This window comes from Chenopodium album, chromosome 5 (assembly GCF_948465745.1).
Source record: "Chenopodium album chromosome 5, dcCheAlbu1.1, whole genome shotgun sequence".
Taxonomy (NCBI): Eukaryota; Viridiplantae; Streptophyta; class Magnoliopsida; order Caryophyllales; family Amaranthaceae; genus Chenopodium; species Chenopodium album.
The window spans coordinates 50,158,739-50,230,827 of record NC_137838.1 but is presented as its reverse complement, the minus strand read 5'-3'; the positions used below and the strand labels follow the sequence as shown (position 1 = coordinate 50,230,827).

Below are 72,089 nucleotides of genomic sequence, written 5' to 3'. Positions count from 1 at the left end.
TTAACCTAATTTTAACGGCATTTGAAATTAGAAATTCAGATATTTCCAATGATATCTCACACGCCTTAATCCAACTCCGCAATCAAAAATTATGGAAGTTTTAAAAACGCGTTTTCGTATAAGGCAAACCGCAAACCAGCGCAACTCCATCAGTTACGCGCGCCTTCATTGAGATGCGCGCGGCACCCAGCGCGACTCAGAGAGTGGAGTGGCGTGCACCACCTAACGGCACAGATCTAAAACCTTAAACCTAGATCCCTACGCCTAAAAATAGGGGTCTTCGTTCAGCATTACGAGGACCGAAAATTTCAGAATTAAAACCCTAGTATTCTCAAAACCCTAATCTCTCAGCTTCTCTTAATATCATACTACTTTTTCTTCTCTCTTCCCAAATACTTTCAAACCCTAATTGATTCCATTGAAGTCCTTGGAGGTACGAAGAAGAAAGAAAGTCCATAAACACATTAAAACGGAGATTTAACATAAAAGAAGAACGATTAGTTTCCTGAGCACTTAGATAAATCACTTTTCTTTTATTGTTTAAATAACTTTAATTAATTAATTAGTGTTGTTAGATCACTTTAAACATACTATTAATTAATTAATTCACATAGTTGTAGGCGTCGTTTGAATTGCGCCAACGTTAAAGCATGTGTGAATATGCTTGGCACTCATAGGAAGTGGGAATTGACATAACACGATTAGGGACAAATAAAGTAGGGAGCTGCCAACAAGTTTTTAAGGAACTTGTAAACCGTTCACGGATCATAAAAAGGCAACCACGATAAGGGACAACGAAAGGAAACAACGATTCACCCGTGAAGGATACACCCCATTCATAATCCATGAGATTACTAACTCCATATGGTTCGGAACCACGAAAGGAGGATCGGGGATGATGGTACAAAGTGAGTCATGGAGTCACATTCGCCCGTATTGGCCTCTACTCGATTCTTATAGTGAAAAGTGATTCCTGTGATCTCAAAGGCATACAAACAAAATATTCAATTTTCTCCAAACTATTATTAGGCTAAATTGGTTGAATATTAATGCAACACATTATTTTAAAATATTGTGATCACTTGATTAACACAACAAGATTAAAGAGGAACCTAAACCGGTTGTCCAAAGTATCTTATTAGGCGTGATTTTCAATTACATATTCCCTTTAAACATGCAATATGGTGATCATAATAACAATAGAATAAACATTAATATTGGAAGCAATTTAACAATAATTCCAACAATATAAAATGGTTAGAAAAATAATCGAAATAAAAGGAACATAATTCTTACTTTGATTCTGTTTGCTTGCAACTACAAAATAATAAACGAGTTAGTAACTTCCTGGAAATAATAATAGAACAATTATTAAATTAAATTAAATAAATTAGAGTTAATTTGGGGCCAAACCCTCAAACAGTTTCACCTTTCACGCCTTGGCTTAAAGACAGAACCACGAGTAAAGTACGGACTCCTTGGAGTGCTTGAAGAAGGAATTTTGAAAGAAAAAAGGTAGGCTAGTGTTTAGGCTAGAGCATAGAAGAGAGGAAAAAATAGAGAATTAATTGATGCCCCATACATCAGAAATGAGGGGGTATTTATAGAGAAAATGTGCTGAGGGAACACACGGAACCCTAAAATGATAAAAACCCTAAAAAAGTATACCGTGTCACGGCAAAGTGTACCGTGACATGGGAAATTCCACCGTCACAAGGGACACATTCCCGTGACGCGGTGAACAGTTGCGTGACGCGGGAAATATTTTAGGGTACAGGGAATAAAACGCGTGAAGGGTTTACGCGGAACGGATACGGAAAATCCCGTGTCACAGCAGGTTTCCCGTGTCACGGGAAATCCCACCGTCAGACATTTTTAGGGAGACATTTTTAGGTGTCTACAGAAGCCCCCACTTTGACTGAGTTTGTAGAAACGTCAGTTTCGAAAACGATAGTCAAAGTAGCCAATAGGGGCGGAGAATGATTTAAGACGTTCTGCGATCCTAAACCACTCTATATACGCCGATACCTGCAGAAAAATGTTAATTCCACAGATAAAAGAGTAAAAGGATAGAATACGTATCTGGCACCAGTGTATCGGTGACAAATGAGTTTGGCAGCTTCCTATGCTTGAAGGAATCCACCGGATGACGTTTGTTGAAACGCTTTCCATGCTTGGGAAAGCCGACTGATGAATTTGGTAACTTTTTAAGCCTGAAGAAATCTACCAGATTATACTTTCCATGCTTGAGGAAAGCCAACATATGAATTTGGCGGTTTTCTATGCTTGAAGAAATCCACCGGATAATACTTTCCATGCTTGAGGAAAGTCGACAGATGATGAGATTGCAAGTCCCTTGCACCGTGAAATGATGGTGGTTCGATTGTCCCCGAACATGGGCTGTAGTTGGTTTGCTTGTCCCCAAACGTGGGTTGTAGATGGTCTGCTTGTCCCCGGACGTGGGCTGTAGATCGTTCGCTTGTCCCCGGACGTGGGCTGTAGATGGTCCGCTTGTCCCCGGACGTGGGCTGTAAATGGTCCGCTTGTCCCCGGACGTGGGCTGTAATTTGCCAAGGGACTCGTATAGACTACGATTGACTTGACCAACTGACTTGACCAAGTTTGATTTGATACGACATGACATGACATGAGTATGACTTGTGATTGTGTGTGTATAGCTTGAGTGTGTGTGTGCAGACACAAGCAACCGAAAATGCAAAAGCAAAAAATTTCCATCATTTTTGTCATGAGACGAGTGGAGGGTACCGACTTTCTCCCGAAAAAGAAATACGTGAAAAATGAAATTTCATTTTCGAACTTCCCTCGATAAAAATTCTGAAAAAGTTTTTAAACTTCCCCAAAATAAAATAATGAAAAAGGGAAGAAGTTTTGAACTTCCTCCTTGAGCAAGACGAAATGAATCGTATGGATTGAATTGCTTGTCCTGAAAATAATGTATGCATGATGCATGTCTTAAGCCAAGAGGCTAAGGACAACTACATCATGTGACACGATAGAAGAATGAACTTAAGTCATGGAGCTAAGCATCATATATGGTGTAAAGAAACGATCTTGAACATCACTTAGTCCTGGAAGCTAAGCACGTATATGGATGAAGTGATTATGAACGTTGCTTAGGTCAAGGAGCTAAGAACGATATGCTTTGTATTATTACAAATCATTGGTATAGAAATGTTACTCAGCACATTATGCGATGCATGAAATAATGAACATTGCTCGGGTCAAGAAGCTAAGAAGGTATACAACGTTTCTTCTGATGAATGTTGTCTTGAAAGATGATGAAGCATGCGCGGTAGGGAAACAAGATTTCATGATAAAGGGTTCCTAAGGGAAAGATGATATGGATATGTATGTGTGAAAGAAGTGTGTGAATGTGATACTAAGGCTGGCTGCAAGGGTTATGGTGATGGAAATATATGTGAGAAGAGTCAAAGATGATGACTCTTTAGGCTGGGTAAGCTAATGTGATGTGGGTTCAAGCCCCCAAGTCTAGCTCTAAATGGGTAGGGATATAGAGATAATCATTGGATATACTTTGACTCGATCATGCATAGATATGAATATGAATATGGCCGCACCTCAATGTGAGGTTTCCTACGTATCCGTTAGGAATCCGGCCGAACGTAGCTCTAACTGAACTTTGCATAGGTATATGTACACCTCAAAGAGGTCTTTCAAGGGTTTTAATGTGGTTAAGTTGATGGTTTAAAGAAGAAAGGGGTAAAAGGCCCAAGACCCGAGAGAAACCCCCAAGATGTGTAATTGTGAATTTGAAAATTTTGAATTTTGCAAGTTTATTTTCAACATTTTTGTTTTGCTTTGATTTTTTTTTAATTCTTTTGAATCAATGTAGGCAATCTCAGATCATGTGGTCCATCACTCACTCAGCATTCATGTTTCTCAGGCACGGTACCGAGCACTCGATGAGAGACGCAATTTGAGACGTGTTCATATCAAAGACATTGGAACACTTGCCTTTAGACATTGTTTTATTGTTGCTTTGCTACTTTTTTTTTTTACTTTCTTTTTGAATGTTATACAATTACACATCTTCCAATCCCAGGGTTATGTAATGTGGGTTGAAGAAATGAAGGCTAAACGTTAGACGAGGCTCAAAATGGTTGATGAAGAAATGGAATGTGATTGAACGGTTAACAGGGAATGACAGGGTTGCAAAGGTGCCTCAAGTCATTGGTGTACATTGGGTTTAGTTCGGTAATTGATTTTTTTTTTTTTGAGAATGAATGAATGGATGAAAAATTCTATGATCGATATGTAAAGGAAATTTGCTCATTTTATTAATGGAAAAGGTGAATGAAGCACATGAAACGTATAAAAATTCAAAATGGAAAACCTATGCTAGACATGAATGGGGGAATGGAGATGAATGATAAAGAAAGAAATCATGAAATCTTGCACAAAGGATCTGCTGTGCGCCTTGTGTTCATTACTTCTTGCCGCCTGGAGGGACAGGAAGTTTGTTTGCATCCACCAAGTCTTGAATGACGTCCTTCAAATTCCAACATTGCTCCGTAGTGTGGCCCCTTCCTTGATGGTACTTGCAATGGGCATTGGGATTCCATTTGGCGCTCCTTTCTTCAGGTTTTAGCTCTGGAAATGGCCTAATAGGTGTGATCAAGCCTTGACTGTAAAGGCGATCAAAGGCCGCATCATAAGTCATTCCTAAAGGAGTGTAGGTTCTTTTCTACTTGGGCAATGGAGTATCAAGAGCTAACACTTCATTGAGATCAACTTGGCTTATATTGTTGGTATTATTTTTGTGCTTAGAAGACGAAGAAGAAGGATGGTCGTTCTTCTTGTTTTTCCAAGTGTTATTATTGTTACTACCAGCAGTCTTTATTAGCTCATCCTTGATATTGATGCCGATGTCGTATACAGCTTCAAAAGTGTCTAGTGGAAGAAATTTGAGATGTTCCCTATATTTATGAGTCAAATTTTGAATAAAGAGGCGAACCATCTCTTTTTCTTTGGGAGGATCTACCAAGAGTGAAGCTGTTTCCCTCCACCTGTTCAGGTAAGCGGTGAAGCCTTCATTATCTTTCTGTTTGAGAATAGAGAGTTCACGTTTAGAAGTTTTAGTTTGAATGTTACACTTATAACGATTCATGAAACTGTCGGTGACATCTTGCCAAGTGGCAGTATGCTTGGCATCTAGGGAATAAAACCATTGTTGGCAAGCATGTTCTAAGGAGAGAGGGAACACCGTAGGGAAGAGTGTTACGTCCAATCCCTTAAGAGCCATGGTTGCAGAAAAAGCATTCAAATGGAAAAGAGGATTATCAGTAGGCTTGAACTTGGGAATGTTAGCAGTGGAAAAACTTCTCAGGAAGTTTGTCCCTTATGGACGAAGAGGCGACAGGTTGCTCCACATAAGTGAATTCTTCAGATATCTTACTCATATGTTCCTTAATCTTGTCCATTGCAGCGGCAGTGACACTGTTCTGATTGTCTTGATCTACCATGTTGACTCTAGTGGTGAGTGTTTGCATCATGTAAGACAACATTTCAATTGTCCTGTTGATGTTCTCGATATCTTCCTTAGTAGCTGTAGACACCTAAAAATGTCTCCCCAAAACCAAACCCGATGATAAATAACCTTTCAACGCCACTGTTGGTCGGGTTTAGTATTTAATCCCGAGAGTGCTTAAAAAATCATATTTTACTAAATTCATGTTTTTGAAAGGTCCATAAATTAGTCTTGATGTTTGGTAAAAGCGTAGTTTTAATTTTAGCCCAAGCTTGTTAATTAATTTTAAGCCCAAACCTTTTTATTTTATTATTTTATTATTTATTTTTTGCCCAAATATTTTATTTATTTTTATTTCATTATTTTCTTATTTTAGCCCGAATAATAAAAGTCAGGAAAAAGCCCGAAATTATCAATCGGCACTTAAAAAGCCGAAAGAAATTAGGGTTAAAAATGAATTTAGACGGAAAAATGGACTGGAACTGAACGTGTCACGGTACAGCCTGACCGTGTCACGGGAACCCTTCCCGTCTGACGGGGGGACTTCCCGTGACACGGGAGGTCTGCCGTGACAAGGGAAGTTCCGTGTTCTTTCCGCGTAAACCCTTAACGCGTTTTTCATTCCGTTTTCTGAAAATTTCCCGCGTCACTCCAAAATTGACCGTGTCACGAGAAAGTGTACCGTCTGACGGTACAGTCTGACCGTGTCACGGGATACTTTTTTAGGGTTTTTACTTTTTTAGGGTTCCGTGTGCTCCCTCAGCACATTTCCCTATAAATACCCCCTCATTTCTGATGTACGGGGCAGCCAGAATTCGATTATTATTATTTTTCTCTCTTCTATGCTATTAACCTAAACACTAGCCTACCCTTTTCACTTCAAAAATTCCTTCTTCAAGCACTCAAAGGAGTCCATATTTTACTCGAGGTTCTGTCCTTAAGCCAAGGCGTGAAAGGTAGAATCATTTGAGGGTTTGGCCCGAAAATCAACCTTATTTTATTTAATTTAATTTAATTATTGTTCTATTATTTCCTTGAAGTTACTAACTCGTTTATTATTTTGTAGTTGCAAGCAAACAGATTCAAAGTAAGGATCATGCTCTTTTATTATTATTATTTTTTTCTAACAATTTTACGTTGTTGGGATTATGATTAAATTGGTATTAATGTTGATTCTATTATTATTTTTATTATGATCACCACATTGCATGTTTAAAGGGAATATGTAATTGAAAATCACGACTAATAAGATAATTTGGACAACCGGTTTTGGATCCCTTTTAATCTTATTATTAATTCAAGTGATCACCAATATTTTAGAATAATGTGTGCATTAATTTTGAACCAATTTAGTTAAATAATAGTTTGGAGCGAATTGAATTATTATTTGTATGCCTTTGAGATCACAGGAATGCTTTTCACTATAAGAATCGAGTAGAGGCCAATACGGGCGAATGTGACTCCATGACTCACTTCGTACCATCATCCCCGATCCTCCTTTCGTGGTTCCGAACCATATGGAGTTAGTAATCTCATGGATTATGAATGGGGTGTAACCTTCACGGGTCAATCGTTGTTGCCTATCGTTGTCCCTTATCGTGGTTGCCTTTTTATGATCCGTGAACGGTTTACAAGTTCCTTAAAAACTTGTTGGCGGCTCCCTACTTTATTTGTCCCTAATCGTATATGTCAATTCCCACTTCCTATGAGTGCCAAGCATATTCACACATGCTTTTAACGTAGGGGCACTTCAAACGACGCCTACAATTTGGCGACTCCACTGGGGAGGATTCTTAATTATTTATCGATTTGAGTGATCGGTATTTAATTAAGATGAGTGGATGAGACTTGAAAGATTCTTGAAAAAATATTCCTGTGATTAATTTGGCATTTTGGCATCTGCATAGACGTTTTAACGTCGCATTCAGGTCTGTCCCGTAGGAAAAATTGGATAACTTGGTTGCGCGCAAAAGCAAACAGAGCACCAGTCAGATTTTCTGACTGCCGTGTCACGGCAGAGTCTGCCGTGTCACGGCAGTCCTAAAATCTGACCGGTGGCTTATTTTCTTTTCTCACAGTCGACTTCCTTCGACTTTTCTGAAAAAACGTATGTGTTCTACATGCGTCTTAGCCCCGGGGGATTTAAGCTCTATCAACCCAAAAACGCTCATGGCAATAAGGGTTCATCCGAGTCATTAAATCCACCTAAACCATGGAGTCGAGTTCGATTTCATCACGAACTCGCGGAGCCGCCCATTGGCATACACCCTCAAGGGAGGCTGCCTTGCTAACGCGTTCAAACTCTTAACCATGGTACCCTTTTGGCACCCAAAAGCTTGACCAATAGTTGAACATAGATCTTGACTTTAGGTTGCGAACTTTTTTTTACATCATCGTGCCTAAATGCTATGTGGTTATTTGGTGCTAACCCTCATGTGTTTGTTCTTTTTGTTTAACCCATGACCGAGGGTTTTTATTCTCACATAGTAATTAGTGCGGACTTAAAATCGATTAAAATCTGAAAAATCACAAAAACTGACCTGGAACTGTGCACCGTGTCACAGCATGTTCTGCCGTGTCACGGTGAACAGTGTCGTGACACGGGAATGTCTACTGTCTGACGGTAGACTGCACCGTGTCACGACAGTCTGCACCGTGACACGGTGCCCAGGAAAGTGTCCCGTCAGTCTTTTTTCTCGATTTCTGCGTCCAGTATTGAGTCGTGTCTAGCTATACGGTTAAAACACGCGTCTATAACCTCACCTAATCACTCACATATTATGTCCACACACTTTTTTTTAGTCATGCACCACTTTTGACCGTATTTTAGGGAAGTTTCGTTTTTTGTGTCGTTTTTTTTTTTGGAGTAAGTCGGATGGTATCCTCCCATGTTTTCTTTTTTTAATAAGTAGAGCTTCAATAAAATAAAATAAAAAAATTTTCTTTTTTTAATCCGGATAGGTTAAGGTCAAGTTTGGTCATTAAAGGTGTGTTTGTTTCGGTGTCACAGCACTTGGGCAAGAAGCAAGGGTAGATTGTTACGGTTCGAGTCCATACCTCAACAACCTCTTATACCAAAGAGGCGTACGAGGAAACCACCTCAGTGATCTCCACAAGATCCGTCTCCAGTCTACTTTCAACCAATGGCCACTAAGGAAGACATCGAGAACCTCAACAGGACAATCGAAAGATTGTCTGACATGTGCAGATACTCACTACTAGAGTCAGCACTGTAGAGCAAGACAAGCAAAACAGTGTCACTACTGCTGCGATGGACAAGATCAAGGAACAAATGAGCAAGATTTCCGAAGAGTTCACTTATGTGGAACAGCCTATCACCTCCTCGTCTATAAGAGAGAAGCTTCCTGAGAAGTTTTCCACTGCTGATATTCCCAAGTTCAAGCCTACTGATAATCCACTTTTCCATTTGAAGGCTTTTTCTGCAACTATGGCTCTTAAGGGAGTAGATGTGACACTCTTCCCTACGGTGTTTCCTCTTTCCTTAGAACATGCCTGTCAACGGTGGTTCTATTCTCTGGAATCCAAGCATGTCACGACCTGGGAGGATGTTACTGAAAGCTTTATGAATCGGTACAAGTGTAACATCCAGGCCAAGACTTCTGAACATGAACTCTCCATTCTCAAACAGAAAGAGAATGAAGGCTTCACCACTTACCTAAGCAGGTGGAGAGAAACAGCTGCGCTCTTGGTAGATCCTCCCAAGGAGAAGGAAATGGTTCGCTTGTTCATTGCCAACCTGACTCATAAGTACAAGAAACACCTGAAGTTTCTGCCTCTAAGTACCTTTGATGCTGTATACGATATTGGAATCAATATCGAAGACGAACTGATGAAGTCTGTTGGTAGCAACAATAACAACAGCACTTGGAAAAACAAGAAGAATGACACTCCTTCTTCTTCATCTTCTAAGCCCAATAATGCTACCAACAATATCAACATCAATGATGTCCTGGCCCTTAATGCTCCTCCTCAAAGATTCCAAAGGCAAAGGAGGGTTTATACGCCTTTGGGAATGACTTATGATGCTACTTATGACCGTCTTCATGGTCAGGGACTGATTATGCCAATCGGACCATTTCCAGAACCTCGACCTGAGAATAGGACCGCTAACTATGACCCCAACGCTTATTGCAAGTATCACCAAGGCAAGGGTCATAACACTGAGAAGTGTTGGAGGTTCAAAGACGCAATTCAAGACCTGATTGATGCTAACCAACTTCCTGTCCCTCCAGGGGGCAAGAAGCCTAACATTCAAACAGGTCCTCTTTCCGATGCTCTGGCTATCATGGGAGATGAAGTCTCCTTTGATCCGTCGATACTCATTCAATCTGTGAATGAACCTCTGCCGGAAGTTGTATTTATCTCAAGCACTGAAGAAGTGAATGGGATCTGGGATAGTGATGATGAAGACGTCTATCTCAAAGACATAGCCTGTTCATCTCTCGGCACCAGCGAAGATGTTTGGGGGGACCTTGAGGTCAAGGTTCTCACCAGAAGTGGACGGTTGCAACAACCTAACCCACCTCCACCTCCATCACAATCAAATCCGATAGTTGATCCCATCGACCCTGTGAATAGTGATGTGGTCAAACAGCTGCAAAAGACCAAGGTGGAGATGAATGTATGGAAGCTTTTGGCCACTTCCCACGAGCATCGAAAGGCTGTAATGAATGCTCTGGTGAAGATAGGAGTTGATGATGACATGACTCCTCAAGGATTGGTCAACTTTCTCACTACTAAGCTGCCGAGTACTAGCAATCTGATCTCCTTTTCTGATAAGGATCTACCCCCGGAAGGGAACCAACATAATAAGGCCTTACACCTCACTGTAGTGTGTAGGCAGATGAATGTTCCTATGAGCCTGGTTGATAATGGCTCTGCAATCAATGTGTGCCCACTCCGTACTGCAAGGAAGTTGGGTATAAAGAATGAAGAGTTGACTCCCTCCACTCAAGGGATTCGAGCTTACGATAATACTCGTCGTCAAGCCGTGGGTACTATCATACTAAATATAACTACTGGGGCCATTGAACGTCGCACCAAATTTCAGGTGGTGGACATTAAGGCCTCTTTCAATCTGTTATTAGGACGCCCTTGGCTTCATGAGCTAAAGGCGATTCCGTCGTCGCTTCACCAGAAAGTGAAAGCCATAGTAGGAGGGATTCCGATTACTATCGATTCTTCTCCTATGCGCATTCAAGTTATTGATACTCCCATCATCCATGTTAAACACGACGAGGAAGATGAAGATCTGTGGGGGTTTTCACTAGATGATGTTCTTGTGATCGAAGAAGAGGAAAGGTGCCATCTCGACTTCGATCCCTACTCAAATACCAATATCAACGCCATTCTGAAGAAGCAAGGTCACTTCCCTGGAATGACCCTTGGGCTCAAGAAGAAAATGGCTAAATCTTGGGGCCACCCTGGTGCGCTCAAGAAAGACACTTTCGGCTTAGGATTCGAGCCGACAAAGGAAGATCTGAAACAAGCTGCCTCGAAAATGAAGGCTCGCAACAACGCTCGAATCACGAAGACGGAAATGGCCATGGATCCATATCCGTTCACTTTTAACGGCCAGTACATCAAAGAAGGGGAAGACTTCCCATGTTATGAATTCCCTGAACCATTTGTCCATAATGGGATCCGTGAACCAGGATTCAAGGTGTTCCTCGATTGTGACTTCATTGATGAAGAGCTCTCCACAGTCGAGAAGTCAACTAGCCTGAACTCTGATGATCTGGGAATCAACCTTCTTTTTGGAATGGAGAAGAATGAATCCAAGACGGTCTGGAATGATAACTCTGAGCTCGTTCAAGCCGTCATAGCGAACAAGGATTTCGACCCCTCCGAGTTAATCGTCCAAGCCGACAACATTTCAAGGGGATGGCGCAAGACATTGAGGATCACTACGCCGAGTGGAGAGAAGTTGGAAATAACCGCTGGCGAGGGTCCTATGTTTGATGAGTCAAAATCGTCTGGGTCCGATTCCGAGTCTGAGTCTAAGTCTGTAGATGAGTCCTTAGAGTCTGAGGCTGACCCTCTTTCTGCTATAGAGTTCAACCCTGAGTCTCTTGTTGAGTCCTATCCTTCTAGTCCTAATAATTCTGGTGAGGTCGCAGCCGACCTTGCCTCTCTTGATGTATTAGCCAATAAATTCAATGAAATGAATACCTTTGCTTACGATGTGTGCCATTCCCCTAGCCCTGATCAATATTGCTTTGCTAATGATAAAAATGACAAAGAAATAATAAAAGCAATGGAGGAACACGAAAATAAAACAGCAGTTATTGAAGATACAGAAACAATTAACATTTCCAATGATACGACTGTTAAAGAAGTAAAAATTGGATTAACATTAAGTCAAGATGAACGCAAAGAGCTAATTAACTTGCTTAGTGAATTTGTTGATGTATTTGCTTGGTCATACCAAGATATGCCAGGAATTGACAGGGATATAGCTCAACATACGATACCACTCATTCCAGGTATGAAGCCTGTCAAACAAAAGCTGCGCCGAATGAAACCAGATGTGGCTCTCAAAATCAAAGAAGAAATCAGGAAGCAATTGGCCGCAGGTTTCATCAGAGTATCCAAGTATCCGGAATGGATAGCAAATGTGGTTCCAATTCCAAAGAGAGATGGAAGGGTCAGAATGTGTGTTGATTACAGGGATCTCAATAAAGCAAGCCCAAAAGATGGGTTCCCTCTACCTCACATTGACATTCTGGTCGATAATACAGCAAACCATGCACTCCTATCATTCATGGATGGTTATGCCGGATATAATCAGGTATTGATGGCCGAAGAAGATATGGAGAAAACCACATTTATCACACAGTGGGGTACATACTGCTATACGGTAATGCCATTCGGGTTGAAAAACGCGGGTGCCACCAACCAAAGAGCAGCTACAGCATTATTACATGACATGATGCACAAAGAGGTGGAGGTCTATGTCGATGATATGATTGTCAAGTCTAAAGATCGCCCAGGTCATATTGTTGCACTTCGCAAGTTTTGTGAAAGACTCCATAAGTACAACATGAGATTAAATCCAGCAAAATGTGCATTTGGAGTCACGTCAGGCAAATTACTTGGATATGTGATCAGTTCCCGAGGGATTGAAATAGATCCTTCAAAAGTAAAAGCGATCATGGCCATGCCACCACCCAAAAATGAGAAGGAGATTCGAGGCTTCATTGGAAGGTTGCAGTATATAAGTAGGTTCATATCAAAGCTCACAGCAATATGTGAACTTATATTCAAGAAGCTTAAGAAGAATGTCCCAGTCACATGGGATGATGATTGCCAAAAGGCTTTCGACAAAATCAAAGAGTATTTGGCAAACCCACTTGTGCTAGCGCCGGCAATGCCTGACTTTCCTCTTCGACTCTACCTTACGGTCACAAGAGAAACGATGGGGGCAATGCTAGCACAAGAGATCGAAAGCAAGGAGAATGCAATCTATTACCTGAGCAAGAAACTCCAAGGATATGAGACGTGATACACGCCACTCGAGAAATTGTGTCTCGCACTTGTATGGGCCGCACAGAAACTAAGACATTACATGCTCACTCATACAGTGCATGTCGTGTCTAAGATGGATCCTCTCAAATACCTGTTCGAGAAAGCAACACTCAACGGCAGATTATCAAGGTGGATAGTCAATCTAGCTCAATTTGACTTGAAATTTGTGCCATAAAAGGCCATCAAAGGTTCTGCAGTTTCTGACTTCTTAGCAGAATTTCCGCTAGAAGAAGCTAAAAAAGAAGAAGATGAGTACGATTTCCCTGACGAAGATTTACTCATGACCGAAGACGATAGTTGGACGCTCTATTTCGATGGAGCTTCAAACCAAAAAGGATGTGGTGTGGGAGTCTTGCTCGTATCGCCCAATGAAGAACACATCCCAATTTCCATGAAGCTCGACTTTGATGTCACTAACAATGCCGCAGAATATGAAGCATGCATTTTGGGATTAGAAACAGCTGTCGCCTTGGGAATCAAGAAACTCAGAATCTACGGTGACTTTTCACTAATCATTAACCAAATCTCTAAGAGATGGAAAGTGAGGAGTGAAAGTCTCGCTACGTATCAAGCTCATCTGGAAACTCTCACGGAGCAACTAGATGAAGTGGAATATACGTATTTGCCAAGAGAAGAAAACCAGTTCGCCGACGCACTAGCTAAGTTAGCATCAATGGTGCGAATTCCAGCTGACACGATCAGAATGCCACTGACCATAGAGAGAAGATATGAACCAGCTTATGTTCATGCACTTGATGATGAACAAGAACCACAGGAAGAAGATGAAGAGCCATGGTACACAGACATCCTTAATTATGTGACAAGAACAGAATATCCTCCTAATACTGATAAAAGGGCACGTCGTGCTTTGAGGCTCCTGGCTTCACAGTATGTGCTCATCAGGGGAGAACTCCACAAGAGAACCACAACGGGAAGGAATCTCTTATGTATAGCCAAGAAAGAAGCACATAAAACCATGGAAAACCTTCATGCTGGTATATGCGGAACTCACATGAATGCAAAGATGTTAGTCCAAAAGATTCAACGACAAGGTTACTATTGGACTACTATGGAGCGAGATTGTCACGAGTACGTCAAGAAATGTATGAAGTGTCAAATCTATGCAAACTTACAGCATGTTCCACCTTCGCTTCTCTACACGTATACTTCTCCATGGCCTTTCTCCACTTGGGGCATTGACATCATTGGAAATATCACACCACCAGGACAAGGGGGGCATGAATTCATTCTCGTAGCAATCGACTACTTCACCAAATGGGTCGAGGCAGCCTCATATGCCAAGCTGACGGCAAAACACGTAGCTCAATTCATTGAGAAAAATATTATATGCCGCTATGGGGTACCACATGAGATGATCAGTGACAATGGAACACATTTCCAAGCCGAATGCGCGGAATTGTTGCAGAAATATCATATCAAACATCATCGATCATCACCTTACAGACCACAAACAAACGGAGCAGTCGAATCGGCCAACAAAAATGTGAAGACCATCATCGAAAAGATGACGGAAAATTATAAAGATTGGCCAAGTAAGCTACATTTCTCCCTTTGGGGTTATCGAACCTCTGTTCGTACATCGACAGGGGCTACCCCTTTCTCTTTAGTCTATGGCGTCGAAGCTGTACAACCAATCGAGCTTCAGATACCTTCTCTCCGAATCGCATTGGAAAGCCAACTAGATGAAGTCGACTGGATTAGAGCAAGATACGACGAACTGGTCTTGCTTGATGAAAAACTCTTGGCAGCTTTGCATCATGTCCAAACCTACCAACAGCGTATGGCACGACATTTTAACAAAAAAGTCAAGACCAGGAACATCAAAGAGGGTGACCTAGTGCTTAAGGCACTTCGTAAAAATGTGTTAGATCCAAGAGGAAAATTCAGACCGAACTGGTCAGGCCCGTACATTGTTAAAGCCATCCTGTCTGGCAGAGCGGCACAATTGGTAGACATGGACGGTAACGGCTTCCATAATTTAACCAACTTGGATCAACTCAAAAAATTCTACGCCTAGTCGCATGGGTTCATGACCCAATAGAGCTACGTCTGGCCTGATTCCATTTTAGGATACGTAGGCAACCCCTCAAGGGGGGCCCGGCCACTTTAAAATAAAAAATCCTCCCTCTGTTGATCTAATATGCGCGTCGGTTCAGCATTGCGTCACGGCAAAATAAAAAAAAATAAAAAAAAAAAAGGGAAAAAGGGGGAAAAATGCCGCGACACGGGATTTCTTCCCGTCTGACGGGAGAAATTCCCGTGTCACGGCAACCTCTGAACGGCAAAAAGGAAAGGGTGCCTCCCGTGACACGGGATTTGTTCCCGTCTGACGGGAGAATTGTTCCGTGCCACGTCATCCTTGTCGGTCAACAAAAAAAAAAAAAAAAAAAAAAAAATTGTCGTGACGCGGGAATTTGAACCGTGTCACGGGACCCCTTCACCGTGACACGACGGATTTTCAGTTTTCCGTTTTATTTATTGGCGCATTCGTTGCGGATTCATTGTTCGAGTTTTTATTTTCGTTCTTCCATTGCGTCCGACTCCTTGACTCGGATAAATAAATAATAGATAAATGTCATTGTAATTTTTATTTTTAAGGTTGAAATAAATATGCTATTATTAAAACAAATGCGACTACAAATATTGGCATCAAATGCCTTATTATAAATTATAAAATGCAAAGCACTATTGATCTAATCCCTCTTCTCTTTAGGAACATCCTTTTCTTGCTCAATTAGGTCGGCCTTCACCATTAATGTGTCTTTTGTAGCCCGAACCGTCACACCCCTAGTCGAACTTTCACCCCTTTCACCGTGACACCGTCACACCATTAGTGTGTCTTTTCCCTCCTACTTCTAGGGTTCAACCATGCCTTGTATGCACTAGATAAAGGAGGAGGAGCTTGGTCACTTGCAGAAACGGTCCACAAAGGTCTTCCAATCCAATAAGCCTCGTACTTACTTTCATGCAACAATACTTCACGAGGACTATCGTTATAGCGTGGAATTACTTGTTCGAGTCCATACTGCCGCATCAGTCGAGAGGGACAATAAAAGGTCAGTTTGGAGATACTAGGAACACGGCAATATGGAGTTTCATTCGTGCCAACCATCCTAGTAAGCCTCCACCAAGGCACCACCCAACGAATGGAAAATTCCCTCTTTGCAAAGAAATTTTTCCAATCTTCATACGACATGTTCGCAGAGTAATTCTTCTTCCTACGGACTAAGTCGTTGGGGCCATATTTTTCAATATCGTCGGGGGCTTCAAATAATTCCAAACGCTCCATCAACCAAATCTGCAAAAAAAAAAAAAAAAAGAAAAAAAAATAGTCAAAATCGAATTAAAAAAAAAAAAACTGCAGATTCCCGTGACATGGCAGTTTTAACCGTGTCACGGCAGACCCCAACCGTGACACGGTGCCTGTTTTGTGTCACGGGGGCTATTCGGAGCATATTTTTACCTGTAGTAATACCAGAGAGCCCTTCCTGATGGCTTTCTGGTCAGCTTTCGCCTCGTCAAGGCCACGAAATGTTTCTCCAAGGCACGTTGGCATAGGAGATCTTCCGGATTCTACATGCTCAAGTACAGACGCTAGACAAGCATGTCCTACCCTACCGTTTGCAAATAGTAGCTTGCTAAACATGCAAAAAATATATGCCCTTCTACGATATACATGATAAGACTCAGAGATAGGGCGATTAAAATATAAGTTAGCAAGTTTTTCTAAGTCTACTTCATTACCACAAACAATTCTATTTAAATCTGGATCTGTTAGATTCAGATGGCGTTCAAAGTCTTGGTAGTAATATTCACGTAAGGCAGGCATGGCTATAAGATTCCTAGCAGGAAATCCAAAGGTTGCACCAAATTCCTCCGGCAGAGGACAGATTTCATCATAATCAAATTTGAAACAGTGCGTTTCTGGACTCCAATAATCTAATGCTGCTCTAAGAAAATCATGTTCAATAGCTACATGTCGCAGGACTAGCAAACCCCTGACATGAAATAATTCTAATTCTCTTTTTTCAGCATTGGTTAAAGAATAAGACCAGTCGTGCAATGTATTATCAAAATTCTGAGACTGATTATTGAAATATGAAATTCTAAATTATTTTGTGTTTCGTAATTATGCATATCATGAATAATCTGGTCTTATTTTATAGCAAAAGCGCTCGAAACTGCCCAGAATTTATCTTTTCACACACGTAAAACAAACCGCGGAATAATACGCATCCCGTGACACGGGAAATTCTACCGTGTCACGGGAATCTTTGCCGTGACACGGCAGGTTTTGCCGTGACACGGTGAACAGTGCCGTGACACGGCACTTTGCGCGCTATATTTTTTCATCTTTTCCGTATCTATCCGGATTTTTTATATTTTCTTATCTTTAACGTTTATTTTTCAGTCTTTTCCAAGAGTTTTATTTCTAATAAAATTCTCACCTTTTTTTATTTTTATCTTTATTTTATTTTAAGATTTTATTTCTTTTGTTTTTTATTTTATTTTTATTTTGGGGAAGATATTTTTTATATTTATTTATTCATCATTTTATTTTTATTTCTTTTCTTTTCTTTTCTTTTGGGGAAAGTAATTTTATTTTGAGTGTCTTTTTTTATTTCTTTTCTTTTGGGGAAGGTCGGTACCCTCCATTACTCCACTTATGTTTTTTCGTCGTGTCATTAATAAGTACACAATCACACACAAAGAGTCTCAAACACACACTAACACAAACAATAGTAGATATATAAACTGTAAATAATGTACAAAGAGTCGTAATATATAAATGTGTCAAGTGTCATCACAGTATGTACAAAAACCCTCGGTCAAAAATCTCTAGAATTAGAATCAGTCTCATCTTGACCCTGTGCATGTGGTCCACCCTGTGTGTATGGGAACGGCGAACCGAAGAGTCCCTCGACCATCCGAGTACGGGGAGTAGCGTCCCTACTAGTCCCCGTAGGCCCGGCAGTAGCCAAGCTCAAGGCAGGACCCGTCCAACCGGAAAATGGAGTAGACTGGCCCAAAGATACTGGAATCATCGGCGAAGGCATCGTCCCATACATCGGAACCGAGAACAAGCCCGACAGCGGTGGAGGAATCCCGGATAATGGGGCCGAGAATGAACCAGGATCCAAAGGAGACCCAAACTCGGGAACTGGAGGCTGTGAAAATGACGGACGCTGAGAAGACTGACCCTGCTGCCACTGAGCCTCTTGGAATGGCTGAGTAGTCTGAGGCTCTCGCTGAGAACGCCGGTGAGCCTCAGGAGATCGTCTACCACGACCAAGCTCCTCCTCGTCCGAGCCTCTGGGCCTCGAGCGCGAGCGGGACCTCCGTCGCTCCTGAAAAACACAAAATCAAAAGGTGTCAATGATGCAAAACACAAAATCAAAAGGTGTCAATGATGCAAAATAAAAACAAATGGCAGAAATAAAAAAAAATAATAAGTGATACCTCAAGAACGTCGCTAGAGCTCCGACAACTCGCACCACGCCGAAGCTTGATGATGTAATACTTCAGCGCGTCCACCAACTTCATGATTCCCATCACCTCCGGGCGGTTAGGCTGAGGATAAAACAAAGAAAAATCAGTAATAAGCAGCATTAAAAGAGTGGATAATGCGTCGAAGAAAACTCACCGGCTCAAAAACCTCGGGCACTGACTCATGCGCCTGTCTATAACCCTCCGGCGCGTCGGCAATATGGTCCTCCGTGATACCGATCGGCCCAGGGTAGCGGACAGACTGAGGAGGAATCTGAATCCTCCCCACAGGGTGAATGGTCGTCTGAAAATATGATCGAATAATCAAGTTATTCGACTATTTAAAACAGAGACTAGCAAAGAAGATTCTCGAAAGAAATCATACCTCGGGAAGACGGGGTGGAGGAGCCAGAGAGGGAAGCAAATCCCGCGCATAGTCGCTCTCCATGTGAACGAGCTCCTGCCATGGAAGAGTGTAGCGCTCCCCCCTGTTGATCAACTCTCTGATCAAGCGGGAGTCCAGCATCGACTCTGGCGGGGATGAAGGCACCACAAAACGATTGTCGCTATGCTGACGGACGACTCGCTCCCCCAAATACCAGACGAAGCGCCCAGTACCAACCAAAATGGTACGGTACACTGAAAGAAGTAGGGCCTCGGGTAGATCAGTCATCCCGGCCCAAGGACGATACTGGACATCAATGGGAACCTAGAAACCATAAAAAGTTAGGCGTGAAACAACAGAAACAACATCAGAAGGAAAAACGCAACAAAGCTAATCCTTACGCCAACGGAAGAGGTGCCTCGGCGTAGTAGCCCACGAAGCGCCGGAACAGACTCCACCCGTGACTCTCCTCGGTCACGCCAGCTGGCCCCGACGGGGAAGTCATGGATCACTCCCCGACGCCGGCGAGGAGCCAAGCCTGGGAAGTACTCGTAGAACCATAGCTGCAACAAAAACAATATTCAGCACACGAGTCGAACCAGCTGAAATGAAACAAGAAGGGAAAAAGTCATCACCTCTACGACTCTCCACAGGCCGTAAACGGTGATAGGGGACTCGTCATTCAGCTGACGGCAGCCATGACGTAGAGATAGAAGAAGATTCGCGTACCCTAGACTGGCCCAGCTGTAGGATCCTATCTCGGGGATCCTGGCCAAAGAGGGGAGGTAGCAGAGGAGCACGCGTGAACTCTTGTCGGGAGAGAGGGTCATAGAAATCAGGATCAAAATGAAGATCCGCACCCGCTGCTCGGCCGTCGTATCCTCCATATCGAAACCGCGAGCAAGAACTGAAGCCGACTCCGATCGTCCACTCCTAGGACCACCTCGAGACACCGTTCGGGTCCTGATGTGCTGAACAACCGGACCCAACAAATCAGCTACCTCAGCCGATGTCCAAGATAGATCAGACATCTGGCCTACTGCCCGATTAGTAAAGCGCAGCCCGCTGATCATGCTGAAGTCTAGGGGGGTCACCGTCATCTCCCCCCAAGCAAAGTGAAACGTGTTGGTAGTATCCCAGAAATACTCCAACAATGCGCGAACGACCGTCGCGCCACAACCCCGGGGGCTGCGAAATCCTACAACTGCCGCGTAGAAATCGTAGCAAGATCCCTCGTAATAACCTGGTGAAGTCGAGGGATCAAATCACCGGCCCCGGAACCATGCTGGCGAAGTGTGCCATCGACTATGTCGGAGAGTGCGCGGTGAGAGACGTGGTTTTCACGGCAGAAAACCAACTGGTCTGGGGTCCACGGAGGTGGAACCCACCTACCCCTACTCGTAGAAGTCTGAGGCTCGGACTCCAAGACGTCGTCGTCCACGCCCTCAGGGACAGTGGGAGTGTCCTCCCGAAAAGCCCGACGCCGGCCGCGGGTAGAAAGGTCGCAATCTCGTCGTCTAGGCATGCTATTATAAAAATCTAAATGTTTAGCATCATTTCCTAAACATTTTTAAGTTGCATATTTATAATAAAAATCTAAATACTTAGCATCAGTTCCTGAGTTATTTAGTTGTTTATTGAATTATATGCTAAATTTTATCCAAATCTAAGTGTTTAGCATCATTTCCTAAACATTTTAAATTGCAAAATAAAATCTAAATACTTGGCATCATTTCCTAAGTTATTTAGTTGTTTATTCAATTATATGCTAAATTTTTACCTCAAGGCTAAAAATTGGCAAAATTATGGTATTTAGTTTCTCCATGACAAACTAATACTACAGTTCTCCTAGCCGCATGATACTATGTTCTCCATGACAATATAGTACATGTGCAAAATATGAATCAACACAAGTTTCACCACCATTTTTTCACCATTTCAAAACATGAATATTATTTCACAAAGTAGCACCCAAAAATGGTGATTTGCTCAATTCTCCATCAAATCATGCAATTTTTGTCTCAAATTTCTCACAAACACACATGTATACATATACAAGTAGAATCATGGCAAGAATTTCAACATAAAGCTTCAAAATAAAAAAACCCCAAATTGATTTTAGGGTTTGTCATAAAATTGTTTATGTGAAGCAAATTCAAAGCAAAAGTCAAAAGAAACTTACATGAATGTGTGTAGAGGGTCGAAAATGAGGAGAAGATCAAGAAATTACAGCAAAATTGGTGAAATTCGAGCTCCAAAACTTGAAAAAAATTTCCGGCCACCAGTGCGACTGCCGCGACACGGTCAGCACTAACCGTGACACGGAGAAGCAGTCCCGTGTCACGGCGACCTTCAAGGCCAACGGAGCTCCGACGATTTGGGCGGCAGCTCTGGGAAAGAATCAGAAACAGCAACGGCAGACAGCAGCAACAAACCACAGCAAAACGAAAAAAAAAAAATCAGATTTGTAGACTAACCGTGTCATGGTCGCCGTTACCGTGTCACGGTGGGCTTCGACGGCCGGCGGTTAACCTCAAGCGTGGCGCGGCAATTTTTGGTAAGCAAGAAGCAAAAATGGTGAAGTGTGAAAGCAAGTATGAAGAAGAAATGTGAAATGGTGAAGTGTGAAAGCAAGTGTGCGAATTTAAAGACAGAAAAGGACAAAAAGAAAAGTGACCTTTGCTTTGACTGATTCAAACAACGGAAAGAAAAAAAAATGGGAGTCCCGTGACACGGGATACTAGTCCCGTCTGACGGGAAGCCCTGACCGTGTCACGGGAACTTGCTGGCGTGGCGCGGCAAAACTGTGCTTGGTTAGGGAATATTCTTGGCTTTTTGACTAGTTTGACTGATTTTCCGAGTTTATTGGGCGATTATTTTTCGCTACAGTTACGCGGAAAATCCCAAATGATATTTAAGGGGGACTAAAAATACCATTTTACCCCTGGCAAGCGTCAAAGCCCATTTTTCGGCATTTTAAGCATTTAATATGGTCGGATAATCGGCTTAAAATTGTGAATCATCTGCGGCCCACGTTCGGGGGTAATCGAACCACCATACACTTATCAATTTTCAGCCAAGTCGGCTTTCCTCAGGCTTGGAAAGCGTTATCGGTGGATTTTTCTTCAAGTATAGAAAACCGCCAAGTCGGCTTTCCTCAGGCTTGGAAAGCGTTATCGGTGGATTTTTCTTCAAGTATAGAAAACCGCCAAGTTGGCTTTCCTCAGGCTTGGAAAGCGTTATCGGTGGATTTTTCTTCAAGTATAGAAAACCGCCCAGTCGGCTTTCCTCAGGCATGGAAAGCATCATCAGTGGATTTTTCTTCAAGTATAGAAAACCACAAAATTTCTTTGTCGGCTTTCCTCAAGTATGGAAGGCATTATCGGTGGAATTCTTCAAGCATAGAATGACACCAAATTCGTTCGTCGACTTTCCTCGGGCATGGAAGGTATTATCCGGTAGCTTTCTTCAGGCTTAGAAAACTACCAAACTCTTCAGTCGGCTTTCCTCAAGCATGGAAAGCGTTTCAACCAATGTCACTCGGTAGATTCCTTCAAGCTTAGGACGCTGCCATATTCGTTTGTCACCGACACACTGGTGCCAGATACGTATTCTATCCCTTTACTCTTTTATCTGTAGAACTAACATTTTTCTGCAGGTATTGGCGTATACAGAGTGATTTAGGATCGCAGAACGTCTTAAATCATTCTCCGTCCCTATCGACTACTTTGACTATCGTTTTCGAAACTGACGTTTCTACAAACTCAGTCAAAGTGGGGGCTTCTGTAGACACCTAAAAATGTCTCCCCAAAACCAAACCCGATGATAAATAACCTTTCACCGCCACTGTTGGTCGGGTTTAGTATTTAATCCCGAGAGTGCTTAAAAAATCATATTTTACTAAATTCATGTTTTTGAAAGGTCCATGGATTAGTCTTGATGTTTAGTAAAAGCGTAGTTTTAATTTTAGCCCAAGCTTGTTAATTAATTTTAAGCCCAAACCTTTTTATTTTATTATTTATTTTTTGCCCAAATATTTTATTTATTTTTATTTCATTATTTTTATATTTTAGCCCGAATAATAAAAGTCAGGAAAAAGCCCGAAATTATCAATCGGCACTTAAAAAGCCGAAAGAAATTAGGGTTAAAAATGAATTTAGACGGAAAAATGGACTGGAACTGACCGTGTCACGGTACAGCCTGACCGTGTCACGGGAACCCTTCCCGTTTGACGGGGGGACTTCTCGTGACACGGGAAGTTCCGTGTCCTTTCCGCATAAACCCTTAACGCGTTTTTCATTCCGTTTTCTGAAAATTTCCCGCGTCACTCCAAAATTGACCGTGTCACGGGAAAGTGTACCGTCTGACGATACAGTCTGACCGTGTCACGGGATACATTTTTAGGGTTTTTACTTTTTTAGGGTTCCGTGTGCTCCCTCAGCACATTTCCCTATAAATACCCCCTCATTTCAGATGTACGGGGCAGCCAGAATTCGATTATTATTATTTTTCTCTCTTCTTTGCTATTAACCTAAACACTAGCCTACCCTTTTCACTTCAAAAATTCCTTCTTCATGCACTCAAAGGAGTCCATATTTTACTCGAGGTTCTGTCCTTAAGCCAAGGCGTGAAAGGTAGAATCGTTTGAGGGTTTGGCTCCAAAATCAACCTTATTTTATTTAATTTAATTTAATTATTGTTCTATTATTTCCTTGAAGTTACTAACTCATTTATTATTTTGTAGTTGCAAGCAAAGATATTCAAAGTAAGGATCATGCTCTTTTATTATTATTATTATTTTTCTAACAATTTTACGTTGTTGGGATTATGATCAAATTGGTATTAATGTTGATTCTTTATTATTTTTATTATGATCACCACATTGCATGTTTAAAGGGAATATGTAATTGAAAATCACGACTAATAAGATAATTTGGACAACCGGTTTAGGATCCCTTTTAATCTTATTATTAATTCAAGTGATCACCAATATTTTAGAATAATGTGTGCATTAATTTTGAACCAATTTAGTTAAATAATAGTTTAGAGCGAATTGAATTATTGTTTGTATGCCTTTGAGATCACAGGAATGCTTTTCACTATAAGAATCGAGTAGAGGCCAATACGGGCGAATGTGACTCCATAACTCACTTCGTACCATCATCCTCGATCCTCCTTTAGTGGTTCCGAACCATATGGAGTTAGTAATCTCATGGATTATGAATGGGGTGTAACCTTCACGGGTCAATCGTTGTTGCCTATCATTGTCCCTTATCGTGGTTGCCTTTTTATGATCCGTGAACGGTTTACAAGTTCCTTAAAAACTTGTTGGCGGCTCCCTACTTTATTTGTCCCTAATCGTATATGTCAATTCCCACTTCCTATGAGTGCCAAGCATATTCACACATGCTTTTAACGTAGGCGCACTTCAAACGACGCCTACAGTAGCCATTGGTTGAAAGTAGACTGGAGATGGATCTTGTGGAGATGATTGTGGTGGTTTCCTTGTACGCCTCTTTGGTATAAGAGGTTGTTGAGGTATTGACTCAAACCGTAATAATCTACCCCTGCTTCTTGACCAAGTGTTGTGACACCGAAACAAACACACCTTTAATGACCAAACTTAACCTTAACCCATCCGGATTAAAAAAAATTTGAATTTTAAAAATCTATAATTTTGAAATTCTATTTATTTTTGTTTTTTTAAAAAAAAAAATGGGAGGATACTATCCGACTTACTCCGAAAAAAAAATGACACAAAAAAAAAGACTACCCTAAAATACGGTCAAGAAGTGGTGCACGACTAACGAAAAATGTGTGTGAACACGACATGTGAGGGATGAAGTGAGGTTATGGACGCGTGTTATGACCGTACAGCTAGACATGACACCAAACTGGACACATAAACCACATACGTACGCACAAAAACCGAAAAAAGACTGACGTGACACTTTTCCTGGGCACCGTGTCACGGTGCTGACTGTCGTGACACGGTACAGTCTACTGTCAGACGGTAGAAAGCACCGTGTCACGGCACTGTTCACCGTGGCGCGGTAGGACTTGCCGTGACACGGTGCGCTGTTCTAGGTCTTTTTTATGAGTTTTTCCAGATTTTAGTCAATTTTAGGTCTGTACTAATTACTATGTGGAAATAAAAACCCTCGGCCATGGGTTAAACAAAAAAGAGTAAACACATGAAGGTTAGCACCAAACAAACCATGTAGCATTTAGTCACGATGATGTAAAAAAAAGTTTTCAACCTAGGGTCAAGATCTATGTTCAACTATTGGTCAAGCTTTGGGTGTCGAAAGGGTACCATGGTTAAGAGTTTGGACGCGTTAGCAAGGCAGCCTCCCTTGAGGGTGTATGCCAACGAGCGGCTCCGCGAGTTTGTGATGAAATCGAACTAGACTCCATGGTTTGGGTGGATTTAATAACTCGGATGAACCCTTATTGCCATGAGCGTTTTTGGGTTGATAGAGCTTAAATCCCCCGGGGCTATTACACATGTAGAACACACACGTTTTTTTCAGAAAAATCGAAGGAAGTTGACTGTGAGAAGATAAAACAAGCTACCGGACTGATTTTAGGACTGCCGTGACACGGCAGAGAGCACCGTGCCACGGTTCTGCACACCGTCAGACGGCGTACTGCACCGTGACACGACAAATTCTGTCGTGGAACGGCAGTCAGACAATCAAACTAGTGCCCTGTTTTCCTTCGTACGCAATCAAGTTATTCAATTTTTCCTACGGGACAGACCTAAATGCGACGTTAAAACGTCTATGCTTATGAAACAATGCCAAATTAATCACAGGAATATTTTTCAAGAATCTTTCAAGTCTCATCCACTCATCTTAATTAAATACCGATCACTCAAATCGATAAATAACCAAGAATGTTCCCTAGTGGAGTCGCCAAATTGTAGGCGTCGCTCGAAGTGCGCCTACGTTAAAGTATATTGTGAATATGCTTGGCACTCATAGGAAGTGGGAATTGACATAACACGATTAGGGACAAATAAAGTAGGGAGCCGCCAACAAGTTTTTAAGGAACTTGTAAACCGTTCACGGATCATAAAAAAGCAACCACGATAAGGGACAACGAAAGGCAACAACGATTGACCCGTGAAGGTTACACCACATTCATAATCCATGAGATTACTAACTCCATATGGTCCGGAACCACAAAAGGAAGATCGGGGATGATGGTACAAAGTGAGTCATGGAGTCACATTCGCCCGTATTGGCCTCTACTCGATTCTTATAGTGAAAAGTGATTCCTGCTATCTCAAAAGCATACAAACAAAATATTCAATTTGCTCCAAACTATTATTAGGCTAAATTGGTTGAATATTAATGCAACACATTATTCTAAAATATTGTGATCACTTGATTAAACAACAAGATTAAAGAGGAACCTAAACCGGTTGTCCACATTATCTTATTAGGCGTGATTTTCAATTACATATTCCCTTTAAACATGCAATATGGTGATCATAATAACAATAGAATAAACATTAATATTGGAAGCAATTTAACAATAATTCCAACAATATAAAATCGTTAGAAAAATAATAGAAATAAAAGGAACATAATTCTTACTTTGATTCTGTTTCTTGCAACTACAAAATAATAAACGAGTTAGTAACTTCCAGGAAATAATAATAGAACAATAATTAAATTAAATTAAATTAAATTAAGTAGAGTTGATTTGGGGCCAAACCCTCAAACAGTTCCACCTTTCACACCTTGGCTTAAGGACAGAACCACGAGTAAAGTACGAACTCCTTGGAGTGCTTGAAGAAGGAATTTTGAAAGAAAAAGGGTAGGCTAGTGTTTAGGCTAGAGCATAGAAGAGAGGAAAAAATAGAGATTTAATTGATGCCCCGTACATCAGAAATGAGGGGGTATTTATAGAAAAAATGTGATGAGGGAACACACGGAACCCTAAAATGATAAAAATCCTAAAAAAGTATACCGCGTCACGGCAAAGTGTACCGTGACACAGGAAATTCCACCGTCAGACGGGAAACATTCCCGTGACGCGGTGAACAGTTGCGTGACGCGGGAGGTATTTTAAGCTACGGGGAATAAAACGCGTGAAGGGTTTACGTGGAACGGATACGGAAACTCCCGTGTCACAGCAGGTTTCCCGTGTCACGGGAAATCCCACCGTCAGACGGGACAGTTTTCCGTGACACGATGGACTATTGCCGTGACGCGGGAATTTTTAGTCCGTTTTTCCGTCTAAATGCATTTTTAACCCTAATTTCGTTCAACATTTTAAGTGTCGATTGATAATTTCGGGCCATTTCTGTTTTTATTATTATTTGGGCTAAAATAAGAAAATAAGTAAAAAAAAATAAAAAGTTTGGGCCAAAATAAATAATAAAAATAAAATAAAAAAGGTTTGGGCTAAAATTAAAAACTATGCTTTGACTAAACATCAAGACTGATCCATGGACTATTAAAAAATTTAATTTAATTAAACAAGATTTTTTGTAAGCACTCTCGGGATTAAATACTGAACCCCACCAATAGTGGCGATGAAAGATTGTTCATCATCGAGTTTGGTTTTGGGGAGACATTTTTAGGTGTCTACAATAGTAATATTTCGTTAATCAAGACTAGAATTTGAATAATTAATTGTTGTTTTATCACTTAAGACAACGCGAATCTTGTTTATTTATTGTTCTTTCAGGAATATTATTAAATAAGAATAACGACTTTTGCAATGTAATTCCTATGTGATTAATGCTTGTAAATAAAATCAACTAACATAGTTTTATTATCACGTTGCATATATTTTTTGGTAATGAAATTGTGAAAAAGGAAGAGCTAGTAGAGGTCGTACTAGGGCTAGAATAGCGATTCCTCCCTAAAAGCAACATTATTTTAGTACCCTCACTCCCAAACTCATTTCCGGTTTATGTAGACCAATTTGGGCATGGATAAACTGATGATTCGTGCTAATTATTCCATGAACTCCACATGGAAGAGGAAGGCATGAACGAGGTTTATGAGTTTTCCTAAAACTCATTGGCGACTCCTACTTGTTTCTTACAAAAAGGCGTGATGAGAGTATCATTTCTAATTCAAGGTCTCCCAAACAGCCAGAAATTCAAATCCTACTACACCCTAACAAGTGTAAAGTCCTAGGCTTTTAAGTGGCCAAGGGCATTTAAGGAGAGTACCCCTTACGATGGGATCACCCTCCTTACAGTGGCGACTCCACGGGGGACTTAGAGGTTACAAGATTAGATCGTAGTTATAGTTCAAGGTTTTCAACACTAGGTTGCCTATGGATTGTACCGAGAACTAACTTGGATAGTCTCTAGTTAGAGAGAGAGACTCGAATGCATAATATCTTCCTTATTCACAAAAGTAAAAATCAAACAAGCAACATTGCATCATGCATAAGCATAGCACACTTTAACCATTGAGGATTGGCTCACTGACTAGGGGTTTCCAACACTAGGCTTCTATCCCAAAATCAATAACAATCATCCCACCCATATCGCCAACAAAATATTGGGAGGGTTATGTCGTGGGTCAACACGTTGAGTGATTGATTCGTGCATCGTCCCATAAGATATGGTACCTTTGGACACCCAAGCCTTGACCTTAGAATGACATTGTATGCTTTAACGGTTCCTTTTATGTGCTTATGTGACTACATGAATATGTGTTTCGTGTCTAATCTAACTAATTCCAACTTGTTACCTAGAGATATAATTAAAAAAAAAAATCGCAAAAATTATGGTTCGACAAAAAAAGACAGTTGCGCGTGCCCTCCAAGCGCAAGTTCTGAAGTTGCGCGCAGCACCTCCGCGCAACTCTGTGTCATGCGTGCACCCACTGTTCAACATTGACTTTGACTCATTACGAGCATATCATACGGAGAAAACGATACTATCGCTTCAAGCTTAATCGTTAAGTATGTGTTAAAAATATCCCTTTGGTTAACAACGTTGTCTAACTTTTACTACGATCATTTTTTTAGAAAAACATGTTTTTTTTATCGTTCTTTTGCGTTTTCGCAAAAAACAAAAAAGTAAAACAAAAAAAAAACCAAAACCGCATGTGGTAGATGCTACTCTTGAAGATGCACTCTGCACCTTAGCGCAAGACGATAAATTGCGCGCAATACTATTTTTTATTATGATGATTCGTTTACGTACTTAATAATCGAGCTAATGACATTATTTCTTATGAGGTTTGTCATTAGAAGTTTGCATCTCTTAATAGGACGTCATCAATATGTTTATTCTTAAACGTGCCTATTTTTGTATTCATCATTTTTTTAGTTGTAATTGGTCAACCTTGATTTAAGAGTATAATTTATTTACCTCTTCTATGGTTAAAAAGAAAATCCCGAGAACTTTACTTGGGATGATTGCCTCACACACAAAACAAAAAAAAACAAAAAACAAAAAAAAAACAAAAAAAAAAAAGAGAGAAAAATAGAACGAAAAAAAAATGTTGTTCTTAAAATAAAAAGAGTATGATACAAAAAAAATATACATATATTATCCTCAAAAAAAAAAAAGAGAGAGAATATAATGAATGATAAAACCGAGATAATGATTTAATTATTTCTTGGATTTTACATTCGGAGGCCATCATTCTTTTTAAACAAATAGTAAATACTATCCTTTAAAGATAAGCAATATGAGAATCATAATTAAAAAAAAAAAAGAAAAAAACAATATTGATCTCTATTGTAATCTAAATGATCAACAAATACTATAGTATATTTGATCATTTTAAGGAGTGTGTTCGGGTCGATTAATATTTAAAAATTTGATGCGCACTTTCAATCCAAATTTCTTCACTTTCTCTTCTACCTTTTTCGAAAACAATTCATTTGAAGTAAAATCCTTAGATAATTACCTTGTTGAAGTCAACACAAATCATGACATTCCATTAATGATTATTCATGAATTTTTTGACATTCTTTATCAACAAACTTGCTTAAAGTGAATTCGTAAAAAGGAAATAAAACAATCATTTTGACTTTGGTTCATTGTTTGAATGCTTGGCAGAAAAGGTTTAAGTGAATGCGCTCAATTTCTCGTGATACACATTACTAGATCATCTTCCACATTCGCATACTAGTCCAATCATGGGTGACAAAGCAGCATTGGAGAAACTTATAGAGGAACTCCAAAACCTAAAGGCCCTACGAGAAGAAGAAGCCCAAATGAAGGCTCATAAAAAAGCAGAAAAGGCTAAAATAAAAGCAGAAAAAGAAAAAGAAAACATTCTGTAAGAAAAAGCAAGAGCCGAAAGAGTAAAGGCCTTGGAGAAACTTGTCCTTCGAGCTAACTCAAGGAATAAGTACTTCAATTATGAGCTTGCACCACAACCTAGTGGCAAGACTCTCCCAGAAAAGTTCTTGACTACGGATTTGCCAACCTTTAAGGTTACAGACAATCCTAGGACTCACTTAATGAGCTTTATTGGAATTATGGCATTGAAAGGGGTTGATCCAAGCCTATATGCATGTACTTTTCCTCTTTCATTGGACCCAAATGCTAGATCATGGTTTTATAACCTCGATGCAAAACAAACTTCCACTTGGAGTGACGTTGTAAAAGCGTTTTTAAGCAAGGGGAAGAATAAGGCTTCATTGACTTCTTTTCTAGGTGGCGATCAAAGGTTGCTCGTATTCCACAAAGACCTCCCGATCATGAACTTGTCCCAAAGTTCATAGACAATATGTCTCCACCATACAAGTGTCATTTATAATACCTTGGTTTAGACACATTTCAAAAAGTCTATACTGTGGGAATATTAATTGAAAGGGACTTGATAAATGAAACCATGAATCATATAGATGGACTTGATTTTTAGAGAGGATTTCACCTACGTCGGAAATGGACAAAGCTCGAAGACGCAATCTCAAGAAGTTGTCAACAATTCAAGATGTAGCACCCTAGGTCTTGTTTTGTTTCTTTACTTTGTTTTATGATAGACTAAGGGATTCAAGCTGTTGAATCTACTTATTTTGTACTCTCATTAATTAATGAATAATAAATATATTTTCAAGTACATCTATCTTGTTCTCTTTTCAATCTCTTTATTGTTATTGACTTGAATTAAATAAAATTTTAAATAAAATGTATACATATAAACAGGCAATATCAAAAGGCATACATAATCAACACTTTAAGAATCTTGATGAGCTTTGGCTTACAAGATGTATTGAATGAAAAGAGGTCCATCTTAGGCCCACAAAAAAGGATATGATGATTTTACCAACACAGGAGGCAACTTGAAACTCCATAAATATAATCCCATGTTCTTAACCTTAGAGAAAATCCATCTTTTTGGCAGCCCTTTGAGCCTCGTCAATTGAGCCTTAGTTATTCAACCTACATTATTCCATACCTTGGGATGGGAATGGTGCAAAGATAAAAATAGGAAATTGGGGGAACGAAACATAAGAGGGGGGCAAAAAGTTAGTCTAAACCCAAAAGGAAAGATTAAATGAAAAAGAAAAAAGAAAAAAAATCGGTCTAAACCCAAAACAAAACTTGTCAAAAAAAAAAAAAAAAAAGGAGAGATGACAAGGAAAAGGCAGCTAATGTAGGAAGTTTCCACACAAATAAGATATGTTTAAATTTGAGAAGCACCAAAATTAAGGGATTTTGGGAGTATACTTGAGCCTGTCCATTGTTCATAACCCCAAGTCTAGCCACGTTATGACCTTGTAAAGGCCCTCCTTGAGGTAGACCATAACCATATACCAAAATCATCATTCCATGAAAATATGGCCAATCTTAGGCCTTTGCACATATGGACCTACTATTAAGTAGTCATGCCCATATATAAAATGCATGAAGTGTTGAGTTATGATTACAAGATCATAAAAAAAAATTCAGATGATTTAGATGATTTGATAGCCATTGGCTTGATTACATCATGTTAGTAAAGCAATTGAATCAAACTAAATTCGATGTTTTCCATATCCTTTTCCAAAGAAAAACTAGCCTTTTGGCCCGTTCAATGCACGGGTTGTTACTTGAGTTAATTATTTTCATATGTAGGAAGATTGTTTCATTTCTATAACTTAAAAGAAAAAAAGAGAGAGGGTAAAACCGTGAAAGAAGATGAAGGAATTTAGTTAGATATATACATGTGAAGACTGTGGGATATAAAATGACATATTATTTTAAATTATATTTAAAGTCTAGGAGATGAAAAGATAATGTACAAAGTATAATTTATATGTAATGTGTATTAATTAAAACATTATTTTATTATGGTGAAATGAAACACTTCATTTTCTTACTTGAATTTGCAAGTTGTATAATGCATAAAGACTTAAACATAAATATTAAGGGAGATGCATGACATGTGGCATATGGGGTGATGAGTGACTTGTGAATTGTGATGCCATGTGTGATATGAAAAATTTGTGGTTTGTGTTTTTAAATACTAAGTATAGATGAGATGACTATCGCTTTTAAAGAAAAACACAATCATCTTATTTTCTTTTAATAATAGGACTATTTATTACCAAGGTAATTCAGGTTCTATATACATTGCCTAGAAAGAAAAAGAGTTAACACAATAAATTGATTTAATATATCGACAGCCTTGACATCAACTTTAAATGTCTTTTACAACTCTTGAGCATTGGTCTTCTCACTTATCATGAGCAACTAATATGTCCGCCTGCATGGGATATCTCCATCTTCTCTAAGCTAGGAACATTGATTGAACATGATTGCTACATGAAAAAAAAATGATCGTTATCACTATTACACGTATACCTCACTGCCAAGTCATCATGATGATTCAAATATTAAGTCAATAATCCTTGCTTTTTAAAAACATGTCTAATTTTCTTTCTTTATTCTTCTATGGGAAAGTTGGATTCCCCTTCCTTTTTATACAAATCCGTCTTTTTTGTTCATTTCTTTTTTAGGGGGTAAGTCGGGATGATCCCTCCCATTTGGCAACTAAAATACTCGGAAATAGTATAATTTTTCCGCTCTTTGCCTCAAATTGGGGGCTTAAAAAAGCCAGGACATCCCCACTTCTCTCTATTTACAGATTTGAATACGCTATTTATGCTGCGAAATCAATGTCATGCAAAGCTTATTACGAACCATCTTAATAACTTTAAATGACAAAGGGAAGAATACCACTTCCTATTATTTGACCAAGATAATTAATTATGTTACTTGATCAAACAATTTATGATAAACATATGCAATATTTCGCAAATTGAAAATACAAATCTTGGGGCCTTAAATACACATGAGAAACATCCCCTAGCATATGTATACATGAATTCCAAAAGTCACCTAATTCTACACTTGGAGGCTTCAAATTAAAAATATAAGTCTCACCTTAACTTTCATTTTAAAATGAGACTATATTTTGGAAAGTGATTAGAACAATTTTATAAATTATTCTAACACTCCACCAAAACTAAGTTTGATAAACATTCATTTTCAGACTATGGTGCTTATTTAATTGAAATAACTTCACTTTTAATTAGCAAAATATGACAATGATGACAAACACTTAGAAGTAGACATATAAACAAAATTATATATACAAAAATTTGCTCACATTTTCATATCTTTGTTGAAATAAGTTACGAGTTACAACTTACCTTCATCAATCTTGGACAAAAAAGTCACACTCAATTACGAGTTAGACTTTTCTTTCCATTTTGGGTCCAGTTTTGAAAATAATATGATTATGATTTTTGCCTACTAGAAAAATTTGCTTTTCAAAACAAACTATTGGACCCTCTTCAAATTTTGAATTCTTATTCGAAACAACATGTTTCTAATAAAAATAGTATTCAAAATTTCCTTTCTGAATTTTTGTTTTCTCAAATTAAATAAATTTTTCAGATTATCAATAACCGTTTGGATAATACATGTATATACATAAATATTTTTAAAAGGAATGAATTAAGATTTGAATTCTTCTTGACTCGAACTTGTTCTCGCTTATTGGCTAAGGGATGGTAAATGAACCACCTACAAGACCAAAATCAAAGGTTGACAAAGAAAATATTTGATGTTCTAAATCAACTTTGAAGAATAAAATCACCGCAATGATCTTTACAAACGTTTAGACATTAGGTAAGATTACTAAACCTTAAACACAATTGTTTTTGGTCTATAAACAATAAAAAAACTAACTTGCTTTCTTGAAAATAACTTTAACCAAAATGTGAAAGTCATATCACTGTCCTAAATATTTCAAAAACAAAAATAGGATATATACACAGGTCCATCTCAATATCATATGAATGGCCTAAACAATAGCAAGTCATTAGAATTTACCCCCAATTGGGGGCTCCAAGACTTGCGAAATAGCAAGAATGCGCATAACCCGACACATGGGGGCTCCAATATCAACAAAAAAGGAGATATTCATGCCATTCGAGCTACTTTCGAGAATCGCATAAACTACAAATGGTTTACGTAGATCTCGAGCCTTACAATTTTCAAATGGATCAAAATGATATAATAATCATGTTATTATTCCTTTGAAAACTAAGTTTGCAACTAAACTTGGCCATTAAACAGGTTACATACACGAGCCATTTTCAAGTTCAACTTCAAAAACTAATCTTAGTGCATAATTGTTGTTTCAATACTTCAATTTACTATAGAGATTAGAGAGTATGACTAGTCGAATAAAAAACCCCCAAATTCAAAATTTGGGCTTTAACGATTCAAAAATCGCCCAAATTCAGCCAAGAATGAACGAATTATGGCAAATATGAATAAGGGACAAGATCTACTTCCTTTAGCTTCGAAAAACAAGAAAATCCGAGCTCTTTAGAGAGAGAAAGAAGCGAAAATCGTGAAGGAAGGAGATAGAAAGCGAAATGAAAAATCGCGCTCAACGATTCTCTTTTTGCTGACTTAAATGTCGCGCGCAACTGAATTAGTTGCATGTGACAGACCAGCGCAACTCAGAACGTGCGCGCGCCTGGCCAGCGCGACCTACTGAGTTGCGCGCGGATACCGGTCACTAAAATGACCTGTATCCAGATTTTGATCCGTTTGATCATTTTTTTTTGAATAGTTTTTGCTTGTTATTAGACGTAATGGCGCGCAAATTATCAAAATCTTTTTAATTGCTTTGCATATTGTAGTTTGTTTTCTTTTTTGTTAGTTTTTTTGCATCATATTGCATGCACAACGTGCTTTGTGCCTTCCCCAAGGATACGTTTTGAACGTTTTTCGTAAGAGTGCCTTAAGACGTTCCGTGGTGGTGCTTTACGTAAAAGCACCCATAGACAGGTTTGTCATCTTACTGTACTGACGTTACAAATGTCCGGGTTTTATTCTTTTTTCACGCCCGAAGCAAAAAGGAAGGCGTTTTCATGCAGCGTAAAAATGCAAATGACGTATCGTACGGCGCAAAATTGTACGGCTTAGGTGTTGCGTAAAATTTCACTCAGCCCAAGCTTTGGGAGATCTACCTCTCGGGACTAAAAGGTAGAGAATTACATTAGGCGTTAGCTCACGAGTCGACAGGCGCGTCGAACCTTCAGGAACAGGCACTTCTTAAATGGGAGCAAATACGGTAGTTAGTGCGCTTACTAACTTACCGGACAGTTAGGGTGTTGAATTTATCCCCTGTATAAAGAAGCGACGAGACGATGTCGCGCCTATGTAGTCACGTGCCCCCAGCCAGTCCTAAGACACGTGTACTCATCTTGTGGACAAAACTGATGAGATATTTGCCGACTTTCTTCCCTCTCACTGAATTTGGATATATGCCTCCAGTCCTGAGACATGTATTTCTATCTTGTAGACTTCCGGCTCGAATACCGAACCCGACTCGAATACCGGACCATTTCGGCTCTAATACCGAAAACCCTTTTTCATCTTTTACTTTGTTAAAGTCAGGCTAAAGTTTCAATGACATATCGAGGGACTTTAGACCAACGATGACACGATTGAGAGGAAATCTTCCCCTTTTATCCTTTTAAAACCGATCTCTTCTCATGACTTGACATCACCCAGAACACCTTTACTTGTAAAAGCGTTCTACAATTGCAAAGGATCAATCTAGATTCTTTAGCACATTGAGACTAGAAAAACTTTTTCTAGCCTTAATAGCTACTTGTTTCAAACACTTAGCAAACCAAGGATCGTTTTGACATCCTTAATATTTCTGAAAGATTCTCTATTCTTAGGGAACTTCACAGAATGAGTCTCGGATTTATTTCCTTGACTACTTTGATCATCGTCTATTCTAGACTCGATCAAAGTGGGGGCTAATTGTAGACACCTACTTTTGGGCTCTTGTCCCGAAAGGAAGTGCGGTGATGTTACAAAAATTCGTTCTTCATGTTAGATCAAAGTTGAAATGTTTATGGACTATGAAAAGAATTATGAAGTAAGTTGAAACCCATATTTGAGACTAAGTTATCTTAGAGCTTTGTCCAATCACTAATTAGGCCTAAAACATGTTCATACATGTTTAAACTTGATTAATAACAGACCCAAATGAGTCAAATGCAATGATTGGATCCAATGAAACCTACATTGTTGAAAAACCGAGCCAAACAGGTAAACCAACCATCAAATTCCCATTCAAGGCCTATACATATGGATATCCCTTTTAATGAGATTTACAACGGTATATTATAAGCCCAATTCCGAGCTAAAATGATGAAGTTATGATCAAAACATTAAACCGGGCCCTAAAACCGACACCCTTGCACTACAACGGCCATGAATTTTGATCCATAACATATTTTAGCCTAATTCTAACGGCATTAGAAAGTAGACATTTAGATCTTTCCAATGATATCTCACACGCCTTAATCCGACTCCGCAATCAAAAGTTATGGAAGTTTTAAAAACGCATTTTCGTATAAGGCAAACCGCAAACCAGCAGCGCAACTCATTGAGATGCGTGCGGCACCCAGCGCGACTCAGAGAGTTGCGCGCGCCACCTGATGGCGCGGATCTAAAACCCTAAACCTAGATCCCTACGCCTATAAATAGGGGTCTTCGTTCAGCATTACGAGGATCGAAAAATTCAGAATTAAAACCCTAGTATTCTCAAAACCCTAATCTCTCAACTTCTCTTACTATCATACTACTTTTTCTTCTCTCTTCCTAAATACTTTCAAACCCTAATTGATTCCATTGAAGTCCTTGGAGGTACTAAGAAGAAAGAAAGTCCATAAACACATTAAAACAGAGATATAACATAAAAGAAGAACGGCTAGTTTCCTGAGCACTTAGATAAATCACTTTTCTTTTATTGTTTAAATAATTTTTATTGATTAATTAGTGTTGTTTAATCACTTTAAACATACTATTAATTAATTAATTAATTCACGTAGTATTCTTTCGTTAATTAAGACTAGAATTTGAATAATTAACTGTTGTTTTATCACTTAAGACAAGGCGAATTTTATTTATTTATTGTTCTTTCACGAATATTATTAAATAAGAATAACGACTTTTGCAATGTAATTCCTATGTGATTAATGCTTGTAAATAAAATCAACTAACATAGTTTTAGTATCACGTTGCATGTATTGTTTGGTAATGAAATTGTGAAAAAGGAAGAGCTAGTAGAGGCCGTACTAAGGCTAGAATAGCGATTCCTCCCTAAAGGAACGTTATTTTAGTACCCTCGCTCCCGAACTCATTTCTGGTTTATGTAGACCAATTTGGGCATGGGTAAACTTATAATTCGTGCTAATTATTCCATGAACTCCACATGGAAGAAAGGCATGAACGAGGTTTATGAGTTTTCCTAAAACTCATTGGCGACTCCTACTTGTTTCTTACAAAAAGGCGTGATGAGAGTATCATTTCTAATTCAAGGTCTCCCAAATAGTCAAAATTCAAATCCTACTACACCCTAACAAGTGTAAAGTCCTAGGCTTTTAAGTGGCCAAGGGCATTTAAGGAGAGTACCCCTTATGATGGGATCACCCTCCTTACACCTTGTAAGTTGCTTCAGTATGGGGAAAGCTCAGAATTTGCTTTAATGGAGGAACGGAAAAGGCTCGGAAGCTGCTTCAATTGAGAAAAAAGATAAGAAAGTCACGTAGTTACAATTCAGCGAAATCAATATTCAAACAAAAATCGAAAATGAAAATTGGAAGAAACAACGAATTTAACAAAAGCAAAATTGAGTAGAAAATCAAAAGCGAAAATTATTGAAACAAATCAAAATTTTACAAGAAATACAATTTGTTAATTAAGAGAAAATCAGAGAACTCACCTTGAGGAGAGAAATTGAAATATGAGGAGAGAGATTGAAATCTAAGGTAAAGACTGAGGAGAGAGAGGAAAAGTAATCAACAGTTAACAAAACACAAGCTAAGCATTTTGGCAGAGAGAAGAGTGGGAAACAGATCACCACCAAGAAAAAAAGCAAAAAAATGTGAGCCAACAGATCACCAGCAACAACATAAGGGCAAAATCGTAATTGTACTTTTTGTGCGGTAAAACAGTCACTACACTATTACTAAGCATTTTCCAACTTCTCACTTTTAATAATTATAGAGTAGATATACTAAGGACACACCAAAAGATGACGACATGTGTCATTGCTGGTGTGCCTTCTAATATACTTCATAGTTATTGATTAGACTAATGTCTACATGGAGGGCCGCATACCAAAAAAAAAAAAAAAAAATTCGCCACATGTCCATTTCGAATACGACACTATTCGTCGATGAATTTGGTCTAGCTTTGTGTTAGTTAACTCACCATACCTTTTCTCCGAAAGCCTCTGCTCAGAAACCCTAATCTCACTTTCACCCCCAAAATGCCGCACGGCGGCTATGGCAAACGCCGAGTTGCCGAACAGAAGCCCAGCAGCAGTCATCGTTCCAAGGCCGTTGGAGGTGTTGCCAAGAAACCCAAGGCCACTTCTCTTAAAAATCAAATTCGTTCCATTGAGCGTATGCTCCGCAAGGTATTCTTTTCTTCACTCTCGTTCTTCTGTAATTTGATTTATTTTTTTTCTTTTTTCTTTTTTTTTTTTTTTTTGGTTTTTTAGGCTACAATTTGAGTGGTTTTTGATGTTTTGTTTTTTGAAATGTATATTATGCTATTACTATACATTTTGATTTATGCATTTTGCCTTACTTTAAAGTATTTGGTTGTCAATTTAGTTCTATAAGTTGTTGGTAATGAAACTAATGCTATCTGATTGATAATATAAATCGAGCTTATCCGGTTTATGTGTTGAAATTGAGCTACTTAGTTAATTTATTATTCAGGAATCGAGTTTTGCTTCATTTGGTGAGTGAAGAAAACTTATGCATTTTGACCTAATGACTTAATTAAGAATTATTCGGAAGTCCGGTTAGTTTCATAGAAATAGGAGTGAATTTTTATGAAACCAAGTAATAGTACCATGTATTAATGGACATTTTGTCCATGAGAACATACGGCGAGATTACAGAAGGACAAAAGTTTTCCCAAACTTGTTTTACGCCCAAAGGCACTACACTAATTCCCATCCCTCTTAACATGCAACCAAGAGATAAATCAAAAGCATAGCTAAGAGAAAAAACACATGTAAAATAGAATCCAAGTCAGTAAGGTAGGAGGACATAATTTTATAGGTATTGCAAGTATGTACATTCAGTAGTCATTGAGAGGTGTTGAATAAATATATTTTCATCTAATTTATTTTGTTGGTCTCATTGTGAAGGATCTTCCACCTGAAATGAAGGCTGCTCAAGAGAAGAAGCTAGAAGGGCTGAAGAAGCAGCAGGACCTTCACACTCGGTTGGCTGTAGAGCGTAAAGTTTTCCTTCGAGATAGGAAGATCAAATTCTTCGGTATTTATTTTTTATTTTTTTTTATCTTTGTTCCTCTCTATTGTAGGCAAAATTTAGTCGTTTATGGCTGTCAAATTTTGGTTTTTAGAGAGGAGAAAGATAGAGAGAAGATTGAGGCGTTTGGAGAAGAATCTACGCTCATCTTCTGGTCAAGTACAAGAGAAAGAGATAGCTCAGTTGAAAGAAGATCTGGAATACGTTCGGGTAAGCAGTGTATGAAGTACGTGTTACTGTCATAATTAGCTGTAATAAGTGTAGGATGACTGCAGTTTGGGCTAATGTATGGAAGTTGACATTTCAACTCATTAGGTTGGCCATAACTTTTGACAGAGATAATTGTTTTTTTATAACATAACTGAAGTTAGTATCATAGGGGTCGGTAGAGTTTGCTAATCCATCCTTTGCCAATCCATCCCATTTTTACTTTGTATTCTCTGGTGTTCATAATATATCGTGATTTGGGTTCTATTTAGAACTTATTAAGGTTAATTACTACCTCAGAAGGCTAGGTAGCACAAATAGCCACTACCATGTCTTGAACTATTGTACATGAACACCAATAAAACTATAGTGAAGATTTGGTACCTCAAGTCTGAAGTTCCCTAGTGACTTTAGTCTATCTAGTGAAGAAAGAACAATCACGGATTCGTCTTGAATTACCTTTTATACTTGAGAGTCATGCCTCTGTTTTATTTTTTCCCTCAAATTTTTACTCTAGAAAATGCTCTTTTGAATCCTATTTTATGTACTATATTTTGATTCCAGCTGAACTGTCTTGCACCTCATTGCTTGTTAGTTTCTGATGTCCAGGGAAAAACAATATCACCCTGTTTCTTCTTACCTAAGTACGGTATTAATTATTTGGGAGTAGAGTAAAAGGTGCTTTTGGTATTGCTTAATCTTGTCTATTGTACTATAAAAATCATTTTCTAACACTTGAATCTAGTCTTTAATTTAGAAAATAAAGGTTCATTGGAATAAATGAAAGACATTATTTATGTTTGACGATGAAAAGATGTATTGTTGTAGGAACAAAAAACACTTGCTCTTATTCATTTAATCTATTGCTACCTCCGTTTCATATTATTTGCAGCGATTAGACATTTTTCCTCTCTAATTTAGTATGATGTTATTTTAAGCTTTTGCACTATTGCTAATTTAGTAATGGCTTGCATGCTGGGTAAAAAGCCCACACCTTGATATCAACATAGATTCTGCATATGACAAAATTGTCTTGCTCTTTAGTTGTATTATATTTTAGCTATTTTGAATAGCTCTAGAAATGTCAGTTTTGTAGTTGTCTATACTTTCTTTTGTTTCTCACTAATTGAGCTACTTCATTGTGTTGCAGTTTTTCCCCAAGACAGAAAAATATGTGTCATTATTTACCGGAGATGAAAATTCAGACATAGTAGATAAAAGGAATAGATTGCGGAAGCAGATTAAAGCTAACGTAATTGCTGCTGCAGCCAGTGGAAAGGACTTGGAAGGTATCCCCCTTTTCTATGAACTGAAGAAGTCAATGCTAATTCTTCTCATTTGTTATCCTAGATTTGGATTTTGGAACATGGGAAGTCATTTTCCATAGTCATTTGCTATAAGTTTATCTCAGCTGGTTTGTTAAATATAGCACAAAGTCATATTATGTTGGTTAACATGAGGGCTTTCATGGCTGGTGCTTATTGGAAAAGGAAGGAGAAAAAAGTTCTATATAGGATGTCCTATTCAGTATCACATTTTAAGTGAATTTGAACTAACCGCATGTCAGCTATGGTGAAAATGAAATGTAGACTAACGTTAATGAGAACTTTATGAACCAATGAGAATTGATTCACCATACACTAAAAGTTATTATGGTGGATATGATCTTTCAATGCATAATTGTACTGTTCTCATTTAACATGAGTGGCTGTTGTTGCTTGTTCCCTTGCCCTTGGACATGTTTCTTGCTTCCATACTGTAAGTGTAGACTTGAATTGGTGGAGCAAGTATCAGCTCCATCACTGTATGGATTATTTTTAACAATAGGCTCGTGGAAGATAGTATTTATTTATTTATTTATTTTTTAGCACGATTTCAAAATCAATAAAGCTTACAATATCCCTGAACTAATTGCCCCTTGGTAGTCTATTTGCTCCCCTTTTTTACATTATTGTTGGGAGCAAATTTGAACTTCTTTTAGATCCAATCCCTTTTTTTTTTATGTGGTTCTTAATAAGATTCCTATGCTAACGAGTTCCAAAAGTGAGTTTAGTTTTCTGTAAGTTTGGTTAGAGTGATTTTATCCTGCTGTAGTAAATAGTAATCACCTGTGTTGGAAAAGAGTGGCAATTAAGCTTATTCTGTAATACTAGCACATTTAAGATTTCAACACATACTTGTCCAATTACAGTTTCACTGAATTTCAAGTATGCTTGTCTGATGCCTCTTTCCTTCAATATTTGGGTTCTCAGTCAGCGCATTGTCTAATGTGTGAAGTATGAAAAATGTGTTAACTCAAGCTTATACCGTTTTTTGTTTGTTTGCAGAGACAGGAAGTGAGGATGATGGGCTAGCTGATCTCAGTGATGATGATTTCTTTGTATCAGGGACTTCAAGTGATGAAGCAGATGCAGATGATGAGTTAACAGATTTAAGTGCGAGGTGGCCCATCTCTCCCCTCCTCCTGAGGCTTCTGTTTTCATTTCTAATTATATTGAGGATGCAGAATGATTGTAATGGCATTAAAATTTTTGAAGCTCATGAAAGCATATTAATAAACAATTAATATTTTGGCTCCATTTGTCTAAATCCTTGGCCTATTTTAATCGCAAAACTTGTCTGATGTTAGGGAACAAGCTTCTAGTGCTTCTGGACATTCTGGTAAAGCTGCATCTGGCTTATCCAGTGATGAGAGGAATCAGGTATGTGCTTGTCCATTTGGTATATATGCTTTGAGAGAATTTAATTTACTAAATTGCTGTACTTGGTTGATGCAGAAACAAAAGTCGGCTCGATGTTTAATGCCACCTCCTCGTCCTCAGAAATCTATAACACGGAGGAATATCACACCCAGGAACACATCAAACCATCAAAACTTTAATTCTTATAACAGAGAATCCTCTAATTCACAAACAGGCCAGAGTAGCAACATGAGTTCCAATTCTGATGCTCACAAGCCACGGAGAAAGCGTAGACCTAAGAAGAAAAAGCAGTAGGTTTCCGTTCTTGCTTTCAGCTTGGTTATATGTTGAAACATTTATTACTGAACAAAAGAACCCAAAGAGATCTTACATGAAAGTAATGTTGAAACACTTATGTGTTGAAGAAGCAACTCAAGGGAGGTCTTACGTGAAATGAATAGCCTGGTGTTACGTGCTGTGATAATTAAGAATATGGAAAATGTTTAGTATGAGATGCTAAAAAGCAGTCAAAAACACTCGAATTTTAATACTCCGTAGAAAATTTCTCGGTTATGTAGTTACAAGCTTTTAGATACTATGAGGATTGCTTGCTATCAAGTAGTATTACTTAATTGATTGTTTTTTTGGCCAATAGTATTTGAATTTATAGTGGCCATGAAGATTGTGTAACCTCACACCAAGTTACTAGCAGAAATTTGACGAGTAGACAAAATATTTACGTACATAAGTAGTAGATTGGGTACTCAAAAACAATAGTTACAAGTCTTTTTTATTAGGAAAATTTGTGTAGAAGGGACTTATATCTTCACTCTTTTGTCGGGAAGGACCTTATATGTTCAAAGTTCTAAAAGGACTTTATAAGCATGTTTTGTTGTCTAGAGGGACCTTGACGCCGGATTCCTGTGTTTGACTTTTTTATTCCGGCGTTAACCAGTCACGTGACTTTAAAAATCTCCCTCTTATTTTTTTCCCTTTTCCCTCCGATTCACATTCTCTCTCTTCTGTTCCCCTTAAGTTTTTCCCCAAGTTGTTTCTCTTTCATCACGAAACAAGCTGGCTAACTCTGATTTCAGAAATACAAGCAAGCAGCGTTCGATTAAGTCCTTTTCGCATCAAGTCCTTTTCGCATCAGGTGAGAACAATTCTTACGTTTTTTTTTCCAATCCCATTGTTTTAAGCCTAAGTTTAGTTGTTTGGAAATTAGGGTTTATAACTCAATTGGTTTTGAAATAATGTTTTTTTGGTTGTTGAAGGATCTTTCGACTAAAAGGAAGTTACCAAAGTGCAATTGTGGTCTTCCTCTTGCGCAAAGGACTTCATGGACTCATGAAAATCCAGGCAGAAGGTTTAAAGCTTGCGAATTTAATAATTTCGAGACAGGGGAGAAGGGTTGTGACTACTTTGAATGGGTTGTTGATGAAGATATTTTAGAGTGGCAGAAGGATGTAACTAATGTTCTACTATCTGAAAAACAAAGATTGGCTACATATATGAATGTTTTGCAGGCTAAGGTGGCTTGTATGGAAAATGAGAGGAGAAGGTTAATTGATGAACATGAGAACTTGAAGAACAAGATGATGAGGAGCAAGGAAGGTGTTCATAAACTCTAATGAGGAAAATTTTGGGGAAAAATTTAGGGGAACAGAAGAGAGAGAATGTGAATTGGAGGAAAAAGGGAAAAAAATAAAAGGGAGGGTGATTTTTTTAAGTCACGTGATAGTCATGGACTGGTTAACGCCGGAGTAAAAAAGTCAAACACCGGAATCCGGCGTTAAGGTCCCTCTAGACAACAAAACATACTTATAAGGTCCTTTTACACCACTTTGAACATATAAGGTCCTTCTAGACAAAAGAGTGAAAATATGAATCCCTTCCAGACAAATTTTCCTTTTTATTAGGTACAACAGGTAATAATTCAAGTAAAATGTATTTAATTACATAACAAACAATTTAGGGTTCGTTTAACATTGCTGTGGTTTTTTGTTTTTAGGTTTTTTGTTGTACAAAATTATATGATATATGTCACATAATGAATCAAAAATTATTTAAACTTATAAAAATCATAATAATTTTGAAAACTGACAACAAAAAAGTGAAATCACCTTTTTCTTGTTTTACGTTTTTGGTTTTTAGTTTTAAAAAAAAAAGGAAACTGAAAACCAAAATTGATGCCAAACAAACCTTTAGTTATAAAGAATATATTGTGCTTGTATAATTAACAAACAATTGATAATAAATATATTGTTAACAATTTACAAATTTCCTACCATCTTACATGATCAATTTTCCACAAAAACCAAAATTGAATTGGAAAAATTGATTTCAATGGTCCTAACTTTCGGTCTTCCGCTAAAAATAGTCTCATCTTTGATTATCCCATAATGGACTCAACTTTTGGAAAATTCTTTCCAAAATGGTCCTAAACCTCAAATGACCAGGTTAATCAGTTACTAATGTCATGTGTTGCAATTATGTTGATATTTTTTAATTAAAAAAAAATAAAAATGAGAAACTCTTATTTCATATTGGGGGCCGAGGAATAAAAAAATCTAGAAGGTGGTGGTCATAGTAGGCTTGGTAACTTTCCAAGATAGGGTGGTGGGTGATTTATGATCATAAGAGAAAGCCAAAATGAGGTGATTTGATTGTGGACAGGAAGGTTGATAAAGGGATCAATGACTAAGGGGTGTATGGGAGGCAATTGGACTTAAGGGTGGCTTGGTAGGCTTAGTGGTGAAAAAGGGTGAAGGTGGGGTAAAGATAGGGTGGTAAAAGTTATATTTTATTTTATTATGTATATATATATATATATATATATTTTATTTTATTTATTTATTTATTTATTAACATGACACTCTTAATTCATTAGTTATAAGAAGTTAACGACCATTTTGGGAAGAATCCATAAAAGTTGGACCCATTATACGATATTCAAAAAGTAGATTGTTTATGGCGGGTGGCTAAAAGTTGGGCTTGTTAAAAACCTTATTTCAATTGAATTTCATTGTTTTGTTAACAAACATTTCTTCACCACATCATATAACTAATATATATAGTTAAACTATTAGTTAGGTCACGAGGCAACGACACTTGGCGTTCCAACTTTTCGCCAAGTGTCGCGCCACGTTGGGTAGATTTTAATAGATTTCGTAAGATAAAAAGTTAGTTTAGAATTCTATTTGGATACAATTTTCGAATAAATTGTTAGGTTAGAGTTTTAGTTTTGATAAAATACCAATATTTCAGATGTACAAATTGAATTTTAATTTTATTCAAAAAAATTATTATATTATAATTTTCAACAATTATCAATAAATTTATTTTTTTATATCACAATATTTTTCTGGTGCCAAAGAAGTAGTTCTAAGCGTAAAACATACATTTATAATATATACTAATCGGTTACAATAATATACTTTACGATCTAATACTCTTTTTTTTTTTTTTTTTTTTTTTTTTTTTTTTTTTTAAGTTGACACCTTTCCATTATCATGCTTACCAACATAGAAATACATGCCTCAGGACTGGAGGCATATATCCAAATTCAGTGAGCGGGAAGAAAGTCAGCAACTCTCTCATCAGTTTTGTCCACAAGATGAGTACACGTGTCTCAGGACCAGGGGCACGTGACTTAGGTGCGACATCGTCTCGTCGCTTCTTTATACAGGGGGTGGATTCGACACCCTAATTGTCCGGTAAGTTAGTAAGCGCACCAACTACCGTATCCATTCAAGAAGTGCCTGAAGGTTCGGCGCGCCTGTCGACTCGTTGAGCTAACGCCTACAGTAATTCTCTACCTTTTAGTCCTGAAAGGTAGATCTCGCAAAGCTTAAGCTGAGTGAAATTTTAGGCATCACCTACGCCGTACAATTTTGCGTCGTACGATACGCCATTTGCATTTTTACGCTGCATGAAAACGCCTTCCATTTTGCTTCGGACGTGAAAAAAGAAGAAAACCCAGACATTTGTAACGTCAGTACAGTAAAATGACAAACCTATCTATGGGTGCTTTTATGTAAAGCACCACCACAGAACATCTTAAGGCACTCTTACGAAAAACGTTCAAAACGTATGCTTGGGGAAGGCACAAAGCACGGTGTGCATGCAATATGATGCAAAAAACTAACAAAAAAGAAAACAAACTACAAAATATAAAAAGAAGATTTTGATAATTTGTGCGCCATTACGTCTAATAACGAGCAAAAACCATTCAAAAATGATCAAACGAATCAAAATCAAAATCCCGGTCTTTTATTGACCAGTATCCGCGCGCAACTTTGAAGGTCGCGCTGGCCAGGTGCGCGCATCTTTCTGAGTTGCGTTGGTATGTCACGCGCAACATCTGAAGTTGCGCGCGACATTTATGTTAGTAAAGTGAAAAAAACGCAGACGCGATTTTCGCTTCACTCTTTTCTCCTTCCTTCGCTATTTTCGACTCTTTCTCTCTCTAGAAAGCTCGGTTTTTGGCGATTTTTGAAGCTAAAGGAAGCTAATCTAATTCATATTTGCCGTAATCCAATGTAAGTTTATTGCTATAATTTGCTCTTTTTCGGCTGAATTCGAACGATTTTTGAATCGTTAAACCCCAAATTTCGAATTTGGGGGTTTTCGATTCGACTTATTTTTCTTGAAATTGTTTGCTCTATGTTGTTATGCTATGTTTAAGGAGTGTTTTGAAACAAATTTCATGATAAATGGTTAAGTATTGAACCTTGTATGAGCATTTCATTGTTCAAGTTCGTTCTTTGCAATTTTACTCGAATTTGGCTTGATTTTCTGTTATTTCGTTTGCCCATTTTGGTTATACTTGTTAATTATGCAACAATTGTAGTATTGGAACTAGCTTTACTTCCATAATTAACATTTTGAAAATTTGGAATCCGAAAAAATGGCGCGAAGTGTATACTTAGCCTATTTTTGCCATATTCGAACTCCAAAATTGATTGGTAGACGATAATTATGCTTATACTACTGTTATTCGTCTAGAATTAGTTGATTCTTTAAAATTTTGGAATATAATCCCTTGAATGTTTAGTTGAAACTGGTATAAGATGACTTTTGTGGGTGTTAAAAGCCCCCATTTACTGAGTTTAACTGCAGGTATCGTAGCCCCTAAGTATGGGTGGCATTCGATTTTCGTGTTTTGCCCTATCGGTAGCCGTTATGCTACCGAAATGGGTCTTGAATACGTATATTAGTTTAGTTTAGGAAATAAAATAAACTAATTAAAGAAATTTTATCCGTCATAGCATGGACTCGCCTCTGTTTGTCGATACTGAGGAGGTTCTCGTTGGTCCGGACGAGGCCGTTCGCCCTCAGAAGAGGGTGACTCGTCCTCGAGAGGAGGTTCGAGAGCAACGCGTCGCGGTCGATCGACATCGCTAGGAGGAGGTGATTTGGGAGGCTCCTCCCAACTAGGACCCTAGGGTCCTTAAATGGGACCCAGATCACCACGTTTCGATCCGCGGGTGGCGCGGCATCGTGAGTTTCCCGCGCTTTTGCTTCTTTATCTTTTCTTTTGTTTCTTCTCCTTTTTAAACCATAACCGTTTTTTTTTTATTTAGAGTGAGCCTGGCATGCGTTTGTACGGCTCTGGTGACCTGCGAGCCCGTTTTGAGAGTTTGCCCGAGGTGGCAAAGGAGATGGTAGCACTTTCTGGGATTGACTCCCAGCTGGCGGCTCTTCGGGATTTATCGAGCCAGTCTGCATTGTCAGCTTTCCTCCGTGGATTACTGGAGTTTTGGTGGGATTCCACCAAAACTTTCCATTTTCCATGGGGAGAGATGACGATTATCCCTTTCGATTTCTCTATGATTACGGGTTTTCCTTTCGGAGGCGAGCCTGTAGTTATAGAGCTCGTTAAGGGGTCAGACAAGAGATTGCGCGACCTTGTGGGGGACCGTCTTGCGTCGACCCTTCACGTGTACGCGTAATCTTGTCCTTACTCGGTTCTTGCCGACAAGTTGTCGGCTGACGAACTTGACCGGCAGTGTACACATGAGCAGCTGGCTCGGATATACATTGCCCACATTCTTTCCGTCACCATCTTGAGTGATCGAGGAGAGAGCTTTGCATTGGGTTACTTATTTTCCTCAGCGATTTGGGGCAAGTAGGTAACCTGAGTTGGGAGGAGGTGTCGTATGCCCGTATGCTTACGGCTACGGGCAAGGCGACCCCGGTCATGGATTCCGGGGCAGCTACTGAGGTGCCTTGGATCTCGCTTACATGGCATGGTCGTATCCTTGAGGTACGTGTTTTAAGCTTTTTTCGGTTATTACTTTTGTTTTTTCCTTTAGGCTTATCTTTTCTCGATTTCAGGCTTGGGGGTACTCGTACCTGCCTTTCTTAGCCCCCAGGGTGCTTGGGGCTACTCGTTTTCCTATCGGCCATCGATTGGTGGTGATTAAGAGGAGACGAGCTACATCTGCCGGTGACTTTCGCCAGAGGATTCTTTCGGCGACTCGTGCGTCGGTGAGTATTCCAAACTACATGTTCTCTTTTTGTGTTTTGATTTTATTTATTTTCTAACTATTTTTCATGTGGTTGTGTTTTATAGATCGATCTCCGTCCTTGGAGTTTGATCGTCAGAGTCCCCGAGGCTATCCAGTCTAGCATGGTTCGTTGCCGTTTCCGGGCCCTCTACACGGGACTCTCGGTGTTCCAGAGGACCGACGCTTGGTTCTTAGGCGAGCGTATTCTCTGGCAGCTTTCGACCGAGGATCCTTTGGTTCCTGCGGATCCCCCGATCCGGATGCTGCGTCCGAACTTGCTGTCTACCGAGGATCGAGCTCAGGCGATCCTTGGTTATCCGGCGGAGCAGCTGGTGTTGCCGGATGCTTCTTATCCGGCTTTTATAGCATCCAGGCTGATGTTGGGGTTTGGTAAATCCAACTTACCGCGGAAACAACCCCAACCCAAGGAACCACTCGCAATTAATAAAACCATGAAGCATAACAAATAAACATAAAAGGATAAAATCGGAATTTACCTTTGATGCGTGCTTCGCCCTCAAAGTCGGGCTCTTACTTAAAAGCTTTAAGCTCCGAAATACGCGAGCCTCTAACTGAAGTCCACCCGCAAAAACTGCTAGTGACTTTTAGGTCCGTTACCTCGAGGATAGCGAGGTCCGACCAAAACCCGAGTATTATGTGAGTTTAAGAGTTATTGCTAATGCAATGCTCTATTGAACTCCCACTCAAGCACTCTTCCCAAAAACCCAAGATGGGTATTAATAGGCAAGAGGGAGAGTGGGAATTTCTATCCCATCAATGTGGGAGTCATGAAATTCCACAATTTATTTTAAAGCTAAATTAAAATAAATAAGCAAACTAATAATAAATCTACAAGTGGCACTATCATATGTAAAGGGTGGTGAGGACCACATGGAGAGTAGGGGATCATACTTGCTCCCCACTCAATACTCTCCTTGTGCCACATGTCCCTCACCCTACTTGCTTTCCATATGCTCCCACTTGCTTCCCCTAGTACAAGGCCCTATGGCCTAGCCACAGCCCGGCCGAGAGCCCAACCCCCTTGCGTGCGCTGCTGGGTGCTGCTAGCACGCATGCTTACGGCTGCTAGCTGCTGCTAGCATGCGTTGCTTGCGGCTTCTAGCACGCTGATAGCTGTGGTGCGCTAGCACGCACCAGCTAGCCATGCATGGCTCGGCTTGGTGCGCTTGCTAGCCACCTATGCTAGGATATTTTTGCCCCTAGCACTCGGATGCTCGGGGCACTCCGATGCTAGGGGTATTTTGGGAAATATTTACGATTTATTATTATTTGCGCGTCTCGTCATTTATTATTTTAGACTCGACTTCCGACGCTCTAAGCTCGAATTTCCGACGTCTAAATATTTAATACTCGGACGACGAATTAATTTCTTCCGAATTAATTCGTCGAGTCGGTTCGTTTACTGCTAAGGGTGTGACCCGAAGGGTTCAGTCAAGATTAAGCTGTAATATTAATTATGCATTAATATTACTAATTGGAAGCGGCCTCCACCTAGGCATTCCGATCACTTGACCTTACTGAATATATTAGCTTTCTAATGATTTTGAACCCACTAACGGAATAGTACACTTGTTCGAAGGACACCATTCCTTTTAATCTCCCACTTGTCCTTCCGGACAAGTGCGCATTTAGTGTACATCCTTTTTCCTATGTCGCTTAATGTCTCTTCATGAACTATAAGGTAAGATTATTTTGTCATCCTTATTACGTCCAGAAGTGTTTCTCGATTCCGAGTCTGACTGTCAATAAACAGATGATTTCTAAAATCCATCTGAGCACGACCATGCATTTTCACAGTCTTGCTCTACGAGAGGCCTTGTATACAACAAAGACATCTTCCCTATTTTAGTAGGGGGACATTCCCAGTCTTGTAATGTAGTTCCTCTTACTGAGAGGACCTAGCCGCCCGAGTGTTGCCGTTAAAATCCCCTATTACGACAGACGTTTGACAACATCAAGGCGGACTAGTACTCAAACAAGAGAACTCACAATACTCATGGTCGAGGAAATAGGTTCCGATAGCCATAATGAGAAGTATACTTATGACGTTTTAATCTTTTAAAGTATTCTCATAGGTCGATCCAGTATGGTTCTAAACCATTACCTGTGCAAATGATTTATGACATTCATGTCCTCGTAGCACAAGAAATGGTGTTATAAATCAGACTACACACTAATCTCAATTGGTTATTAATCGTCCATCGTTTAAATGACCTTGATTAGAGATTATTTTTGATTATAATATTCAATGTTCACTTAATAGGTGTTTCCTTACCAAGACTGGTCTTGATACCCTATTTTGAATATTCCAAGAATCGAATGGACTCATTATTTACTCCTAAACCACAATTAAATAGCAATAAAATATTGCATGAAATTTATTTTACTCTAAAACTTGAATGGTTTTTCTTAGTGTCTTACATTAAATGTTCAAAATTTTAACTAAAACACTAAACAAGGAAATCAAAGCCAGTCTCCTACATGCTTGATTCCCATTGCCTCAACGTGCTTGTTGTGCTTCACTTGAGGCAAAGGTTTAGTAAGTGGATCGGCTACATTGTCATCCGTTCCAACTTTGCAAATTCTGATTTCACCTTTTGATTTCCATTCTCGAATCATGTGAAACCGCTGTTGTACATGTTTGACTTTCTGATGTTCCCTTGGCTCTTTCGCCTGAGCAATAGCTCCATTGTTGTCACAATAGAGGGCTATTGGACCCTTTATGAACTTACGAATCCAAACAGCTTCCTTAGCCACTTTAGCAGCTGCTAAGTACTCGGCTTCAGTTGTAGAATCTGCAGTTGTACTCTGCTTGGCACTCTTCCAACTGAACGCTCCTCCATTCAGACACAACACATATCCAGATTGCGATTTGAAATCGTCTCTGTCTGTCTGGAAGCTTGCGTCGGTATAACCTTCCACAACTAATTCCTCTGAACCACCATACACCAGGAATTTATCCTTGTTCCTTTTCAGGTACTTTAGGATATTCTTGGTCGCAGTCCAATGGGCCTCTCCTGGATTTGATTGGTAACGGCTCGTAGCACTCAAGGCATACGATACATATGGCATAGTACATATCATGGCATACATGATCGATCCAAGAAGCGAAGCATATGGAATATGATTCATTCTTACCCGCTCATCAAGTGTCTGTGGACACTGCTTCTTGCTTAAGGTTATGCCATGTGACCTATCTTGGCCTCCTCCATGCCAAATCGAGCAAGTACCTTATCAATATAAGTAATTTGACTCAATCCAATCATCCTTTTTGATCTATCCCTATAGATCTTGATGCCTAGTATGTACTAAGCCTCTCCTAAGTCTTTCATTGAGAAGCATTTTCCAAGCCAGGCCTTTATAGACTCTAACAACGGAATGCTGTTTCCAATGAGAAATATGTCATTGACATATAAGACTAGGAAGGCGATGTCACTCCCACTGACCTTCTTGTAAACACAAGATTCATCTGGATTCTTGATAAAACCAAACTTACCGATGGCTTCATCGAATAGCAGATTCCAACTTCTTCTTGCTTACTTTAGTCCATAAATGGACTTCTTAAGCTTACAAACCTTCCCAACATTGTTTTGGTCGACAAAACCTTCAGGCTGTGTCATATACACAGTTTCTTCCAAAATACCATTAAGGAAGGCGGTTTTGACGTCCATCTGCCATATTTCATAATTGTAATATGCAGCAATCGCTAGGAGGATCCAAACGGATTTAAGCATTGCGACTGGTGAAAAGGTTTCATCGTAATCAATACCATGAACTTGTTTTTAACCTTTTGCCACCAATCTAGCTTTGTAAATGAATACATTTCCATCTTTGTCGGTTTTCATCTTGAAAATCCACTTACAACCGATAGGTGTATAACCTTCGGGTAAGTCAACCAAGTCCCAGACTTGATTTTCAAACATGGAATCCATTTCAGATCTCATGGCCTCTTTCCATTTAGCAGAGTCGGTGCTTGCCATCGCTTGCTTGTAGGTTGCTGGTTCATCTCCATCCATGATCAGGATGTCCTGATTCTCGATTAATACTAAACCAAGTTATCTATCAGGTTGAAATCTCGGCCTCTGAGACCTACGTAGGGTAAGGGATTGAGCATTTGCATTGTCAGTTTGACTTTTCACATTTTGATCATTTTGACCTGCATCAACAGATGCTGTTTGAGCACTTTGACTGTCATTCAGATTTTGTTGCTCATCCTCACGAACTTCGTCGAGTTCGATTTTCCTCCCACTTGTCATTTTGGAAAGGTGTCCCTTCTCCAAAATGACACCATTGCGAGCAACAAACACTTTGTTCTCCAATTTGTTGTAGAAGTAATACCCTTTTTGTTTCTTTTGGGTAGCCCACAAAATAAACCTTGTCAGATTTGGGATGAAGTTTGTCATAAATCAATTTCTTGACATATGCTTTACATCCCCATATCTTTAGAAAAGACAACCTAGGAGGTTTCTTCATCCATAATTCATATGGAGTCTTTTCTACAGCTTTTGATGGTGCACGTTCAGTGTTAGTGCCGCAGTTAGAAGTGCGTGTCCCCAGAAAGAGATAAGAAGATCACTAAGACCCATTATTGATCGTACCATGTCTAACAAGGTCTGATTTCTTCTTTTGGATACTCCGTTCCAATGTGGAGTTTCTGGAGGTGTCAATTCTGAAAGTATATCCTTTTCTTTCTGATGGTCATCGAATTCTTGGCTCAAGTATTCACCACCTCGATCCAATCGAAGGGCTTTGATTTTCTTGCCAAGCTGATTTTCAACTTCACTCCGAAATTCTTTGAACTTTTCAAACGATTCAAATTTATGCGACATTAGGTAGACATAACCATATCTACTATAGTCATATGTGAAGGTGATAAAATATCGGTGTCCATTTCTTGTGGTGAAGCTCATTGGTCCACATACATCAGTGTGTATTAGACCTAATAAGTTTCTAACCCTTTCTCCCAACTTGGAGAATGGCTGTTTAATCATCTTGCCTAATAAACATCCCTCGCAATTCTCAAACGATTCTAAATCGAAAGAGTAAATAACACCTTCTTGTAAGTCAAGAACACCTTCTTGTAGAAGTCTCTTAATGCGTTTGATGTTAATGTGGCCAAGACGACAATGCCACAAGTAAGTTTGGTTTGACTCCATGGTCTTAGCTCTTTTGTTAGTATCATAAACAATTTTGTCTGAACACACAAAAGGTGTAATTTCCATATAAACAAGACGTTTAAACAAAAGGTCTTGTGATCAAGGTTAAAATGACGTCCAACGTCGCAAGATCAAAGTATGGTAGATAAAACTTAACAAGTTTTAGAATTTAGACAAAATACATGAGATTACAAGCTTTCTTTGGATAGATTTTCTTCATCTTCCACTTGTGTACTCATGACCACTTGAAAAACACCGCTCATTTCGTTCCTGAAATAAGAGCATAAAATGAGTCAATTTTTCGGTATCTAATACCTTATAAATTGCTTATTTTCAAGTGTCTAGATGATACCTAAGATTGAGGCTTTCTTTCCTCTTGCCTCATCTTCCATATACTCGCTACATTCTCTTTTGTAGTGGCCTTGCTTACTACAATAGAAGCAGCGCATCTTTGCCTTGTTTTTTAACTCCTTTTTCTTGAGCCTTAGAGCAAACTTAGCCGCCTTGCGAGAATAGGTTTTCTGGAGCTCTTGGACAACTTCCTTGTAGGATAGTTTGTTCCTGTTGGCGTCGTTCGAAGTGCGCTTTTGTTAAAGCATGTGTGAATATGCTTAGCACTCATAGGAAGTGGGAATTGACATAATAAGATTAGGGACAAATAAAGTAGGAAGCCACCAACAAGTTTTTAAGGAACTTGTAAACCGTTCACGGATCATAAAAGGCAACAACGATAAAGGGACAACGATAGGCAACAACGATTGACCCGTGAAGGTTACACCCCATTCATAATATATGAGATTACTAACTCCATAAGGTTCGGAACCACGAAAGGAGGATCGGGGATGATGGTACGAAGTGAGTCATGGAGTCACATTTTCCCGTATTGGCCTCTACTCGATTCTTATAGTAAAAAATGATTCCTGCGATCTCAAAGGCATACAAACAAAAATTCAATTTGCTCCAAACTATTATTATGATAAATTGGTTGAATATTAATGCAATATATAATTCTAAAATATTTGTGATCACTTGATTAAACAACAAGATTAAAAAGGAACCTAAACCGGTTGTCCAAATTATCTTATTAGGCCTGATTTTCAATTACCTATTCCCTTTAAACATGCAATATAGTGATCAATAAATAATAATAATAGAATTAACATTAATATTGGAAGCAATTTAACAATAATAGTGTTAGTCAAATCAAATAATAAACCTAATCATGATACTAGCAAAAAGAATAAAAATAAGAGTAATTAAGTGAATCAATTACTCACTCTCCGCGTTTCCTTGAATTGCTACATCATGAATAAACTGTTAGTAACTTCAATTAAAATATAAATCAAATGGAAATTAAATTAAATAAATGTAGACTTTATTTGGTCCAAACCCTCAGTCAATTATACCTTTCACGCCTTGGTTTAAGTATAGAACTTTGGGTATTGTATGGACTCCTTGGAGTGTTTAAGGAAGAAATGATGAAAGAATAGGGAGGCTAGTGTTTAGGCTAAAGAGGGAGAATAGGATTATTTGATGATCAATCTTGTTGATGATTGAAAAAAGGGTGATATGACATCTATTTATAGAGAAAAAAGAGGGGTAGAAGAATTAAGATAAGATCCGAATTAAATCGGAATAAAACTCGATAGACTGCAGTTTTTACGGTTTTTGTTTTTATCATATCTTTTGATCCAGAAATTAGAATAAGATAAATAATATATCATTGGAAATCTCTTCAAGTCTAATTTCTAACCCAATTTGAATCAGATTAAAATATTTTATAGAATCAAAGATATTGCCGAAATAGTGAGACGGTGTCTGTTTTGGATAGAGTTTGACATTTTATTCATATCTTTTTTGTTATAGCTCGGAATTGATATTATAATATATCATTGGAAAGATAATTTCAAGGGTTATCCAACCATATAAAATTTGGATAAAAAATATGAGGCACAAAAATAATATCTTTCTATCTTTGAATGTCTTTCAATTCGGATAAAATTAGGTTTTTCAAAAACGGAGTTTTATTTAATTTCAAACTCTTTAATCTTATCTTTTCAAAAAGAATAATTAGGATACTTTAGAAAATTATAGAAGCTTCTAATTAATCCTAATTGGTTTAGAAATGGGATTAAATAATTTGGACCCTCCACATGATCATTGGGTCGTAGGTAAGGTGGGCTTAGGTTCGGTTTGGGCTCAGTTTAATATTTTGGCCATAACTTATTCGTTATAACTCGGATTTGGGATTATAATATATCGTTGGAAATCTCTTTTCAAGCCCCATCAAACTATTCAATCATTGAACCCAGATTATGGACCAAAATAAACTGGAATAAACGCTTTTATAAAAAGGACACGAAATGAATGATTTTAAAGGACACGAAATGAATTATTTTTGGTTTAAAGGCACGAAAAGAGGAAAATAAGTTATGGTTTGGGGAAATGGGCTAGGAATTGGGTTGGTTTATGGAATGAAAATATGGATTTGAATATGGATTTAAGCACTCCAAACCCGACAAATAATGGCGGTGAAAGGTTGTTCGTCATCGAGTTTGGTTTTGGGGAGACATTTTTAGGTGTCTACAGAAGCCCTCACTTTGATTGAGTTTGTAGAAACGTCAGTGTCAAAAACGATAGTCAAAGTAGTCGATAGGGACGGAGAATGATTTAAGACGTTCTGCGATCCTAAATCACTTTGTATACGCCGATACCTGCAGAAATATGTTAATTCTACAGATAAAAGAGTAAAAAGATAAAACGCTTATCTGACACCAGTGTATCGGTTACAAATGAGTTTGGTATTTTCCTATGCTTGAAGGAATCCACCGGATGACGTTTGTTGAAATGCTTTCCATGCTTGAGGAAAGCCGACAGATGAGTTTGGTAGCTTTCTAAGCCTGAAGAAACCTATCGGATGACACTTTCCATGCTTGAGAAAAGTCGACATATGATTTTGGCGTTTTTCTATGCTTGAAGAAATCTACCGATAATGCTTTCCATGCTTGAGGAAAGCGGACAAAGGAATTTGACGGTTTTCTATGCTTGAAGAAATCCACCGGATAATACTTTCCATGCTTGAGGAAAGTCGACAAATGATGAGATTGCAATTCTCTGTGTATCGAGAACCTTGCGTCATGAAATGATGGTGGTTCGATTGTCCCCGAATGTGGGCTGTAGATGGTCCGCTTGTCCTCGGACGTGGGCTGTAGTTGGTTCACTTGTCCCCGAACGTGGGCTGTAAATGGTTCGCTTGTCCCCGAACGTGGGCTGTAAATGGTCCGCTTGTCCCCGGACGTGGGCTATAGATGGTCCGCTTGTCCCCGGACGTGGGCTGTAGATGGTCCGCTTGTCCCCGGACGTGGGATGTAGTTGGTTCGCCTGTCCCCGAACGTGGGCTGTAGATTAGACCTGCAAAAATAAATTTGCCATGGACTCGTATATTTTGTGATTGACTTGACCAACTGACTTGACCAAGTTTGACTTGCTAGGACATGACATGACATGAGTATGACTTGTGATTGTGTGTGTATAGTTTGAGTGTGTGTGTGTGTGCAGACACTAACAACCGAAAATGCAAAAGAAAAAATTTTCCATCATTTTTGTCATGAGACGAGGGTACCGACTTTCTCCCGAAAAAGAGAGACGTGAAAAATAAAATTTTATTTTCGAACTTCCCTCGATAAAAATTTTGAAAAAGTTTTTGAACTTCCCCAAAATAAAATAATAAAAAAGGGAAGAAGTTTTGAACTTCCTCCTTGAGCAAGACGAAATGAATCGTATGGATTGAATAGCTTGTCCTGAAAATAATGTATGCATGATGCATGTTCTTAGGCCAGGAGGCTAAGGACAATTACATCATGTTACACGATAGATGAATGAACTTAAGTCATGGAGATAAGCATCATGTATGGTGTAAAGAAGCGATCTTGAACGTCACTTAGGTCTGGAAGCTAAGCACGTATACAGATGAAGTGATTATGAACGTTGCTTAGGTCAAGGAGCTAAGAACGATATGCTTTGTATGATTAAAAATCATTGATATATAAATGTTTCTCAGCACATTATGCGATGCATGAAACAATGAATATTGCTCAGGTCAGGAAGCTAAGCAAGTATACAACGTTTCTTCTGATGAATGTTGTCTTGAAAGATGATGAAGCATGCACGGTGTTGAAACAAGATTTCATGATAAAGGGCTCTTAAAGAGAAGGATGATTGATATGGATATGGATGTGTGAGTGAAGTGTGTGAATGTGATACTAAGGCTGCCTGCAAGGGTTATGGCGATGGAAAGAGATGTGAGAAGAGTCAAAGATGATGACTCTTTAGGCTAGGTAGGCTAAATGATGTGGGTTCAAGCCCCCAAGTCTAGCTCTAGATGGGTAGGGGTAAGCATTGGATATTCTTTGACTCGATCATGCATGGATATGAATATGAATGTGGCCGCACCTCAATATGAGGTTGCCTACGTATCCGTTAGGAATCAGGCCGAACATAGCTCTAACCGAACTTTGCACAAGTGTGTGTACACCTCAAAGAGGTCTTTCAAGGGTTGTAATGTGGTTAAGCTGAAGGTTTAAAGAAGAAAGGGGTAAAAGGCTCAAGACCCGAGAGAAGCCCCCAAGATATGCAATTATGTATTAGACTTTGCAAGTTTTATTTTTCATATATATATATATATATATATATATATATATATATATATTTGTTTTGAATTTATTTATTTTTTCTTTTTTCCATTCTTGTGAATCAATGTAGGCAATCTCAGATCATGTGGTCCATCACTCACTTAGCATTCATGTTTCTCAGGCACGGTACCAAGCACTCAATGAGAGACGCAATTTGAGACATGTTCATATCGGAGAAATTGGAACACTTGCCTTTAGACATTGTTTTTTTGTTGCTTTTCTACTCTTTTTTTTACTTGCTTTTTGTATGTCATACAATTACACATCTTCCAATCCCAGGGTTAAGTGAATGTGGGTTGAAGAAATGAAGGCCAAACGTCAGACGAGGCTCAAAGTGGTTGATGAAGAAAGTGAATGTGATTGAACGGTTAATGGGGGAATGAATGGGTTGCAAAGGTACCTCAAATCATTGGTACACCTTGTGTTTAGTTCGGCATTTTTTTTTTTTTTTTGCAAATGACATGATCGAATGTAAGAAAGAGATGCTCATTTATGAAGAAGGTAAGAAATGTGGCACATAGACACATGGATAAGGAGAACCTATGCTAGACTTTTTAGGGGGGAGGGTTTGAAACAAAAGAAGAAGAAAACATGAAATCTTGGTGAGAAGCTTGCATCGTGTTTTGTCTTCATGGCTGTTTATGAGTAACTTCTTGTCGCCTGCTGAGGAAAAAAGTTTCTTGTTGTTATTGCTTTGATTGAAAGGAAAGAAGGAAGGAGTGACGTTCCCATTATTCTTCCAACTATTTCCTAATGATTTTAGAATCAAGTACTGTGTAAGGAAAAACTCATTTAATGCATTCACTCAATACTCGGATTGAAAAGGAACAGTGTACGAAACAATTTTGAAAACTGATGGGAAATACTCCACTCATTCATATTACGACGAAAAACGATGCATGCATGGTCCTAGTATATATACGATCATAAACAATATAGTGCATTACTCGAAGACAAAGTGTGTGCAATGACTCAACATGTGTGATTAGGTGAGTTTATTAAAACTCGTGGTATGATCGCATGGCTAGACATGAGGACGTTGTGAAAAACAAAGGACCCAATGACTAAATAGCACGGAAGACTAAAAGACAAACTAACTTGATTAATTTTGTCCAATTTTAATGTTTATGCTATTTACTAGGTGAAAACGGTCCATTGGCAATCGTTAGTCATAAATAAGATCAACAACAATCAAAGACAAAGAACACATGTTAAGGTTAGTACAAAAAAACACAAGAAACTAGGAAGAGGACTAGAATTCTAGAAGAGTTAGGACTCATGGGTATAAAAAAAAATCTATAATCCTATGTTATACGAGTTGACACAGATTAAAGGACTTGGCTAAGACTAGATTGACACGAAAAGTTTAAAATAAATAAATAAAAATGAATAAGAAAATTGACGCTAAAAAGACACCTAAACTGGACAGGCTGTAGTATATCGATTATAATAACTTTTGATCTGTGACTCTGATTGGGACGAAACCAATTCCAAATGAAAGATAAAGCTCGGGGCTACAGATCCATAGGTTACACGACACGTAACTCTTTCTAGAACTCTGGCTATGACCAAAACAAGTTGACTCTTATGCAGTATACGGGAATAAAAAACCGAGTTGACTCAAATTTAAAAAAAAAAAATCTATGACTCGACTCTAAAAAAAAAAAGGGTTTGATAAGAGAAAAAATAATTTAAAAAAAGTCAATAAAAAAAAAACACACATAAGCATATCGTCACGCATGATGCAATGAAGTTCGCAACCTAAAGTCAAGTTCTATGTTCGACTATAGTCAAGCTTTTGGGTGTCAAAGGGTACCATGGTTAAGAGTTTGGACACGTTAGCAAGGCAGCCTCCCTTGAGGGTGTATGCCAACGGGCGGCTCCGCGAGTTCGTGATGAAATCGAACTCGACTCCATGGTTTGGGTGGATCTAAAAACTCGGATGAACCCTTTTTGCCATGAGCGTTTTCGGGTTGATAGAGCATAAATCCCCCGGGCTAGCCACATACGTAGAACACGTACTATTGTGGCAAAATAGGTAAGCTAAAATGCATATGCATATGTGACAATGCCAATTAAATCACAGGAATATTTTTCAAGAATCTTTCAAGTCTCATCCACTCATCTTAATTAAATACCGATCACTCAAATCGATAAATAATCAAGAATCCTCCCCAGTGGAGTTGCCAAATTGTAGGCGTCGTTCGAAGTGCGCCTACGTTAAAGCAAGTGTGAATATGCTTGGCACTCATAGAAAGTGGGAATTGACATAATACGATTAGGGACAAATAAAGTAGGGAGCCGCCAACAAGTTTTTAAGGAACTTGTAAACCGTTCACGGATCATAAAAGGCAACCACGATAAAGGGACAACGATAGGCAACAACGATTGACCCGTTAAGGTAACACCCCATTCATGATCCATGAGATTACTAACTCCATATGGTTCGGAACCACGAAAGGAGGATCGGGGATGATGGTACGAAGTGAGTCATGGAGTCACATTTGCCCGTATTGGCCTCTACTCGATTCTTATAGTGAAAAATGATTCCTGCGATCTCAAAGGCATACAAACAGAGATTCAATTCGCTCTAAACTATTATTATGCTAAATTGGTTGAATATTAATGCAACACATAATTCTAAAATATTTGTGATCACTTGATTAAACAACAAGATTAAAAAGGAACCTAAACCGGTTGTCCAAATTATCTTATTAGGCGTGATTTTCAATTACATATTCCCTTTAAACATGCAATATAGTGATCAATAAATAATAATAATAGAATTAACATTAATATTGGAAGAAATTTAACAATAATAGTGTTAGTCAAATCAAATAATAAACCTAATCATGATACTAGCAACAAGAATAAAAATAAGAGTAATTAAGTGAATCAATTACTCACTTTCCGCGTTTCCTTGAATTGCTACATCATGAATAAACTGTTAGTAACTTCAATTAAAATATAAATCAAATGAAAATTAAATTAAATAAATGTAGACTTGATTTGGTCCAAACCCTCAGTCAATTATACCTTTCACGCCTTGGTTTAAGTATAGAAGTTTGGGTATTGTATGGACTCCTTGGAGTGTTTAAGGAAGAAATGATGAAAGAGTAGGCAGGCTAGTGTTCAGGCTAAAGAGGTAGAAGAGAATTATTTGATGATCAAGCTTGTTGATGATTGAAAAAAATGTGATATGACATCTATTTATAGAGAAAAAAGAGGGGTCGAAGAATTAAGATAAGATCCGAATTAAATCGGAATAAAACTCGATAGACTGCAGTTTTTACGGTTTTTGTTTTTATCATATCTTTTGATCCAGAAATTGAAATAAGATAAATAATATATCGTTGGAAATCTCTTCAAGTCTAATTTCTAACCCAATTATAATCAGATAAAAATATTTTATAGAATAAAAGATATGGCCGAAATAGTGAGATGGTGTCAGTTTTGGATAGAGTTTGACATTTGATTCATATCTTTTCCGTTATAGCTCGGAATTGATATTATAATATATTATTGGAAAGATAATTTCAAGGGCTATCCAACCATATAAAATTTGGATAAAAACTATGAGGCACGAAAATAATATCTGTCTATCTTTGAATGTCTTTCAATTCGGATAAAATTAGGATTTTCAAAAAAGGAGTTTTATTCAATTTCAAACTCTTTAATCTTATCTTTTCAAAAAGGATAATTAGGATCTTATAGAAACTTATAGAAGCTTCTAATTAATCCTAATTGGTTTAGGAATGGGATTAAATAATTTGGACCCTCCACATGATCATTGGGTCGTAGGTAAGGTGGGCTTAGGTTCAGTTTGGGCTCAGATTAATATTTTGGCTATAACTTATTCGTTATAACTCGAATTTGGGATTATAATATATCTTTGGAAAGCTCTTTTAAAGCCCCATCCAACTATTCAATCATTGAACCCAGATTATGGACCAAAATAAACTGGAATAAACGCTTTTATAAAAATGACACGAAATGAATGATTTTAAAGGACACGAAATGAATTATTTTGGGTTTAAAGGCACGAAAAGAGGAAAATAATTTATGGTTTGGGGGAAATGGGCTAGAAATTGGCTTGGTTTATGGAATGAAAATATGGATTTAAGCACTCCAAAGATTAAATACTAAACCCGACCAATAATGGCGGTGAAAGGTTGTTCATCATCGAGTTTGGTTTTGGGGAGACATTTTTAGGTGTCTACAGAAGCCCTCACTTTGATTGAGTTTGTAGAAACGTCAGTGTCGAAAACGATAGTCAAAGTAGTCGATAGGGACGGAGAGTGATTTAAGACGTTCTGCGATCCTAAATCACTTTGTATACGCCGATACCTGCAGAAAAATGTTAATTCTACAGATAAAAGAGTAAAAAGATAAAAAGCTTATCTGACACCAGTGTATCGGTTACAAATGAGTTTGGTATTTTCCTATGCTTGAAGGAATCCACCGGATGACGTTTGTTGAAATGCTTTCCATGCTTGAGGAAAGACGACAGATGAGTTTGGTAGCTTTCTAAGCCTGAAGAAACCTACCGGATGACACTTTCCATGCTTGAGAAAAGTCGACATATGATTTTGGCGTTTTTCTATGCTTGAAGAAATCTACCGATAATGCTTTCCATGCTTGAGGAAAGCCGACAAAGGAATTTGGCGGTTTTCTATGCTTGAAGAAATCCACCGGATAATACTTTCCATGCTTGAGGAAAGTCGACAGATGATGAGATTGCAATTCTCTGTGTATCGAGAACCTTGCGTCATGAAATGATGGTGGTTCGATTGTCCCCGAACGTGGGCTATTGATGGTCCGCTTGTCCCCGGACGTGGGCTGTAGTTGGTTCGCTTGTCCCCGAACGTGGGCTGTAAATGGTTCGCTTGTCCCCGAACGTGGGCTGTAAATGGTCCGCTTGTCCCCGGACGTGGGCTGTAGATGGTCCGCTTGTCCCCGGACGTGGGATGTAGATGGTCCGCTTGTCCCCGGACGTGGGATGCAGATGGTCCGCTTGTCCCCGGACGTGGGATGTAGTTGGTTCGCTTGTCTACAGTTCCGATTGTTGGTAAGTCGCATATTAATTGCAACAAATATCAAGTGGAGTGAGCTTAAAAGTATATAGGTTGCTTGCTCATTTTCCACCGGTTTACCAATCAGTTCCAGATGGTTAAAAAACCTTGTCATCTTTTGCACATGGGCTTGAAGTGGCATCCCGGGTCTAAGTCTTGCACTATAGACCGTAGCCCATACTTCTTGCCTTTCTTTGCTAAGACATCCATCTTGCGGTGGCTTGATCCTCATGTTAGACAATGACCTAGTCACTTCTTCCACGAGTCCATCATAGTTTCCCTTATCGCTATTTGTTACCCTCAAATTGACCACATCTTCTAGAGCCTTGAGAAGTACATCCGGAAGGTAGTTGGAGAATTTCTTCTTCCACTGTTCCGGTATGGAGTTTGTGAAAGGGTAAAGTCGTATCCCCAAATCAAAAGTAATACCTAAATCCTCTAACTAATGTAGATAGGGAAGTAGGGTCGAATCCACAGAGAAACGGATCTTTCTATTCCTAATTAACCAAAATAATCTAGGTTATGAGGTAACCAATATTTATATTTGAATAATAAACTAAACTACGGAGATCAAGAATAAGGAGAAAATAATATATAAATGGATCTAGGGCATAGGTTCACCAATAAATAATATTCCAGGGTAGAATATAATAATCATTCATCAATGCATATATTATAAAGGGCTTTCGCTACGTATTATAATCACACAATTAATTTACCGGTATTAAATTTCATCTTTCGAATCTCGACCTAACCATTTATAAATTAACCTGCCTATTGAAACTAGACCTAAACATCAATTCTCATCTGTCGAATCTCGAATCAATATTGTCAAACTCATGCATAAAAGATCAGGCCTAATCTAGTCACAAAGCATTAAATCAATCAATAGGAAATTAATCTAGCATTGATAATTAACAACAATAAATTACCCCTTCATATTATTTATGGATCCCCATAAACCCTAGAAAGAAAACTACTTACACATAATAGAAACTAAACTAATCAAAGCAATAAAGCAAGACATGATAAAAGGAATAAAATAAACAACTAAGATTAAGAGAAGAGAAATCGTTACCAAAATAAATCTGGAATGAAGAGTAGATTAAGAACAAAGGTTTAAGAGAAAGAAATCTAAGAAAACAATTAAGAGAGTAAAGAAAGAGAGAGAGCTCCTAAAATCGTATTATGGAGGAGTATTTATACTCCGTACAAATCCTAAACTAAAACGACGCTAATCGTCTCCTAATAATTACACGCGCCCGATCGGGCGCGCCTTTTTGCTCTTCAATATAAATCTCGAGCCCGGCCGGGCGCGTCACCGGGCGCCCACCTTAGCTTCTCTTGCCCGGCCGGGCGCGCCTCCAGGCGCTAGCCTTTTTGGCCGGGCGGCTCTCTTGGGCCACTATTTGGACTACGATTGGGCTCCGATTCTTCGGGCCAATCTGGGTTTCCTCTTGCGGTCTTGAATACTCGGTCCAAATGCTTTGTTATCACCTATACCGAGCCCTTAGTCACCGGTTCTACGGCTCTAACCGGCCCTTGGCTATAAAAACTGGTCGTGTTTCTCAAGTGCTCGTGATCGCTCCAAAATATCTCGGGAAAATACTCCAAAAGTGTAAATCCCTGCAAAAGTCAACCAAATCTACGAAAACACTAGAAAACACCAATTAGTAATAAAAGTGGCTCTAAAGAGCCAAAAACACTACTAATTATGACTAAGGGACGGGGGTAAAATACTATATAAAATAGACACATCAAACTCCCCCAAGACAAACCTTTGCTTGTCCCTAAGCAAAGATATCATCAATGAATCAATAAATATGCTTCACCCCAAAAGTAAAAATCAAGCACAAACAATCCAGGGTAAATCAAATAAACAGGCTTCAAAATCAACCAATCAAATCCATCGAACTACCAATCTCCCCTAACAATTGTCAAATAGAGCAAACCACAAGGGCAAATAGAATTAATGACTAGTGCTCACACACTCAACTCTCATTTATGTGGCGAGTAAAATATGTACTCGATCGCTCTTCAACCAACCCCTTTATGTGAATAATGCCCTCCCAACTCACACTCTCGTGTGTATAAAACAATGAACGCTCAACCTACTAGTCGACTCGAAATATGTCAAATCATAACTTGCATTGATAAACAACACTTTCACATTCATACAACTATATGCACAAAGGTCGGAAGGTCTTTAAAGCTTGTAATGTAAGTCTAGGGTGAAGGGTAGGAATCATTTGGGAACAAGTGAGAGAAAAGCTATGCTTCAGGGAGAAAATCCTAATAAAACCCATGATCAAAATAAATAATGATCAACATCTCCTACATAACCAACTCTAACAAAAATCCACCAAACATACTCCAAACATAATAAACAATCCCCGGACGTCGAATCCTATTATTTGCTAATGGAGTAAAGACATTCCCCGGACGTCGAATCCTTTATAAGCATAAGAAAGAAGAGGAATGGACGTCGTTTTTCTGTCATGGGGTTCCTAACATACGGTTTGTGATTCCTTGGTGGAACATAAATAGTATGATTGGGAATAGTCTCAATTGCCCTTACATAAGGCTTTTAGACCTATCTAGTACTACTTATATTTTTCCTTGTAGGGTGATGAGACAATACGGGATGAGGCAATTTATTCCTCCGCAAGATTGTGATGCCCCTAAGGATGTGACCTTTAAACCCGAAAGGATTGCTCGTTGGATAGAATATTGGTCAAGTCTTCCAAGGTGGGTAATACAAAATCCTCCTGCGAGTATTACATTATCTTCCTTTTATAAGGCTTGGATGAATGCGGCGGATAAGGGTGAATTAAACAAGTCTAGATCTCAACTTCAAGCCGCCACCACTCGCAATCCTCCTAAGCCTTTGATGCATTCAACCACTACTACTCCTCGTAGTGGCCAAAACAAAGGGGTGAGAAGAAAATTAGACTTCTCATCTCCTAAGGCACGTTCGAAGGAAACAAAAAGGAAAGCTCCCTCCAAACCTGCGCAACAAGGCGTGAAGATCAAAGAACCTTCACCAAATACTCACAAGAAAGCTACAATAGTCAAATGGAAAGGAAAACAGGTTGCAAAGGCCCCAATCCCTAAATTGAAAAACAATGTTTGGGTGAAGAAGAAGAGCGTAAGGGAAAGCTCCAAGGTTTCTGAAAATACTGCGATGGAACTACTCCTCACTCATCTGTGACAATCGAGAATATAGTAAAACCTTAGAGTGTTACACAATTTTATCATTAGTTTTTTTTTTCGAATAAAGTGTAATCACTACTATGTCTTTTTTTTCATTTGCTATCTAGTTCAATAATGTCTCCCTTTTGAATTTTGAATGAAATAAAATGAGCTTTATATTTTTATATTTCGATATGACCCAATCATAAAGATTGCCTACGTATTCGTATTACGGAATCAGGTTTTTGCGTAGTTCTAATGTTTTTGTATATTATTATATATTTTTTTATTTTTTTCATTAATCTCTTAGATAGACATTAAATGAAAAAATTAATCAAACCTTGTTTAAAAGAATTCAATCAAAGTTTAATTTTATTTTCCGAGTATATGTTATATTTAAGAAACACCCTTATTTTACCGGAAGTAGAAATCGCAACTTCATTCGAACGCAAAAATTTGGGTTCGCAGTTCGTCATCAGGTGTCGCGCACAACTTATGGAGTTGCGCGAGCTGTCGCGCGTAACAAAATTAGTTTCCCGTGACATCCACCCGCAACTATTCCAGTTGCGCGCGACACCTGTGCTACGAATGTCTCGAAAAAAATTTCTTTACAAAAATCGTATTGTTACCCCCCCAAGTGTGAAGATTTTTAGTGATGTTCGAAAAAATTTAAACACTCAGAACGGTTTATTATTTCTAAATTACCCTTAGAACCGTGTTATTCGGTAAAATGCATATCACTTAGAATCTTTCAATTGAATGCTAATTAAAAAAATGGTTGTATGAGTGAACGAGTTTTATTCGGATTTCATATGTAATATTTCTTAAGGCGTTCAATGTTTATTAATTGGCGAATTTCATCTCCTCCAATATCCATTAATCTGACGACTCCTCCTGATAGGATTTCAATTACACGATAGGGACCTATCCAATTAGGTTTGAATTTCCCTCTTGGATCGGTTGGTGGACCCCTAACCTCCTTTAGTACAAAGTCACCTTCTTTTATATTTCTAGGTTTTACTCATTTATTGAAATGACGCGCAATGCGCCTTTGGTATATATGTACATGATGTAAAGCTCTTAATCGTCGTTCATCGAGGAATAAAAGCTCTTCATACCTCGCTCTTACCCATTCAGCTTCCGGTAGCTTACTTTCAAGTACGATGCGTAGGGATGGTATTTCCAGTTCGACTGGTTAAACTGCGTCCATTCCGAAAACTAAGGAGTATGGAGTTACTCTTATTGATGTCTGTATAGACGTTCTATAACCCCATAATGCGAAGTGTAGTTTATTTGGCCAGTCTTTGTAATTTTCTGCCATTTTCTTAATAATGACTGTTATATTTTTATTTGCCGACTTTACAGCTCCATTCATTTGAGATCTGTATGGGGATGAGTGATGATGTTTTACTTTATAACGAGATAAGAGGGTCTCGACTTTAGCTTTGAATTAAGATCCCTGATCACTAATTAGTTCATGTGGAACTCCATATCTACAAAATATGTTTCGTTCGAGAAACTTTGCGACATGTTTAGAAGTGATATTCACGTAAGAAGCAGCCTCAATCCACTTAGTAAAGTAATCAATGGAAACTAATACGTACTCGTGCCCTCCTAATCCTGTTGGAGAGACTTTTCCAATTATGTCAATTCCCCAAGTCAAAAAGGCCAAGGGGAAGTGAGATTGTATAGTTCGGATGGTGGAAGGTCCTGTAAATTAGCGAACATTTGGCACTGTGGACATTTTTTGACATATTGTATGCAATCATGTTCCATAGTGGACCAATAGTACCCTTGTCGTGAAATTATTTTTGAAAGCATTTTACCATTCATGTGAGGTCCACAAACACCTTTGTGAGTATTTTCCATAAGGCGCGTGGCTTCCGGTTGGCCTATACATAGTAAGCTTTGACCATTAGTTCCTTTTTTGCATAATTGACCATTTATTAGACCATATTGGGCCACAAGTGTTCGTAAGGCTCGTTGGTCTTTCGATGAAGTATTTTCAGGATATGTGCCATGAGTAATATATTGGAGGATATGATCATACCAAAGATTGTCTCCTTCAATGTCATTTATGTCCTCTATTGCATTGCAATACGCTGGTTCTTCTCTTCTATCAACGCATAATGGCATCATATTTAAGTGATCTGGAACGTTGATCATTCAGGCTAATTTTGCTAGTGCATTGGCAAATTGATTGTCATCCCTTGGGAGATATTTAAAATCAATATGTTCAAAATGCTCGATGAGTTGCTCTAGGTGTGATTGGTATAATATCATTGTGGAGTTCCTTATTTTCCATTTTTTAATATATAATTTATAATCAAACTGGAGTCTCCATATACTCTAATATTTGCTAGTAGAAAAAAGGCTATTTGTAACTGGCGAAATTGACTTTTTGTAACTGGCATTGTTGGTTGCGAATGCCATCGTTACAATTAGTGAAAATTATTCGTAACCGGCTAATGTTAGTTACAAATAATGTACTATTTGTAACTGGCTTAACATAACGTCAGTTACAAAAAGGCTATTTTCCAAGTTAGAAAGCATACTATTTGTAACTAGCATCAAGTTATGCCGGTTACAAATAGAGTATTATTTATAACTGGCATAGCTTAACGCTAGTTACGAAAAGTGTTTTTATTATAAAAAAATTAATAAAAAAAATGGTTATTTAATGTAAAGAACATTAATTGTTAATAAACTTTTAAAATACAATAACTATTAATTTAGCCAATATAAGACCAACTTTAAGCGACAACTTGTAAATTATATTGAATTGATGTACTTGTAAATTACAAATATTTCTCTCACAATTCACAATAAATAATACTCTATAACTTAAAAAAGCTAGTTAGTTAATTGATACAATGGTCAACCTTCAAATTTTGACGATTGTCTCTGTCTGCTTCACAAATTTGACTGTTTTGTATGGGATTTGAAGCGATCATTTCGACGTGCACGAGCTCTTGCCACTAGCCTCACATTCTTTAGCAGTTTCGCAACTTCTAGGATCAATCTTCCCAACTTTCTCAGCATAGGTAACTGCATTCTCAAACCTGCAAGATATCCATCATCTGTTCTCACTTTCCCTACAAAGCTTCTAAACTTTTCTCGCTCCCGATAATTAAGACTTCCTCTACTCATCTATCTATGCTCGGACATAAAAGAGGTAAGCATCAGAAAGCATCCCAATAAACTTACTCTGTGAGCAGCAGTTCGGAGATGGTTCAACTTTCGGTATGTGTGAAAGAATGCTATCTATGTCATCTAGTTTCCGGAGCTTTAAAAGGGATTCTGCTCTACAAGAGAAAAGCTGGACATTCATTGTATCACTTAGCTTGAGTACCAATTAGAAAATTATGGAGTTCTCCAAAAATAGAAAGTATACTATATTCCAGCAACCTATTGACAATTTTTTTTAAAAAAAAAGTTCACCTGAGGAGAATAGTCAGCTCCAGCAGCAATCGCAGCATCTCCTTCCCGCAAATGCACTTTTCTAGTCTCCAAATTTCCGAGCATCAAAACATCTATTTAAATGCTTCTCCACTACTTGTAATTTGTGGAGTTTTGTTGCCTCAGACTGATGTCATGCATAGAACAGATGTTTTCTAGCAACATCTACCTGTCCTAACCTAAAACCTGCCAAGTAACAAAATAAATAACTACTAAAAAAATGCAAATTCATATTCAAAAAAATTAGTCTTCAATACACATGGTGAAAGAAAGTAATTCCCATGTTCAAAGAAAACTCACGGTAAGATAGAATTTGATTACAAATTCCACTACCATGATTAACAGATACTTAGGGTCCCTGAAGCAAGTCAATGACATCAATTATCATCTGCCACCATCCGGAAATGATTTCTACTTCTTAAAGTAACATATCCTTTAAAATATTAGTGCATAAACAATAAGAAAACATGTGCAGGGACAAGAACTTTCTAATATAGCATCACTGCAACTACTTGTGGCAATGTGATCAGCAAGAGTTAACATGGTTTTAGCTTAAAATTATAATCATCACATAAAATAACGGAAATTACTTAAATAGGAAAATAGCCTTAGAAGTAAAAATGGTTTTAGCTTACAAGAGTTAACATGTTTGAAACCAATTGTCCAAACAAAATTACAATGCAGCTGACAAACAATTCCATAAAATAAATAGATAAGATACAAACTAGTTATCCTTTTTCTCCCCACAGCATCCCTCATACCAATAGTTGGACATAGAAGTTTCAGCTTCAAACCAATAGTAGTTGCAAAAAAGTAAGTTGAAAATTAAGTTGAATTACAAACTTATTATTTAAAGAGTAAATCAAAATTCTAATCTCACCACTACATGATTTGTAGACTACACCAAGTTGCAAGAATAAACCAACAAAATTTAGCTTTATCATGAAAAAACTCTTCAAGAATTATAAGGATACATTAAAACAAACAATAACAATATGGAGAGTCCATAGCTTAATATTAAATTCCACACCATACAAGTATTAAAATTCATTTTGCACAAATAAATCATAAAATTATTTTGCTTAACATTACATAAAAGAGATTAGATAGACAAACAACATATTAAGTTAACATCCTTATCTACCACACTTCACACGAAGCATAAACCTTCTAGACACATTGGAACATCACTCTAATAATATTTTAGCAATCCTAGTGAGTAATGCACTGAAAACCTCTTTCAAAAGTAGTACCAAAATTCAATTTAAAAGTAAAAGAATAAATCATATTCTTTAAATCAAACAATAAAAAACAATTCCCTATCCGTAAGCCTAAAA

At 38.4% G+C, this 72,089-nt stretch overlaps 2 protein-coding genes across 6 annotated transcripts in view; one reads left to right on the top strand and one right to left on the bottom strand.

The window, feature by feature from the left end:
• Positions 1–38,703: 38,703 nt before the first annotated feature.
• LOC145632095 (uncharacterized) lies at positions 38,704–43,301 on the top strand. Its single transcript, XM_081684376.1, has 7 exons — positions 38,704–38,893; positions 39,638–39,767; positions 39,856–39,971; positions 41,119–41,257; positions 42,296–42,410; positions 42,598–42,670; positions 42,746–43,301. Exons 1-7 carry the CDS (start codon positions 38,744–38,746, stop codon positions 42,962–42,964), a joined length of 942 nt encoding a protein of 313 aa, XP_081540502.1. The 5' UTR covers positions 38,704–38,743; the 3' UTR covers positions 42,965–43,301.
• Positions 43,302–70,081: 26,780 nt separating this feature from the next.
• Positions 70,082–72,089, bottom strand: part of LOC145632094 (TPR repeat-containing thioredoxin TTL1-like) — a 3,209-nt gene continuing 1,201 nt past the window's right edge. For 3 of the 5 annotated variants that reach the window (XM_081684374.1, XM_081684373.1, XM_081684375.1), the window contains 3 exons: positions 70,735–70,938; positions 70,501–70,612; positions 70,082–70,355 (listed from right to left, as the gene is read on the bottom strand). In XM_081684374.1, coding sequence (XP_081540500.1) covers positions 70,207–70,355; positions 70,501–70,612; positions 70,735–70,818 — 345 coding nt within the window. In that variant the 5' untranslated portion in view covers positions 70,819–70,938 and the 3' untranslated portion in view covers positions 70,082–70,206. Of the gene's footprint in view, positions 70,448–70,500; positions 70,613–70,734 lie in introns of all 5 variants that reach the window. The other 2 variants (XM_081684372.1, XR_014112479.1) reach the window with 2 other exon arrangements.

What these genes read in the sequence shown, in the direction of transcription:
- LOC145632095 (XM_081684376.1), top strand. Translation starts at nt 38,744, where the DNA reads ATGCCGCACGGCGGCTATGGCAAACGCCGAGTTGCCGAACAGAAGCCC. An exon ending in TTGAGCGTATGCTCCGCAAG is followed by an intron (nt 38,894 to 39,637) that starts GTATTCTTTTCT and finishes CTCATTGTGAAG; the next exon opens with GATCTTCCACCTGAAATGAA. An exon ending in CCAGTGATGAGAGGAATCAG is followed by an intron (nt 42,671 to 42,745) that starts GTATGTGCTTGT and finishes TGGTTGATGCAG; the next exon opens with AAACAAAAGTCGGCTCGATG.